This window comes from Odocoileus virginianus, chromosome 3 (genome assembly GCF_023699985.2).
Source record: "Odocoileus virginianus isolate 20LAN1187 ecotype Illinois chromosome 3, Ovbor_1.2, whole genome shotgun sequence".
NCBI lineage: Eukaryota > Metazoa > Chordata > Mammalia > Artiodactyla > Cervidae > Odocoileus > Odocoileus virginianus.
The window spans coordinates 93,549,940-93,622,028 of record NC_069676.1 but is presented as its reverse complement, the minus strand read 5'-3'; the positions used below and the strand labels follow the sequence as shown (position 1 = coordinate 93,622,028).

The following is a 72,089-nucleotide window of genomic DNA, read 5'->3' as shown; positions in this document are numbered from 1 at the left end:
AGTTTTTTGAATGTTGAGTGGGATTAAGCAAATGCAATAAACAAGACATGGTAATAAGGAATGACTGGACTGAATTACAAGTAAAAATGGGAGACCTCTTTGAGACAGTGACATTTAAGCTGGTCCTAAATCATAGCTGGACTCCACTACACATGTGAAGAACCAGTAATGGACTCCTTAGCAACTACTTAAACAGCTTGCCCAAGGTCTGTTAAAATGAAGCCTAAATTCAAACTCAGATTTTCTTAGTAGAAGATTATTCTTCTTAGCCCAAAGCATTTCTATCCATATGCATATGCTAACTCACTTCAGTCGTGTCCGACTCTTTGTGACCCCATGAATCACAGCACGCCAGGCCTCCCTGTCCATCACCAACCCCTGGAGTTTACTCAAACTTATGCCCATCGAGTCGGTGATGCCATCCAGCCATCTCATCCTCTGTCGTCCCCTTCTCCTCCTGCCCTCAATCCCTCCCAGCATCAGGGTCTTTTCCAATGAGTCAGCTCTTCACATGAGGTGGCCAAAGTACTGGAGTTTCAGCTTCAGCATCAGTCCTTCCAATGAACACGCAGGACTGATCTCCTTTAGGATGGACTGGTTGGATCTCCTTGCAGTCCAAGGGGTCCTCAAGAGTCTTCTCCAACACCACAGTTCAAAAGCATGAATTCTTAGATCTTCATGACCCCGAGAATCATGATGGTGTGACCACTCACCTAGAGCCAGACATCCTGGAATGTGAAGTCAAGTGGGCCTTAGGAAGCATCACTATGAACAAAGCTAGTGGAGGTGATGGACTTCCAGTTGAACTATTTCAAATCCTGAAAGATGCTGTGAAAGTGGTGCACTCAATATGCCAGCAAATTTGGAAAATTCAGCAATGGCCACAGGACTGGAAAAGGTCCATTTTCATCCCAATCCCAAAGAAAGGCAATGCTAAAGAATGCTCAAACTACCACACAATTGCACTCATCTCACATGCTAGTAAAGTAATGTTCAAAATTCTCCAAGCCAGGCTTCAGCAATATGTGAACCATGAACTTCCAGATGTTCAAGTTCGTTTTAGAAAAGGCAGAGGCTATGCTTTAGGTACATACAAAATTATGATTGATGATCTTCCTCTTAACATTAAGTAATCATTTTTCAGTTCAGTTCAGTTCAGTTCAGCTCAGTCACTCAGTTGCGTCTGACTCTTTGCAGCCCCATGGACTGCAGCACACCTGGTCTACCTTTCCATCACCAACTCCCAGAGTTTACTCAAACTCATGTCCGTTGAGTCGGTGATGCCATCCAACCATCTCATCCTCTGTCTTCCTTGTCTCCTCCCGCCTTCAATCTTTCCCAGCACCAGGGTCTTTTCCAAGGAGTCAGCTCTTCACATCAGGTGGCCAAAGTATTGGAGTTTCAGCTTCAGCATCAGTCCCTCCAATGAACACCAAGGACTGATTCCCTTTAGGATGCACTGGTTGGATCTCCTTGCAGTCTAAGGGACTCTCAAGAGTCTTCTCCAACACCACAGTTCAAAAGCATCAATTCTTCAGCTTTTGTTCTATTTAACTTGTTCTAAGTTCTGTTTTTCATATAATGCTGCTTTTCTTTTGTTAGTTGTTGTCTACTGAGTCCTTTTCCACCCTTTAATTTCATCCTCTTTGTATTTTTAAAATATGGAAGTTCCTCTTTTAATAAGCAGTTGTATTTATATAATTCGACTCTTTTGTTCTATAAGCAATATGCTTATTCCATCTGTCTTCTCTGCTGATATTAATAGTAGTGTGTATTTGGTCTCACTTTGCAGTCTTGTAAATATGCCATGCTCTTTTGCACTGTTTTCCTTTTACCCTTTTTAAAATCATAACTTCCTTCTCTCCCTCACTATTCATTATTAAGTGATAAACTCTAACTTCATTGGTTACCCTAACTATTGAACAAAGTTACTAACATTATATGTCTTCTGATGGTCAAAGTCAGCACATAAATATATTTTGCCTCATCCCCACGCTTCTCTTTTTCCCATCTTTTCCTTCTTATAAATTTATTCTATTTGCATATAGCAACTTGGTTTGCCCATTAGTTTTTTACCATTTCTTCTCACTTCCCACTTTTTCTTTCTGTGTTCATTTTATTATTTGCTGAAATATATCTTTTAATAGCCTTTCTCCTAGACTTCCCACAACTGCTAAGCTGCTAGTCATGTTTTGCTTAAACAAGTATTTATTTTGTTTTAACTTTTGAGTAAAATATTAGGTAGATAGAGAATCCTAGGTTTATAATGAGGTTACCTTTCCATTTAAAATATACAATTATACTGTCTTCAGATAATTTTATTATAGATAAGGTGTACTATGGTCAGTATTTTAAAAAAATTATTTGTAACTGTTCTCTTTTCTTTGGTGAGTCTGAGATTTTTCTATTTGTCCTTTGTATTAAGTAGCTTTATTAGAATGCATAAAATAGTGCTGTTGTTCAGTCACTAAGTCATGCCTGACTCTTGGCAGCCCCATGAACCACAGCACACCAGACCAGGCTTCCCTGTCCTTCACCAACTCACGGAGCTTGCTCAAACTCATGTCCATCAAGTTGGTGATGACATCCACCATCTTATCCTCTGTCACCCCCTTCTCTCCTGCCTTCAGTCTTTCTCAGCATCATCTCTTCCAATGAGTCAGTTCTTCATATCCAAGAGACGCTCAAGAGTCTTCTCCAGCAATTCTCGAGTATCAATTTCTTGGCGCTCAGCCTTCATTATGGTCCAGCTCTCACATCTGTACATGACTGCTGGGAAACCCATAGCTTTGACTATATGTACCTTTGTCAGCAAAGTGATGTCTCTGCTTTTGAATGCCCTGTCTAGGTCTCTCATAGCTTCCCTTTCAAGGAAAGCAGATTAATTTCATGGCTGCAGTAACCATCTGCAGTGATTTTTGAGCCCATGAAAATAAAATCTGTCACTGTTTCCATTGTTTCCTCATCTATTTTCCATGAAGTGATGGGACCAGATGTCATGATCTTCATCTTTTGAAGGTTGCATTTTAAGCCAGCTTTTTTACTCTCCTCTTTCACCTTTAGCAAAAGGTTATTTAGCTCCTCTTCACTTTCTGCCATTAAAGTGGTATCATCTACATATCTGAAGTTGTTAATATTTCTCCTGGAAATCTTGATTCTAGCTTTTGATTCATTCAGCCCAGCATTTCACATGAAGTACATTGCAAAAAAGTTAAATAAGCAGGGTGATAATATGCAGCTATAAAGTTGTTAAGGCTATATGAAGTGTATCTTTTAGTTTTTGTTCTGTGTGTTTTATTATTTGTTAATTTAGTATGCACAGTTTTCTTCAATTCCCGAAAGTTTTAGCCATTATAATTTTGAATTGCATCTCCCCTCGCTTGCCTCTCTGAGCTATCCTTATAAATTCAATAACACACTTGTTTTCTTTCTCTGTTCTGGAACTCGAGTGATTTTCTGTTTTACATTTCTAATTATATGTTTTGATGTGCTTAGTTTACTGTAGAGTTTTTCTATTAAATTTACTATATCAACTATTTTATTTTAATTCCAATATTTTAATTAATTTTTAGATTCTCCTGTTATTGATTGATGACTACATGCTTTTATTCCATAATTCATTTGAGTGTGAGACTCCAAGATACCCACTAGCAGATTTTGGATAAAAGCGTCATTGCCACTTCAACACGAGGCTCAAACGCCTGCCTTCCATGCTTCCCCATGCTCTTTACAACTTCCTGTGTTCTTCAAGATGGTGATAAGAACAATTTTTGAAGCCAGATAATAAAGATGGGCAACACCTAAAAGTCCAGGTCACTGAACAATTACATGTGTCAGAGCCACACTCAAATTCCCATCCTGTACTGTTATGTGAGAAAGAACTAAATGTCCTGTGCTTTAAGTCAGCAAATCTTAATTTGAAAATTGGTCTTGCTTTGGAATATTTCTGTTTTCTACTAGATCAGCCCACTTTGTGCAGTATTTTCTGTGGTCATCTCAGCCCAGTCCCAGGGATCCAAAGCTCAGGAAAAGATCATCCAAATGTGTTTGGAACTCTGGACATCAGCATCTCTATCTTAAAAACCAGCAAATGGCTTGGCCAGGATCCAAGTGGTACTGCAACCACTTTTTACTCCCTCCACCACATAGAAACAGTTTGTTTCTCTTACAAGTGGACCAAACCTTATCAACTACATTCTGTGACTCATGCATGAGCTGTGAGGCCTTCTGTTCATATGCAAGGGTGGAAATTCTAGACTCAGTTCCTGTTTCTGAGCCTAGGATCTCTTGGACCGTGGCGCTTCATTTCCTGTTGTGATTTCCAAAATATTCTTTGTTCATGTATTTTTTTTAGCACTGTGATACAGTATTAACTTTATAAACCATTTCTGTGTATTCATAGAAGTTGAGAGCAGTTATCCTGTGTACTTTATCTAACATCATGACTTCTATAACTTGTCCTTAACAGTGAAATCCATGCACAAATATATATATATATAAAGATGTTTATTTTAGGATTCTTAACAAAAACTCAGAAACTAAATAAATGTTTAACTATAGGGTTTGATTAAATAAATTGCACTATTTCACAAAATAGAATATGTACAGTCCATAGAAATGATGTTAAAACTATTGACTAAACTGAACATAGATTAATTTTTAAATTTAAAAATAGCTGTTGATATATATATATATATATATAAAATAGCTGATCAATATAATAGGTGATCATATATATATTTATGCGTTTGCAGGTTTGAGTGCAAGTTTGTGCATACAATATATTTCAGTGATAGGACATCAAATTATTTTAACTATGTAGGCTCTGAATTTGCATTTTATAAAATTTTTTATGATGAGTATTTTTTAATCTCAGAAGACAAGATAAAAAGCTAAACTTTTAAAGGTAATATTGGTCTTTTGTAGTGAAAATAGGGGGCTTCCCAGGTGGCTCAGTGGTAAAGAATCTGACTGTTAATGCAGGAGACATGAGTTTGATCCCTGGGTTATAAAGACCTCTTGGAGGAGGAAATGGCAACCCATTCCAGTATTCTTGCCTGGGAAATTCCATGCACAAGGAAGCCTGGTAGTCTACAGTCCATAGCGTCACAAAGAGCTGGACATGACTGAGTGACTGGGCGTGCATACAATGAAAATAGAGTTGGCGTTAACTGACATTTACATAAACGCTTATAATAAGACATCATTCAGTTTCTGGTCTGTTCATTCTATGGTTTCTGGCAGAAAAAACAATACCTATGCTTATTTACAACAGTCTATTTGCAAACAGGACTGAATCTGGGATTTTGAGCCTGCTGCTTCATCTGGCTTGTGTTTGACAGATGGATCTTCCATTATGCCCCAAGGGCCAGAAAACATAGGCTCTTTCAAGCAAAGCAGTAAATTATTTAACTTCCCTGTGGTTCCATTAATGACCTGATAGATCAGCACGGCAATGTAATTGGTAAAGTGCACTAAGTTAACAATGGTATGAAAAATTCAATCAATATAAAGGGAAGAAACACATTGGGCAAAGAACCAGTAGAGAAAAAGGATTGCCAACACACATTCTTTACAAAGGTCTATGGGAAATAACGAGGTAAATGGGAGCAGTGGAGAGAAGTATCAGGAAAGAATGAATTTGAAGCTCTGAAGATGCCTTTTGATTGTGCGTATGTTTAGAAAAAACAAATAATATAAACATTTTTGTTGTGAACTATGTCTTTAAAACATATATTTAAAACAAAATCTAGAGGGCTCATGCAACTAAAAAAAAAATCACTAGATTCCATTTCTTTTAAAGCATTATATATAAGTTCCTTGAGGACTAATATTTGCTCCTTGAGGGCAAATAGTTAATATTTTTATTTTCCAATGAATCAATCCAGTGCCCTCCATGCAATAAGTGAGCACTACATCATTGACGAATTGAATAGAATTGACTGAAATTTCCAAAAGTAAAAGGTGATAAAAGCAATTATATACATGTGAAAAATGCCAAGGCTCAATTCAGAAAACCTATTCTTTATCTGATAGAAATAATGTGTCCTTTGCTTTTTCTACATGGAAACCATCCTTCACAAATTCTTGGGTTTCAGGAGATTTATCCTTGCTTTTAATTTCTTCCTGTGCCATTTACTTACACCTTCCCTTTTAAGATCTAAGAACAGTAGGAGCAGAAATGGGTATGAAATGAGCATTTTTTTTCTAAGTGAAGCATTTTAAAACTCAAAGTTTATAAATAATTAACGCATCTTCACATAGAATTTAACTGATGCAAACATGAGCTGGTCTACCCAATGAGGTTGACTTTTTCCTAAGCCTGGAAGGCAATGATAGCTTTAAGCTTTTCAGATGAAGAGAAGAAAGAAAGAAAGCAATCCTCCAAGTAGGGGCAGCTATATCTATAAACCCCGAAGCTCAGCCAATAGACATTTTTGTAGAAAACAAGGCCTGCTAACCGTGGACGCATAAACCTAAATCATGTCAGTCCGCCAACTTCGATGGTGAGACGACAGCTGTAATGTTGAGTCTGATTCCAACAACAACCTGGACAGGCTTTCATGTTGCTGCAGCTCATGTACACATGTATCCATTCTGCAAGGGTGAGTACTACGCACAAAAAAAGCATGCTGCTAGGGTACACAGACAAAGGGAAAAATAGAAACCAAAATCTAGGTCTCCAGTAAGGAATGCGGCTTATTAAAGGTCCCTTCCTGATATCCATTGTACAAAATATCATCCCTCAATGTTTCTGAATTTTCTTGAATTAACTCAAAATTTTGGACAGTGTTTTGTTTTTTTTCAAGGTAAAGCACTGGTGACAAACTACTTTATAGGTCAATTAAGTCCAAGGTGATTTCTTTTTACACCATATTTGTTAATGTCTGCAAAAGATAGACATTTTTCACACAGCCTATATATTTTAAACTTTATATCATCTTATTTTTAGTATTCTCCCATGAACTATCTAGTTCTTCCCCACTATTATTAACTGAGATACCGCAAAAATCTGAAGGACTGCATTTCAGTAGTGATCTCTACTTTTTTGATAGTTGAAACCTGTCTTTAAGCCCAAGTTTTGTAATTTACAGAAAAAATAACATTGTAGGTCCCACAACCCACTTTTTAAAGACTACATCCCATCAGAAGATAAATTAATCAGAATTAATACCAGAGAGTCTACTGTCCTCACAATCACAGTTTCAAATATCTCACAACCTCGAGCCATTTTCCATCTGAAAAGCTATTTTTAATAATATTCCCATCACTTCCACAACATTTTAATTTCTTCAAGATGACTGACCCATTGACCTCTTCACTTTCTCACAGTCCATCAATGCTGTGGTTTTCATCTCTCTTACTGTCCAACTTAGATCCCATTGTCAATCATTTTCATCCTCACTTGCAAATACTCCCAATTGCCTTGTCTTCCATTTTTTCTCTTGCATGCACTTGGCAAAACCTAAATCTAGTTATATCCAACTATAACTTAAACAGCATAATGCCTAGATAATGGTCATTCCCCATTGCCTTTCAGACAGAAGTCTATTTATTATTACTGTTATTATTATTATCACCATAATATTCATGAGCAAGTAATTTAGGAAAGGCTGACTCAGTCCCCAGATGTACGTTCTGATTAGACTAAGCCACCGTGTTTCCCCATTCCTCTTGATGGGCAGTGGCTGAAGCTTGAAAATAGGATAGAATTTTGCCCAATGAAAGAAAGTTTTCTAAGTGGTTTCCAGAAACAGTTCCTTTACTCTTTAAAAGAAGTAGTGGTGCTGTGGTCCGTCTTTTTTTTTGCCTAGATTGTCTGCATATGGCTCTAGAACTGTGGCAGGCCTTTTCCAACCATGAGGGAAGCTAATCACAGAAAATGCCAACATGTTGAGACTGGACAGAGGAAGTTGAATGAACTTTTGTTACCATAAACCACTGACTTAATCAACATTGTGACAATGCAATGTTGGAACTTTTTACTGAGAAAGTAAATCTTCCTTACCTTTTTTGGAATTTTGTCTTGATTGTACTCAAACAGATCTTGAGAATCTGGAGATACTGTTAAGTAACCACATACCTGGATTCCCTTTCAAATTGTGATGAGTAACTTTGAATAGACCTTATAAACTACTGAGAGCTGAGCAATCTCATATCCTTCCTAGAAATTTTGCTGTTCTACTAGTTCAAATTGCTATTTTATACCATCTTACCTCCCCTTTTTCAAAGATATCCTTATCATTTTCTTAGCTCCATCCTTACTGATCATTTTCTCAATATCAAACGTGAAACCTCTCATTTTTTGTTAATAATTTTTCGATCCCATCAGTGTTTACATCCAACTTCTCCTTCCCTCTTGTTATGTCTGAAGAAAACATTGTGCTCCCATAAAGTATCAAGTCTTCCCCTTGAATTCAAGATCCGCATCATGTTTGCTTTCTAAAAGATTTGATTCCTTCTCTGGGTTCCATGTCTTCACTGGGTTTTCTCTGTTGTCACTACTTTATCTCAAATACAGGCTTAAACTTACATTTTCCGGCTTTCATCTCCATCATTCAAATGAAACTTAATCTAGTAAGGCCACGGATAAATTTCATGTTTCTAAACTCAATATATGTTTTTATGTCATGTTATTAAAACCTTCAGCAGGATCTGATTTAGTTAACTACTCCATTCCATCTTTCCTAAAATATTTTTCATTTTCCTTTCTCAGCCATGGTGTCACTAACTCATGGTTTTTCTCCTTTATTTTCTTTTTAAAAATTCTTTTGTGTATCTCTATCCACTAAACTGTTGAAGTTTCTCTGAGCTCAGTCTGTGTCTCTCTACTCTGCTCCATCTGTACACACTCCCTAGGTGATTGGTGACCCCATCCAACTCCAGAGCTTTTTTTTTTCCCCAAAATCAAATATTACTTGCATAGAAACATGCCTACATGTTTTATGCAGTCTGTAATAGAATAGCTCAAGAGCACATAAAACAGAATTCTTCACAAGGTTTGTACACTGAGTTTCCTCAGGCAGTGATCTTATGACTTTTCTTCTCTAAATCTATAAAATATCCCTAAGTAATTTCATTTTTCACCCCATGATAAATGTTGTCTTTATGCACCTTAAATTCTGTACACTATTTAATGCACAACATTTTTGTCTCCATCCAAGTCATGGATTTAGATATCATTGCATTTCTGAAATGTGTTACTCAGTCGTGTCTGATTTTTTACAACCCCATGGCCTGTAGTTCACCGGGTTCCTCTGTCCATGGGATTCTCCAGACAAGAATACTGGAGTGGGTTGCCATTCCATTCTCCAGGGCATCTTTCTGACCCAAGGATTGAACCCAGGTCTCCTGCATTGCAGGCAAATTCTTTACCATCTGAGCCACCCTGGAAGCCCTTCGTTTTAGCAATACTCAAATGCATATTTTACTGCCTCTGTGTTCCTGACCCAGACCCAACTGTCTGTTTGAAATCCTTACTTGCCCATCTCATTGAATTCTTAAAGTTAACTGAGCAAAATGAAAATACTGATTTATTGGTCATCCCCCCAAAATAGTTACTTCGAGCCTCAGTTCAGTTCAGTTCAGTTACTCAGTCATGTCCAACTCTTTACAACCCCATGGACCACAGCAGACCAGGCCTCCCTGTCCATCACCAACTCCTGGAGTTTACTCAGACTCATGTCCATCGAGTCAGTGATGCCATCCAGCCATCTCATCCTCTGTCATTCCCTTCTCCTTCCACCTTCACTCTTTCCCAGCATCAGGGTCTTTTCAAATGAGTCAGTTCTCCGCATCAGGTGGCCAAAATATTGGAATTTCAGCTTCAACATCAGTCCTTTCAATGAACACCCAGGACTTATCTCCTTTTGGATGGACTCGTTGATCTCCTTGAAGTCCAAGGGACTCTCAAGAGTCTTCTCCAACACCACAGTTCAAAAGCATCAATTCTTCAGTGCTCAGTTTTCTTTATAGTCCGACTCTCACATCCATACATGACTACTGGAAAAACCATAGCCTTGACTAGACAGACTTTGCTGGCAAAGTAATGTCTCTGCTTTTTAATATGCTGTCTCAGTTGGTCATAACTTTCCTTCCAAAGAGTAAGCGTTTTTTAATTTCAAGCTTCACCTCTTGTTAATTTCCCCTATCTCAGAATACTACAACTGACCCAATCACTAAGGCAAAGATCCTGGGAGTCATTTTGACTTCATCTTTTTCTTTATCTCCCCCATCTAATCTAGCAATAGGTCCAGTTGGTCTGAATGTCTAAATTGTATCAAATATCCTTTACCTAATCCATTTTGTCTCTTACCAGTTAGACCCATAACTACCTACTTATTTCAAAAGCCTCCTAAGTAGTTTCTCTGATTTCCTCTTAATTTGCTCCAGTCTAGTTTCTGTCTAAAAGCCAGAGGGATCGTTTTAAACACAAATTAGATTAGACAACATCTCTACTTTAAAAACCTTTCCATAGCTTCCCATTTGCATTTCAGTTATAATAAAACCCAAACTTCTTGCCAGCCCTTTATAGCTCTGCATAATCTGGCCCATGTTGGCTTTCTAACTTTGCACTAGTCTCTTCTAACTCACTAAACCCCAGGCAGCCTGGCGTTCCTCTGTTTCTATAATGGTTCAAATGAGTTTCCATTTAGGGAACTTGAGATTGCCATTCCCTGGAATGCTTTCCCACTGGTTTTTTCCTCACATCTGTCTCTTTTCATTCCTCTAGGTCCCTTTTTAAATGTACCCTCTTTGGGATGCATTTCTTCAATTCCATGCTAAGTAGCTTGTCCTGCCCCTCCCAAAACTTTTCTAACACAGCTTCTTTCTTAGGATCCAGCACAGTCGGTGATCATTTCACCCTTGCTTGGGTACTGGTCTACTGTCTGTCTCCCTGGATGTGCAGGGCTCAGTCGCTCAATGGAGTCCGACTCTTTGCGACCCCATGGGCTGTAGCACGCCAGGCTCCTCTGTCCATGGGGATTCTCCAGGCATGAATACTGGAGCGGGGAGCCATGGCCTCCTCCAGGGGACCTTCCCAACCCAGGGATCAAACCCAGGTTTCCTGCATTGTAGGCAGATTCTTTACCCTTTACTGTCTAAGCCTGTCTCCCTTATTGGAGTATAAACTCTATGTGAGTGAAGATCCTATCTGTCTTTTCACCTTTAGGCAGAGTGGCTAGCACATTGTAAGTTCTTAACTAAACTTTGTGGAATTAGAGACTAAAGATAAAGACTCAATAACGTTATTCATGGCCTAAAGAGGAACACGAGGTGATAAACATTTTACAGAAGCCCTTTAGAGCTCTCCCAGAAAAATCCTGAGATACTTGCTAATGTGTAAGTCTTAGGCTTTCATGCAACCTTAAAAATATTTTAATACTCAGAATTACTTATATTTAAGTCATGTCTCATTTCAAAAAGAAACTTCAAAACCCTGAGGCACCTTTTCAAAATAAATATAGTAAAACTTTTAAACTGAATAAAAACTAAGTTAGGAGATTGCTTCAAAGTAGAAATAATATATAATAGCAATGACTGTTGCTATTTTTGAGAACTGTAACTATTAGAATTGGCTTCATGTAGATACTATGTTAATAACTACTTGCACTCTCCTATTAATAAATTGTTGTCACACTATGCTTATAATGTGGTGTTGTTCTTCCAGTGTTTCAAAATAGGAATACTAAGGTTTATAAAAAGTCATCCCCAAGGCCACCCAGCTAGTGGCATATGGAAGCCGCTGAGGCCTGAGTGCTGAACCTGCCATGTTAGATTTGTCACTCTGCTATGTTGCTGTTATAGGAAGAAGAATACAATAAAAAACAAGTAAATTGAGGCTGTAAAGCTAAAGACTACAATCCCCAGACTGCTTTGCAACGCCAAGCAGAAGTCTGGCAATAGAATGAAGCAAAATGAGTCAGCCTCTGGGTAGGGAGATCTGATCTTCTGGCACGTATAACCAGAGAGAGCTGTTATTCTGGGGCAGCTGTAGCAGTTTCTGTTTTCAAGTGCCTGGTGTTACAAGTGTTAGGTGACAGGCCATGGGAGCTGTAATGTTTCCCTGTGAACTATTTTTCCCCTGGCTCTTCTGGGTTTTTTATGAACTAACTGTTGCTAATTAAATTATTTAAAACGCATTGTTCTACATGTAAGCACTGCATTTGATTCAGTAATTGTTACCGGATCACAAACCAGGAACTTAGATATGGACTTGACTTAATGGAGAAAGTAGAAAGAGGAAAAGTCAAGTCTCAGATACTTGACACTGGAAAACTGGTCACACTTTATATACAATGGAAAATACTTGGTCAAGTCATTATCTGATGAATTTTTTTGAGGCAAACTATTCTCTGACTGAGGCTGAAGGTTGGGAGCAGTGGGAACTGATCAGAATGTTGGCTAGTGCTGACTCTATAGCCACCTTCAGGAAAAGTCTGCAAGAGCCGGATGAACCCAGATGAGAAGTAGATAGCCTGGGAGCACAGATAGGGGGAAAGGCAAGGTCACTTTAGTAAGAGAAACACTCTCTCCCTACAGTGAAACAGCTATATTGCTGGAGAATCCTCCAATTTGGCACCTTGGAAGGCTAAACAAACAAACATATTTTACACCCTAAACAGAAGCCATCGCAAAGGCAGCAAAGTGGCAGTAAAACTGGTAGGGAGCCAGGCAAACAGAACTGCACGAAGGCAAAAATGAGATGAGGATTTGGCCTTGCCCCAGCCAGGAGCTCAGCTGGTAAAGAATCCGCTGGCAGTGCAGGAGACACTGGTTAAAATCCTGGGTGGGGAAGGTCTGCTGGAGAAGGAACAGGCTACCCACTCCAGTATCCTTGGGCTTCCCTGATAGCTCAGCTGGTAAGAGAAGGGCTACCCACGCTAGTATTCTGGCCTGGAGAATGTCTTGGACAGAGGAGTCTGGCAGGCTACAGTACATGGGGTCATGAAGAGTTGGTCACAACTGAGTGACTTTCATATGTCAAATATATTAAATGACCTCAAGGGAATGGCCATTAAGTGAGGAAAGGAAGAGCAAGCAGAATGTAAAGGCTGGTCAGGAAAGAGACTACTCAAAGTTAAAGTAAAGAGAAAATTCAAGGTTAAAAACTTGGCCTAGGTAATATCTTTGAAAGTGAAAGTGAAAGCTACTCAGTCATGTCCAGTTCTTTGCGACCAGTCCATGGGATTCTCCAGGCCAGCATACTGGAGTGGATTGCCATTTCCTTCTCCAGGGGATCTTCCAGACCCAGGAATTGAACACAGGTCTCCCGCACTGCGGGCAGATTCTTTGCCAGCTGAGTCACCGGGAAAGCCCAAGGTAATATGTGTGGTTACAGTTGTATCTGAAGGATACTGACTGACACAGGAAAACTGCTAACATTCTGACAGTACAGTAAGTGATCAAACACCCAGTCTGGATTGTAAAGTCTTGTGACTGTCACTGCGCCACTGAAAAAGGTATGAAACAATTTCCAGTCTCCACAAACACACGGTAATAGGCAATTGCTCTTGAAAAGTACAATAGCCTGAGTACCAGATCTAAGCAGCATCTCAGAGAGCAGAGCCGGGGACCATAAAAAGAGACTCAGACCAAGACCGGCTGACCCAGAGCTTCTATTCTGCCGCTAGTTCAGAGTCCTTGCTGTTCTTATCAGCTAGGTTTGAAACTTATTATGGGTGTTACTAATTTGCATTTTCTTAATCCTCTCTTTGCAAATGGAAGATTTCATTACAGTTCATCTATATTTTCTCCAACATTGTGCACATTCTGGGGACGATTTACCTTTTAGCTTAATAATTACCAGACAAGCAGGAATTGCAGGGGTTCTAATGGCGAAATTGCCTGTCATCAAGATTACACATCTTGAACTTTGAGCTGGATGCGGCAACTAGAAGAGAATTTGGGATGTCTCCATTGGACTAGACGTGGTTCTATTCAAGATTAAGTGTTAGTTGCTCATTCGTGTCTGACTCTTTGCGACCTCATGGACTGTAGCCGGCTGGGCTCTTCTGTCCATGGAACTCTCCAGGCAAGAATACTGGAGTAGATTGCCATTCCCTTCTCCAGGGGGTCTTCCTGACCCAGGGATCAAACCTGGCACTACTGCATTGCAGGCAGATTCTTTACCATCTGAGCCACTAGGGAAGCCCTTCTTCCTTATTGTATCTCCTGTTTGAGTTTGCAATGAATCCTGAAAAAAAAAAGAAAAAAGACAAAAAAAAACCCCAAACACATTTTCTAGTGTTTGCACTATTCCCGTACTGAACACTGAAACAATTCTGACCAATGAGTAAAATTAAAGTGTGTTAAGGGCTTCTGGGAATTTTTATTTTTCTGATGACATAGATAAACTCTCTACAGATGGCCATCATAAATCCCTTCCTTTTTTTACATGCATGTTCCTTCATATATCAAGGGGTGAAGTCTAATTCCTTTTTCATGAATCTGGGATTGCCTTAGTGATGATTTGACTGATAGAATATAGCAGGAGTGATGATCAGGAATTTTTGAAGCTAGGTCATATGAAACCTTTTAGTTGGACAAAGTTTAGTGATGATATGCTACAGCAATGTAGAAAATAGAAAATGGTCCTAATGAATTGATTGATCAGGCAAATGAGATTTCCAGACAGAATGTTGAACGTGTTGATTGGTTTTTGTTAGATGCATAGTATAAGATAAAGACAGAGAAATAATGAGCTAAAAAAGAAAATATGCAGTGTTTTATAGAAGAATTTAGAGGGAAGAGAGGTAGGATTTACTGGGTTCAAAAATAGAACTGTTTATCATCTCCAGTCTTTGCAAGCAGCAAGAGGCTTCTCAAAATAAGAAAAGTCCTCAGGGCAAAACTCAAATCCAAAATATTTCCAATAACACATAGCAGGAGGATAAAGTTCAGTTCGATGGTGTTTTTAGAACTCCCTTTAACTGATACTTTGGAAACATTTCTGGTAGGGCCTCAACCAAGAAAGAAAGAGTCCTGATATCAAATATCAAAGTGTCTTATAGACTTTGCTAACTAGAAAATAGGATTCCTAATAATATTAAGGATATAATTCCATAGCATCAAGTCTCAGCCTAAAATAAAAGAAAAAAAAAATTGTGGGGATGGCTTTTGTCTAATGGAGTGAACCCCCATAAAATTGGGCCAAAAGGGATAGAAGTGGCTCAAACTAAAAGAGAGCCTTTGGGGACTCCAGCCTTCTCAAGGCAGAAAGTAGGCTGAGAAAGCTACTTAGCAGCAAACACAGGCCAGTTCTAAATGAAAAGGGAAGCGTCAGAGAGCAGAGTCAAAACCTGGAAGGCAGGCCCAAGCGACACAGAGACTACCTCGGGAAGCAGGACTCAGCCCAATCAAGGAACAGGTAGATTTCAGACTTCCTGAGGATGAGTGACTGCGGTGTGCCTCCTCTGAGACTCCACCCTCTTAAAACTGGAGTTGCTGTTTTGCTTTGCAAATTTCATACCTTTGTTAACAGCAGTGTAATATGAGTGTGTTGAACAGATAACTTACCGAGTTTACTGAGTAGATATCTCTTTAGTTCAAAAATCCATGGCTAATTCATTTCAATGTATGACAAAAACTACTGTAATGATGTAAAGTAATTAGCCTCCAACTAATAAAAATAAATGGAAAAAAAAAAAAGATCTTCCATTAGAGAGAAATCATGCTCAAGAAATTGCATTTGAGAAATCGGACTCTCATTGTCCCATGCACATCCTTTAAGGGATGACTCCTACACTGTAAACGGTGTCATAATGGAATACAATTTGGGGCATATTGAAGAGGAATCAGTCTATTCTGCATGCAGGACAAACAGGAATACTGATAGCCAGAAATGCAGTAGGCAGTCTTCAGAAATGTTCACCACGGATCCTTTGTCTCCGTGCCCGCACATGTTGTAATTTCCTTCCCTTGTATCTGAGTACACCTTAGTGCTTTTCTTGACCACTAGAGTATGTGTCAGAAGCAATATTCAAAAACATCTGAGACCAGGTTATTAAGTCTTTGCTTTGGTCATTTTCAACAATTACTCTTGGGATGTTCCCTCTCAGAACCCAGCTGCCAGGCTAGGAGGAAGTGTAGGCATTTCAGTTGAGTTCCCAGCCCACCGGCAGCATCAACTCAGCCACATGAGTGAGTCACCTTGGACTCTGAGCCCAGGAAGCCTTCGGTTGTCCCCAGCACCAGCCCGTCTGACTGCAATCACTTGGGAGATCCCAAGTGAGGATAGTCAGTTGAGCCTAGGCCATATACAGAAGCATATGTGATGATAATAAATTGTTTCAAGCTGCTCAGTTTGGAGGAGGTTTGATGTGAAATAATAGATGGCAGGAACATCTGTTATCAGGACCCACCATGTTTCTCCTGGTCTTTTCCTCCTTCCTTTTGCAAACAAAGGCATGACGCCTGCAGCTGGAACAATCATCTTAAACCCATGAAGGAAATACCGAAACATTTTTAGAGACCTTGGCCCTGAATTCCTTGATCTATAAATGAAGCGCTGGCAACCCTGAACTTCCTGACTTTAAAATACTAGGAAAAAGACTCTCCTATCTTGGTGTTTAGCCACACACAATCATATAAACAAACTGACACTCCAGGGATGAGATGAATATGCAAAATGATAACATAAAGTGTTGTCCTTCACTAAACTGGGGCTACTAGTTCAGCTTTGAGTTTTGCAGGTTAAGAAAAAGGATCAGTCATATAATTAGAAAATTGCCAGAGTATGTAAAACAAAAAAATCAAACTAGCTGTTCAATGGAAGCCCAAACATTTCTGATACAGAGTTCAAGTAAAGATCTCTCATAGATCTTTGTTTTTTAAAAAAAAAAAAAATGGTGTTAGGCAGTATACAACTTACTCATTGTTAACAGGTTAAAAATGATCTTCTCTTTTACAGCTATATATTTTTATAACATCTCTCTCACAATGCCAGACAGTCCAAAGCAGTTCTACAAAATGAAAAGCAATTAAGTCCAGTTTTATAGTTGTTAGCAGTCTGAATTAATCCAAGAATAAAATTCAGAATATAAAGCGGCTGTTTGGGATTTCTACTAACAATCTTTATAAAAACTTTGATACTAAGCTGTTGATAAGCCAGTCTGATAAAATCCAGCAGTGTAAGTACTGACTATAACTAAAGATAGACACAAATGCTGATATGGAGATAGAGTGAACATTTTCTTATGTAAACAGAAGAAACTAATTAGGATATGTACCTGGATGGAAGGCTAATTAAATCTGGAGATGGGCTGAGGGAGTAACGCAGTAACAGAATAAGAGTTTTCTCTTAGAACGTTTCTGTTCATTTCATAATAAAAACGGCAAACTGATATATTAATGATCAGGCCCATAGAGTATTATTGTTGTTTAGTCACTCAATGTTGATTTGGATATAGGAGGTGACGGAAATGCTAAGGTTGATTTTCCCTCTGTTCTTTGGACTAGAAACAGAGTGACACTGAGTGACATTTATGGCACCTTTGTAGCAAAAGTACGGAATTTCAGAGCATAGATGTGAAGCGATTAAATCATAGTATGACCTTGTTTTCCTACCTTTTGTTTCCCTCAGCCTGTTTCCTCACCTCCCCAAATCTTTTTATTGTATATACATTTATAAACTACTTTTCTTTGGAAACAAACTGAGATTTACATTAGTAAAAATAAATTTCCTGAACTCATATTCAGTAGGCCATTCTGCTATTTTATGGCTGTTTGACTTCAATTTTTCTAAGCCTCAGTATACTCATCTGCAAAATGAAGACAATAATCTGAAAGAGTTATTATGAAGACTGAATGAATTAACAAAGCTAAAGCATTTAGCAAATTAGCATTCGGTTAGTCTGAACTATTAGTTATATGTGGAGAATAAGAAACTGTGGAAGGATAAATATGGAAGATAACTAAGCTGAGGAAAATGATGGAGCCAAAGTCCACTACAAATCTGTTCGTCTCTGAAGCTAATCACGATGTGGCTAATCTTCAGAGGATCTCAATCTGAGCTTGCAACAGAATCGTTTGCGGAGCTTCTCACTGTACAGATATTTAGGCCACTCTGTATATCCATATAACACAAATTCTTGAGGGTAGGATCGACACATCACACATATTTATTAAAAATTTCCATAGCCTAGGAACTGTCACACTTTCTGCAGGGAAGAAATTTTGCTTTTGAACACTTCTATAAAGAGTTCCTGGAGAAGGCAATGGCACCCCACTCCAGTACTCTTGCCTGGAAAATCCTACGGATGGAGGCGCCTGCTAGACTGCAGTCCATGAGGTCGCTAGGAGTCGGACACAACTGAGCGACTTCACTGTCACTTTTCATTTTCATGCATTGGAGAAGGAAACGGCAACCCACTCCAGTGTTCATGCCTGGAGAGTCCCAGGGACGGCGGAGCCTGGTGGGCTGCTGTCTGTGGGGTCGCAGAGCCAGACTTAAGTGCCTTAGCAGCAGCAGCAGCATGAAGAGTTCCTAGTTCCTGCTAGTAATTTTGACTTTCAGGTCCCCAGATATATTTGATTTTTATATCATGCACAGCATAAATGAGTTAAAAGTAAATGCAACTGTGGGTTTTTTCCCCTGGGAATAATGTTAAGTACCTTGATAGGCAACTAGTTCAGGAGCAATAAACATTGGACCCTGTGGATGCTAGAAATAAGCTTATAAATCTATCTTTGTCAAAGTCTATTTTACCATAGAGTTGAGAAAGAAAAAGGAAAAAACACCTCAAAACTATGGCAATTTGTGAAATTAAATTCACTTATCTGTATCTTTAAAATAGAACACTGAAATCCATTACAAATGAGCCAGAGAATTAGAATTTACATTTTTGTAGACCAGCTTACCATATTCCAAAAAGAAAGAATTATCAGCAGAAATGACAGAGTTTGTCTTCTCTGAAAGACTACACCTATTTATTTTACCTTAGATTTTAGGATTTGTTCAATCCAGGCATGGTGTAATGCAAATTTGACAAACCAAGGGCAAATAATTAAAGGTCACATGTGTCTTGCTTAGAAGTAAGTAAATCTGCAGGCTTCTTGGGACCTCCCTGACTACCCTGGTGTTTGTCCACCTAAAATCTAGCTCAATTATCCACAAGAAGCTATTAGCCCATGAGAAACCTACTGGGTAAAACAAAAGTGGAATTTTAGGGAGGGAGATCAGGCACTGCACAGATGAACAGTAACAATAGCATCAGTGGGAAATACACACAAGACAAGGGGATAAGAGCTAAAGTCTGAAGCTGAAAGACTGCCATCTTTCACATTTGCAGTTAAAAGGATTAAGAACAAAATGAAACCACCACCACCATCACCAAAACAGTCTAATCACGCTAAAGAATCTCTTAAGCCAGGGGGTGAGCAGAATTACAGGATAAAACAAGTTCCTAATCCTTTTGGAGTAATTAAAATAGGTGTGGGGCCAGGTTGCCCTAAAAGGACCCTGGCAGATTAAGAGGAATAACTGTCAGAGATGTTTGCTTACTTTGCTTCAAATGCCTATTTGAGAAAAACTGAGAAATTTTGACTTATCCCTGATGACATGTCATGAGTACTGAAGGAACCTGTGTAATTAGAATGGAGAAAAATCCAAGTAAAAACACATATAGAGTTAGATGAAAAATAGAGCCAGAAACCTGGCTAGAGACCCTATACTGTGTCTTTATAATAGGACCCTGTAATGAAATACACAGCATCCACAGTTTTTCAAACAGCCAGGCATAAAGGTTTGGGGAAAGAGCCCTCTTCCATCTTCTTCCCTTCTATCTTTACCTTTTGCCTTGTATCATGCTATTAATATGGGCAGGCAAAATATATTGGAAACTGTAGATTTATAAAACATTCAACTTCTGATGTAGGGACTGATGCGAAATTTAAGGAATTATCAAACATCTATCTTAGTAAGCAGCTGTCAAGCATAGCATCTGTACTGAGAATCATTTTTGCTGGATTCTTATAAGTCATTGAAGATAAAGCTGTTTATGAATGCCATCCTTGAAAATGCTGGGAAAGCTTAAGGAGTATTGGGGAAAAAAAAATTCCTATCACACGCTTATGAAATGGATTGTTTTACTATATTCATCCCTTCAATAGTTTTTCTTACAAGTTCTTTTACCTTCCAACATGAGAGAAACAATTTTTCCTTTACTGTTTTATTTTAAAAAGTAAATTAGGTAAATCTAAGTTGAATAAGCAAAAATGAACAGAACTACAACTAAAACAGCAAAAAAGAAAGAAAAAGAGAATAGATAATAAAAGGTAGTAGATTATATCCTTGGGAAACAACTAAACTCCAGAACTAGAGAGAAGCTGACAAGGTGTAGGATGAGTATTCAAGCCAAGGATTTGATTTCATAGTAGTGTTTACTTACCTAATAATTACGGGAAATCAGGCAAAAAGAAATGATGTGATTTTCCAGCCATGTGCAGTGGCTGGTCAGGCTTCCAGATCAAGGGTAGAACATCTTTAAGTTACTCCAAACCTGTTCTTTCTCTCCACTTACTCCCCTCCCGAGCTATGAATGCAATTACCCCAGTTTCCACTGATCTCTAATTCTTAGGTCAGGCTCTTTCTAATAAAATAGGCAAAGGAAATGCAAAAGGGAAAGGAGAATACCTAACATGTTTTCAAACACCAGCTACTTTATGATGTGCATTTAGTTTTGTAGGTGAAAATCCTAACCATATTCTCAACATGCTTGCTACGCATCTAATGAAAATTTATGTACATTGTGTGCTAAATAAAATCTGGTGTACTATCTGGCACTTTAATCAAAGTAACTAATGATGATTAAAATAGTAGATTTGCAATACAAGAATGACTATATGAAAGTAATGAAATACAAGCATTTTTAACAAACATGTCAGAACTTCATACTCAGATAAAAGATATCCTTTTTAAAGTATTAACCTAGAGAAACTGTGTATTTCTAAGTTGCTGCCACATATTAAAACATTTGGTAACATCCCCTTTAACACCAACTTACAGATCATGTATGAAGATTATCATTGCTTTATCTTAATAGCTAGTTTTCTTATTTTCTGACAGATTTGATTCTTACTTCCATTTAGTTTTAATGCAAAAATCAGTTTATAAATACAATTATTAAATGAATTAACACTATTTCTAAGACACTACAGCAAATGATTTTCAAATATCACAAAATGTTACGTATGATCTGGTTTTTATAACATTTTTAAATGATGAAGCTTCGTATAAGAAATCTGGAGGCTCAGTTTCTTTCGGAAATTAAAACTAAAGTATTTATCAACACTGTGTAAATAGTTCCTCATAATAACTATTAGTGGGAGCTGAACAAAGGCTGATCCCTTTAGAAGAGGAAATATATTTTCTCTTTAGTCTCTGTCTACATAATATACAGAAATATACTGACATCAGGGGGACTTGACTCATTGTGGTACGCCAGTTAGCATACAGGAGAAACTAACTTGGCATTTTATACTCCAAGTTACCTCATTGCTAGAGGATTACCTGTCCTTGCCTTGCTGAACTCTAGAGAGGCTTCAGGGTTTATTTTGGCCAATAAAATGTAGATGGAAATGAAATATACCACTTTAGGGCAGATGCTTATGAACCAGCATGCAGTTCACCACATCTGGACATTTAGCTACAAGACAATATTCCGGGCTGAAGTTTCTTCATCAGCTCGGCCCTGGAGAAAACACTATGAAGAGCAGAATCACACTCCATAGCAAACGGGCAGTGTGAGTGAGAGATAAATCTCTGCTGTAACCCATTGTGATCTGGGGACCATCTGTTACTACTGTATCAACTAGCCTGTCCTGACACACACATTTAAATTACCTTCAGGACCCCTCTAGGCAAAGGAGTCCATGACCCATACTTTTCCTGTAAGTTCTCCCCTAATTTTTAGAATGTGAAAAACTGAAGTTCAGTAGGGTTAATTACATGTTCAGAAGATAACGAGGTCAGTCTCTGTATCAAGGTCTGACTCCAAAGTCTACACACGTACTTTAATTTCTTCCTCTTCTACGTCATAATGTGGTGGGATTGTTTTCACTGGTACTTCTCTCACAATACTGTAAACAAATTAAATGGCTTTGAAATTCACTGGTTTCTGAAATATCTAATCAATGTGGTAACATACTTTAACAAGGAAGTTGTTAAGATACAATAACTTTTTGACAGATTTTTAAAGAAATCATATAAAATACATATGCTAATATGTAACAATAGCTTTCAGTTTACTGTATAAACACACTGTTTATACCACATTCAAAGAATTTTAAATCATATTTATTGTTTTACACACAACACAGACATTTTTATTATTTAAAAAACCCAAACTCAAGATAATAAATTTGGCTTCTTTTCCCCACAAAAACGGGAAATACATCTTGGTAAAGTTACACACCAGTTAGTTGTTGGGATTTATAGTTCCAGGAAAAAAAAAACAAAAAAAACTTAACCAGCCAAAAAATAAAATTTATATATATATACATATATAAATAAAATTAACTGATTAGTGCATAAACAGCTTACAATAATAAGGTAAGCAAGAAAGAGAAACTGATCAGAAAACACACTGCTTTAAAAGTAATTTTCAGATCTCTATTATAGTACAATTTACTCCCAACAACTCTGAGCCCATTAAGAGCACTTCTATACAGAGAAAAACTAACAAATGATACACATTTATTGCAACAACAAATTGAAGGTTATCATAATATATGTAACTTAAATACCCCCCCATTGATAAAGTGGCTTTTTATTCCTTAAACACAGACATTCTGCTCTTCATTGTAGAAGACGAAGTTTTCTCATCAAAAGGCACATTCTTATCTGCAAGAAAAAAAAATACTATAAATGCTTATCCTGGAACAAATTTATACACACTTTAAAACATCCCCAAAGACTTGGAGTACCAGAAGATAATGATATTATTTAATATAAGGAAATTATAATGAAGGGCACTAATAAAACACATAGTTACTTTGTCTACACTAATTATATCTGATACTGTTCTTTAAATTATACTTCTAACTTTTTCAAAGGAATTTTATACATAACTAGTGTGGGTACCATGAACAACTTTGACAAGTATACAACGTAATTATTTATTTATAGTTTCTGTAAACAATTCTTGACAGATTCTATTTCTAAAATTTCAGAAAGTAGTATTAATTGAAGCTGCAAGGACTGGAAGTATATTCAATGAAACAATAAAAAAAAAGCTTTCAATGTTTATAATACTTATATTTATAAATATAAATATTTTATATTTATATAATTTTAATAATTTATATATATTTATAATAGTTATAAAAATTTTCCATACATAAGATAAGGTTTTCTATAAATTATATGATGTGATAAGTGTGCCTATTTTCTTACCTTATTGACTAGTTTATGGTAATACGAGGATATATTTTCATCACACTATTTTTATATACCTTAATTCTAATTATACATCAGGCTTTACTGCTACTTAATCTAAACCACAGATGCTAAGGAACTTCTACTACTGAGAGTCATTACAACCAAAAGCATTTAATCCAACCAAAAGCAAAGGTATGCAGATTTTACTAACTTAATAAGTTCTCCTTTAAAATCATCAACATATAGAACTTCATACCTATGAGAATGAGTAATACTCTTTCCCAACTTACTGTTTATCTGAATCTTAGTAAGCAATCTACAATAGATCTCTACATGAGTAGGTTATTACAAGCTAAGGGAATTCTAATATATTTTGAGAGTAAATTTAAAAAAATACATATTGAAGGTTAATAAAACACCTGTTACTCATGAACAGTAATTGCTCAGAATTCACCCATTCATTCAGGGTCCCTGCAAAGCCAATTCTCTCTTGCCAGTTGCCCAGTTTAACTTTCAGAAAATACTTTGAATAGTCAGAGTGACAGACTTTAATTATCTGCTCAACATCTATTATCTCCTCTTTGCTAATAAAAATACTGATTTATTTTTGTGAGCAAAGTAGGGTGACAACATGCTGGAAGGAAGGGTCGGTTCTGGGAAATTTTGATCTCCTGATAAAAGGACAGATGTGGCTTGGGTTCTTGCCTCTCACTGTCTTCTCTTCTGGTATACAGATGTGATGGCTGAAACTGCATAAGCCACATAACCAGGATAAACTAGCATCAGAAAACCTTTAGGAAAACCACACAGATGTAGATCCTGTCATCAAACTGCCACTGAACAGAAGCTAGCAGCAAACTGCAGGCTTCTCACGATACGAGAAAAGCTTCTGAACCTCTGTAATTCTAGATTCTCCACTACTTGTATTAAAAAATAGTCAAACTAATAGAAGTAGAGAACAGAATGGTGGTTAGCAGGGACTGAGGGAAGAGGGAAACGAGGAATTGCTACTCAAAGGGTATGGAGTTTCAATTATGCAAGATGAATATGTTCCAGAGATGTTCTTGCTATATAACATTGAACCTAAGGTTAACAATACTGTAATCTGTGCCTAAACATTTTAGAGAGCAGACCTCATTTTAAGCATTTTAAGCATTCTTACACATGCTTTTCTATGAGGTAAAGCAAATGTGCAGTAATAGTACATTTTATGGAAATCTCAGTTTGGATATTTTTCAAGCTTCAAGAATGTTCTGTCTCTAAACATTATGCAATGATATAATTAAAAAAAAGGACATTTTTCAAGGACAACCTAAAAGCTAACTCAGAAAATCTTAAACTATCAAAACAGCTATTAAACCAAATCAAGTTGGAAAGGAAAAACTGTCTTAGTGTAGTCAAGAATATAGTTATTCCTTCTTCATTTAAATACATTTGCAAATATTAGATTCCTGGTTTTTTTCCTCCCTGGTCCTTTTTAAAGAAGATATAATGTCTTCGGATTTTAAAGAATGAACACTATCTGAGAACGCTCGGGAAGGTTAATGCCTTAAAAATTGTGTTTAGAACTTTTTTGTTCATAAACTTGAGATCCTTGTCCCTTTACTGTCCTGCGACCCCACTCACATGAGTCAGCCTTATGGGTGGCAAGTTCTGCCTGCATTGTCCATCCAGCCCAGCATATACCTTAGAGAGTTTGCGATCCAGACTATCACAGCAGAGCACAAGTCCTAAACCAAAGCCGTAAGTAAGCATTTTGCTAAACAGATCAACTGTTGGATGAACAGAAACTTGTGATTCAGCTTGTCATTAAGAGTTTCTATTTGACAGAATTACTTTAGAGCAGTCTAACACTTGTTCTAGCTCTGTACTGTCTAAAACAATAGCAATCTGGCAATTAAAGTTAAAATTTCAATTAGTTAAAACCCAATAAAATAAAAAAAGGACATGAGTTTGAGTAAACTCTGGGAGTTGGTGATGGACAGAGAGGCCTGGCCTGCTGCGGTTCATGGGGTTGCAAAGAGCTGGACATGACTGAGCAACTGAACTGAACTGAAAATTAAAAATTTAGTTTCTGGGTCACACTAGTCAAATTTCAAACTTGGAAAAGCCACATAAGGCTAGTGTGGCTACCAAATTAGACACAACACTTCTAGACCATGTAGAGAGAAGAGAAAACATATGTTACATTATCATTTAATAATATACAAATTTTTCATGTTCTTAACCAATAAAGACATTGCGATGGTAACTGGAGCAAGGCAAAATTTCCTTCTAAGGCTCAATGTCCACAGAAAAGTAAAACATACAGAAAAACCCCTAAACCCTACACAAACATCCTCTTTAGCTACCTGTTTAAATAATAACAAGGACAGCACAGTTCCCAAAAGTGGATAAGGTATAGACTATCCTACTAGTTAACACACACTGGACATCCTCAAATACCAATTCTATCTAAGCAATAGTACTCTGATGGATTACTATACATACTCTATTTACTTTGAATAACCTTAAGTGTTTATTCTGATAAAATGTTATGCTCCATATTGAAAGTAGTGATTTAGAAATTAGAATTATTTTCAAATTGATAACTGTTTGAGTAAGATCTTCTTAAATGAGAGTTTCTGGTTAACACATTTATATTAGATCTGTTCCCTGACTCCGATATGCTGTTGCTAATAACCAGAAAATATTCTGTGGCCAAGTAACACTGAGCACAAATGTCACGAACACATATAATACAGTATTAAATTTAATGACGCAGAAGAGAGGAGCTAAGAAGCAAATTTAGAGTTTTTAAAATTACATACATGGCAGAAATTACTAGAATAGCCTTGAAGTGATAGAAGTACTGGCTTTTAAAAAGTGCCAACCAAGATTGTCAAAATGTCCTTTAGTGTACACCATTATAAAATAATAATAACTTTACTCTTCAGCAGAAATCAAACAGAATAACAAGGTATTATTTCCACTTGTGTTGTGTTACGAAGTAATGTTTAAAACTACATTTTTGAGACTGGTTATGAGTATTTATTTCCAACATGGTGGTAAGAAAATGAAAGGTAAGTTTTGGTTAATACATAGTTGTCTCTGATTTCTCGTCACATTTCTATCAGAGAGAGCTAAAATGTCCTACACAATTGTTAAAACATTGGTATGTGGTTTACAGTTTTATAATTCCTTTGTGTAAAATGTTTCACTAACCAAAAGAAATTATTTCTAATATACAAATAAATGTAATAGGCTAACAACAGAATAATAATAGGATAACAACAGCAAATTCAAGAGAAATTATATTAATTAAACAGCCTGAGCTATTTTTTCCCACATACATACAAATTTTCCCAATAAACCTCAATGCTTAAATGACTAGACCTAGTGGTAATCATGGTTAAATCCCCAATATCCATTCAATCCCAGATGATGATTCTGAACTAACTATGGTATTTTCATATTTCCTGCCAGGGTTCAATTTAGCAATGATCATATAACCAATGATTCGAAAAACAAAAATAAAACTGTTAAACAGAGTTTCTGGGGAAACTTTTCTCATTCCTAAGAAAGAGACACAAGATAGCTGGTCCCCAGCTTTCATTGAAAATTACTGTTCAGGGCATGATTATAGGAATTGCTGGCACCATCCTATTACTGGTCTAAAAATGAAGCTCACACATGAAGACAGTCAGAATTAGGAGGATTGGGGGGAAAAGAAGCTGGAGTATTACATGAAAAAATAAACTTCTCTCAGGAAATTTAGATTAACTCATATAGTAGCAGTTCCATATGGTTCAACCTAGTGCAAAGAAACAGTAAAATTATTACTCCAAATTTTCACCACCAACAATATCATTATTAAAACTTCGATACATTGAAAGGCACGTCCTTCTGTAGTCGCTCAGAAAGAGCTGACTACAAAAGGCGAGTTTCATGCTGTTATTAAATCACGGTGGAGAAATTAATCTACCTCTCTGAGAATGACTTGCTTCTTGTTATTTTGTAGACAGAGTTTGGAAAATGAAGATGAAGTAATTTTAGAAAGCACTTGAACAATGAAGGAAGCATCAGTAAGAGAGGATCCAACAAGAATCACCAGCAGTTTTATTGCAGACTAATATGATACTGCGTTGCAACTGACAAAGCAGGCAGATAATATTTATATTCCTCATTTTAGGAGTCTTCATTTGATTGCTTCTCAGCCTTTTCACTAAGATAAAGTATAGGGTACCCATGTTAAAAATGAACAATAATACTGTGTGCTAATATAGAAGACAGAATGAACAGACTCTGGAATTATTTTCTTTATGGGTATAAATCATATAAATATTTAAAAAATGAAATGAGGACTGCAGTAGGAAGAGAAGCCTAGATTATTTAAACTCTTCGAGGCTCAGTTTTCCTATCTTTAAAGCGAAAGCAACAGAAACTACTTTGCAAAACAGTCTCAATGAATTCATCGTATATGTAAGGAGCTTAGTACAGAGTCTGGGACATCCTGCACTAAGGTAGGCATTTACTATTAAGAGATTATTATAATTATACCTATTATAGTTCTGCTACCCTACTCTCTCCAGTTTTCCTCCTGGCTCAGTGACAGGACCCGTGCCTGATCTTATCCCTCTGAGGACATTCTCTCTACCACTATTATTCATTACCTTGGATTTTCTACCATTTATATGACTGCTCTGGGAAGCCCTTGGTAAAAACCCTCTTTGAGGGTCTACAAGGACCTTGTGATACACTCTCCATATAAGTGTTGATTTTTCCCTTTAACTGAGAGCAACAAGCACCATTAACCATGATTATCAGCTGTTACCAAAGTGAGTCACAATGGGATCTATACCGAATAGTCCCCAACTTAGGACAGTTTGACTTAACAAGTCTTTGATTTTATGATGACATGAAAACAATATGGATTCGGTTGAAACCATACTCCCAATTTTGAATTGAAGATGATCCAACAAGATCTCTTCTCAGGCTAGCATGATCTCCTTTATGATGCTGGGAAGTGGCAGGGACCCACGGTTCCCAGTCAGCCATGAGTTCATGAGGGTAAACAAAAGATCCACTTAAAACCATTCTGTACTCATACAACCAAACTTTAAGTGTAGTATTCAACAAATTACATGCGGCATTCAACACTTCGCTTAAAAAAAGCCTAAAATAGGCTTTGCGTTAGATGATTTGCCTAACTACAGGCTAATACCAGTGCTCTGGCTAATGTCAGTGCTCTAAGCATGTTTAAGGTAGGCTACGCTAAATACTGACGTTCAGGTTAGGTGTATTAAATGCATCTTCAACTTATGATATTGTCAACTTATGATGGCTTTGTCCAGACATAACTCCATAGTAAGTTGAAGGAGATTTGTTCATCTTCTCCATGAGATAAATTGGAAATGTTGAACAAATTGATGGCATAATGCATGTTTAATATCTGATACCAACACTGGAGGGCTTCCCAGGTGACTCAGCAGTAAAGAATCTGCCTGCAATGCAGGAGACACAGGAGACGTGGCTCCGATTCCTGGGTCGGGAAGATCCCCTGGAGGCAGGCATGGCACCCTACTCCAGGTATTCTTGCCTGGAGAATCCCACGGATGCTGGTGGACTACAGCCTGGCAGGCTACAGACCCACAGTATCGTATAGAGTTGGACGTGACTGAAGCCAACTGGGCATGCACGCACCAACATCTGAAAATCAGAGGAGGCCCCACCAATTGAATCTACTTCAAATGAAGTAACAGAGTTTGTACTGTATATCTCATCAGAAAACAATCTCTATGTTACAGAAGGTAATAGGAATACAAACACACCTCTACCTACTTGTCTTTGAAACTTCTGCCCAGAGGAGAAAAGAAATGAGTCTACCTTCCTCTCAAAGTGAGAGACAGAAAAAGAGATCCATGTGTGCATAGACTTTGGGGGAAAAAAAAAAATCACAGCAGATATCTAAAATCAGTGTAGGTATTATTTAATATTGTTTGAGGAAGAAAATAAAAGGAGAAAAGAAAAACTACCCTTTGCTTCTTGGCACCCTGAAGTATCCATCCATCTTACTGATCACTTCAAAAGGCACAGAAGTAGGTTGGGCGCAGAGAAGAGCCTTTCCTCTGGTTTTAGCAAGGCTAAAGAATGATAATCAGGAATTCCAACTTTAGTTCAGACTTCTTTTTTCTTTATTCCTGGCCTATGGATGTGTATCTATTGTTAACTGCATGAGGCTGGGTATTTTATCCGTTTTTGTTCACCACTATCCCCAGAGCTCAGTGGAGTGCTTTGGGATACATGGCAGACAGTTTATCATTGCTTTTAATGAAGAGATGAATGCATCCAATTTATTATGTCCTCTAGGCTATCACAGGCACCTCCAATACTCATGGTTAAAAATGACTTCACACTCTTTGACAAAAATCCCACTCCTATAAATTTACCCTGAACATACACCTCCAACAATACAAAAATATGTATGTGCAGTGTTATTCACTTCAGTATAACCTGTACCTGCAAAATAATTGAATGAAAACTACTTAAACATGAAAAGTATAGGCAACTGATTCAATAAACCATGATACATACACAACATGGAGTACTACATAGCTGTGAAAAATAAAATCTCTATGAACTTACATAGCATGACTCACAGGAGTACTATTAAAATATGAGTATATAAACTATATGCTACCTCTTGTGTAAGAAAGAGATATATAAGAAATATATATTCCAATCAACTTCTATCAAGAGAATCACAGGAGGACCAACTGGAAAATAATGAAACTGATTATCCACAATGGGTGAGGAGGTAAGAATGGTGTGGAAGGGGTCAAGAGAGCAATACTTCTCTGAGTATATCTGAAAGTGAGCAGGTATATGTTCTTAAAGTTTTCTGGTATAGTTTTTATTTTTGGAGGCATGTTAGTTTTGTTCAAATAAAAAATAAAGACAATACAAATGGGAGAGGCAGAAAAAAATCTAGGACAGAAGTGAACAAGTGACTTAAAATTGTATTTTAAATGACTACTATAAACACAATTGAAAAGGGAGAGGAAAAGAACTAAGCCAAATCACTTATAGTACCTGACTACCCTCAGTCCTGGGCAGGATGAGGTTGTAAGGAGAAAACTGCAAACAAATCCTCAACTCTTAGTAGTACATTTGTCTACTGTATATGCAAAGTGATTCTCACACAATATTAGTTTTATTATAAGACTGAGCAATAAGTAAATGTGTTGATGTTGGGAGCCAGGATGTTGCTGGAAGTCATTCTTAACACAATGAACAAGAAAAATGCCATTATGGAAAAGGAAGAAAGCAAGAAAGAACCCAGTGGGGATAGACTGGAATGGCAGAATGGGAGGTGTGAAGTAATAGTATATAAAGTATGTAAATATGCATGTATATTGGAGCAAGAAATGCAACCCACTTCAGTGTTCTTGCCTGGAAAATTTCATGGATAGAAGAGTCTGGCGGGCCACAGTCCATGAGGTCACAGAGTCGGACATGGCTATGCGTGTACACACAGATACACTCATGCCTGTATAAATAGGGCACATTAGGTTTTGCATATGTGCTTATATATAAATTCATACAGTTGTCTGCTGAAGGACATTCTGGTAGCAAAGAGCTCAGCTAGCACCCAAAGGAACCAGGGCTTCTTCGAGAAATGGCTGATTCCATGGCTGGAGCAGTGCAGATACAAAATGAGCCTGGAACATCTTGTTAGGCCAGAATGTAAGGAAATACTTAAAAAAAATGGGAGCAAGTCACAGGGGCAGAGAAGTCAGCTTGAATAGGCTCCCACTGGCAAGCACAACAATGAATTATTATGAATCCTTACTGCCAATAAGATAGACAGACAGACAGATATATAGACAGATAAAGAAGAAACAAGGATAAGCTCTTGCTAAGAGTACACGTCAGTGCCGACTGGTAAATATGGAGGAAATGCTAAGTTGGAAAATCATGATTTTGCAACTATCATGGTGAATATTAAATCAGACAAGAATGACGACAAATGGGTACTAAATCTCGGGGGAAATTTTGATGAGAAGCAGAATACTGTATGATTTTAAAATGCCTTTTTAGTAGTTGTGAAGGGGAAGAAAAGTACATATTGGAAAATCAGACAAAGTTTTGAAGAGGAACATCACAATTCCCACTGCTACTGAAGGACAGATGAACTCTACGTATCTGCAGATAAGGATGTCCTGAAAAGGATGTAGGAAGATCTATGGAGTATTTCTACCAAGAATGCACACTCTGAATCTAATAAGAAGGAAATATCAGAAAATCACTTATATATAAAATGAAACGGATGCATTCTTCTGTATCATTATGACTGGGAAAGAGAGAACATAAGAAAACAAATGAAGTAATGTGTCAAAGATAGGTGACTCTAGATTAAAAGTTTAGGGTAATTTTTGTACTATTTTTATTCCTATAACTTTTCTATAGAATTGAAATTATTCCCAAGGCGGGGGGGGGGGGGGATTAAGTAATGCATGCACATAGGCTCTTTGAAGAAAAAAAATCCAACAACATAGAAGTATATAAAAGGAAAAGTAAAAAATGAAAATGAAATGTCAGTCCCCAAATCTCATCTATTTTCAACTGGAAGGTACGCTTTACAAAGTCAGGATATTTAAAATTTTTCTTTTCTGTTTTGTTGCTTTAATGTGTCCCAAGCCCCTAGGCTAATGCCAAGCAATAAAAAATTGCTGTATGAACTAGCTGTTATATCACTGATTTATTGGATGGATAAGGCTTAGACGATAAAGAATTCGCCTGCAATGTGGAAGACCTGGGTTTGATCCCTGGGTTGGAAAGATCCCCTGGAGGAGGGCATGGCAACCCACTCCAGTATACTTGCCTGGAGAATCCCACGAACAGAGGAACCTGGTGGGCTACAGTCCACAGGGTGGCAAAGAGTCAGACACCACTGAGCGATTAAGCACAGCATACAAGCACACTTCCTGATGTGCTCTCCTCCTTACTTAATCCAGACATACGTTTTTCCCAAGTCTTTTAAGTAAATGGTATCATAACACTAAGAAATTCAAGCTTATTTCATTATCGATCATCATTGATAATTATCATTATTCCCGAAACTTGCACCTCCATTATTACTGGGTTGTTTGTTCAGCCTGAATGAACGTCTTGGCTGATCTAGTATTTCCATTTCTCTATCCTTCACCTTCTAAACAGAATACTTAAATCCTGTTGACAATATTTTTCAAAGCCTCTTGAATAATTCACTCCACTCTATTTCACTTTTCTAAAATTTCTTTGAAAAAATTTATTTAAAATTTATTCTCTTTTCTATTTATTTGGCTACTCCAGGTCTTTATTGTGGCATGTGGGGTCTAGTTCCCTGACCAGAGATTGAACATAGTCCCCCCTGTTTTGGGAGGGTGAAGTCTTAACTGCTAGAACATCAGAAGTCCCTACTTCTCCAATGTATGTATATCATCTAACTGATCTTTTTCCTGGTTCCCTTACTTTCCAAGAAGTCTCTACTCCTCCAATGTATGTATATCATCTAACTGATCTTTTTCCTGGTTCCCTTACTTTCCAAGAAGTCTCTACTCCTCCAATGTATGTATACCATCTAACTGATCTTTTTCCTGGTTCTCTTACTTCTCCAAGAAGTCCCTACTTCTCCAGTGTATGTATACCATCTAACTGATCTTTTTCCTCATTCCCTTACTTCTCCAAGAAGTCTCTACTCCTCCAATGTATGTATACCATCTAACTGATCTTTTTCCTGGTTCCCTTACTTCTCCAAGAAGTCCCTACTTCTCCCGTGTATGTACACCATCTAACTGATCTTTTTCCTGGTTCCCTTACTTCTCCAAGAAGTCCCTACTTCTCCCGTGTATGTATACCATCTAACTGATCTTTTTCCTCATTCCCTTACTTCTCCAAGAAGTCTCTACTCCTCCAATGTATGTGTATCATCTAACTGATCTTTTTTCTGGTCCCCTTGCTGTTTATTATAATCTTCTTACAATTTATGCACAGTTATCTTCAAAATATAGCTTTCATTATGTTTTCGCTGTCTTAAAATTTTCCAAGTGACTTTTTGCAACCTGTAGAATAATCTGTAACTGATTTAACATGTATCACAATCTGCCTTCTAATTTATTGTTCTGCCTTTTGCATTCAAAGCTCAAAAATAATTCCTTCACCCATTCATTTCTTTCATACATACTAATATAGTACTCACTTCTTTCAGTTCCCTGAATATACTTTACTCTTTTGCTTCTGATTCTCTGTGACTGCAGCGCTCTCTCCAACTCTCAGCCCCTCTAGTCACCCTTCATTTAGCTAATTTTTATTCATGTTTCAAGTCTCAATTTACCTGTCACTTCCAACAGGTTTTTCTGGATCATTCGTTTCTGTGAGTCCACTATATATTCCCACATCATCCTATTCTTCCTCTTTCTCTGTTTCTGTAACTCTAGACTAATGCTTAGCTCCCTGACGGAATGCAAGCTTCATGAAAAGAGGGGTATATGGAAGATAAATAGGAGAGAGAGCCTGTGATGAGGTGAGACGCAGAGCAAGAGATGGCTGTGGGTGACGACATCTCATGGAAACTCTCGCCTTCTTATATTCCTCCCACCTTCCCTGCTTCTGCCACTCTTGATCTCTCCTTGGCCACTTTTCCCACTACGACAAGAGGTCTCATTCTTCAACACACATCTGATTATTTGATTATATAAACTCTGGCTAAATACCATCAGGAACAATAGCAGGATAACAACAAACTCCTTAAAAAAAACAAAACAAAAAAAACTGGCACATTCCCAGGACTTGTCACAGTTGATCCCCACACGTAACACGTTGCATGTATAAATACACACGCACATACAACAGTCTGCATTCCAGTCATTTTCTGCTGCTCACTTTCTGAATAAACTATCATCTGTCACAACTACAAACTCTGGGTAGTTGTTGCTGACTGTAACAATCTTGTGCTTGTCTTGAGTCAAGCACACTTGAAATAGACAAGCTAGGCTTCAAGTTCAGTTCCTCTTTGGAAACAACCCTGACTTCCTAAGTCAACAACTTCCTTTTCTGTGTTCCCTTTCTGCATTTGTGCAGAAGAGGTACCTCATATGCACTGAGCTTTTCAAAACACGACCAATACTACACTTCTAAAATATATTAAAAACTCTGCAGAAGATTAAAAGAAAATACTTATACAAAACGTGACTCTTCGCCCCAATCCTACTCAATGAGCACCTTCTGTAGGGCGAGCCCAAGAGGAGGGAAACGATGAGCTGTTTGCTCAGTCTCAGTTCCCACCAGTATTTCCAAATGATTCTTACTAGTCACTCCAGCACGTAAAGGGAAGCATCCGTACACACAGTGGCTCCTAAACGCGTGTGAGCGACTTCATCCGACCCGAGCAAACAGGCAGTAACTGGCGATGTTAGACTTAATGGGAGCTGTGCAGTACTTTATAGCCAGTTTAAGGGCTTTTCAGGGGGTATGTTTGATATAGCCAGTTTAAGGGCTTTTCAGGGGGTATACTTGAATGTTCTAAATAAACCTTAGCATGTTCTAAATAAATACATTTTAATGTATTTTATTCGTGTTGTATTTTCACTAAGATACAGAACTGCTAATGAGCAAATACAGTTGTCTGGGTCACACTTACACATCTAGACTCTACTACTACTATGGCATTTTATGAATATATTTTTATTAAGTGAATTAATTACCAGCACCTAAAAGCTCATATATATCTGAGTTAATAATCCAATTTTTGTTGAGTCTTTTTTTTTAACCCCCAGATTGCTACACTCTTTCTATATATGTAGCTGACTCTGGATGCTGGTTTTCCTTCACCCAAATAATTCCTCCTCTATTCCAACATGTCCTTCCCTATTGACTGCAAACTTTATTGCTTCCCTTCCTCATGCCATCTGCACTGAAACTAGTCTATATCCATGTAACTTTGTTTATCCAAACCTTTTAGGAAAGGTCTCAACTCAGTGAGAACAGATATGAGAACAGACATAATAGTCATAGGATCAGACCGCTGACCATAAGCCCCACAATTCTGCCAAAAACACGGTTTACAAATAGAGTAACAGAGACTAAAACCAAAATATTTTCAGAATGCAAAAAGAAAATCACGTTTACTCATCTCCCTCTACACCTCCCAGAACCACCCCCACCCCCACCATGTGCACATACACACACAGAGGATTATCTTCATGCAGCAGCAAAAAGAAAGCTCCACAAGGAGATCTACAGTAACAATTTCTCTGGGGGATGGTATTCTGTTGTCTACAACTATTTTAGCAAAGCAAAGCGAATGCTAGCTACTGCTTGGGTAGCACAAAGAACTTCATTAAACAGAACTGAAAACTCATCATTTAGGATAAAAACTGTTAAAAGAAATTCAACTTTGAACTGCACAACACTTACCTTCGAGGATGATTGGCATCAAACAACGTGTTGTCATCCTCCTCATCATCTTGCTCTAAAGGTGTCAGTTCCATGTTTTCTATGTTAGTGTCCAAAACCCCATATCTCCTAGTCTTTCGGTTTCTTCTTCTCATCCTATTAAATACAGCATATTAATGAATAAAAATTATTTAAGTGTGGTATGATTTTTATTTTATACTTATTTGTAAATTAAAAATAAATTACTCCAGTTTCTGACACTGAAGGCATTCAGTATAAGAATGGCTACATCTTGGGAATGTAATCAATTAACCATCTAAGATTATTTATTTATTTTTTAAACAAAACCTACTCCTGTATGTCTGGTGCCATCACCATCTGTTCTGCCTGACACACTTTCTTCCCTGTCAGCTGATGATGTTGAGAGACAATCTCTTAAGTCTTTGTTCTCCTCCAATAGTTTTACTAAGGCCTTCTATTCCAGCCTTTCTCCCATCTCCTCTGGGCCTTCTTCTTACTTTCTGCCCCTCTAAGAAACTGTATGTATATATGCACTCAAATTCTAGGCTGGGGAGCTTACAATCTCAGCTGCATCGATCAGAATCACCTAGGGTGTTTTTAAAAGCTCCTCACTTGATCCATCAGTTCAGTCATTCAGTCGTGTCTGACTCTTTGCGACCCCATGGACTGCAGCAAGCTAGACCTCCCTGTCCATCATCAACTCCCAGAGTTTACTCAAACTTATGTCCATTGAGTCAGTGATGCCATCCAACCATTTCATCCTCTGTCATCCCCTTTTCCTCCCGCCTTCAATCTTTCCCACCATCAGGGTCTTTTCAAGTGAGTCAGCTCTTTGCATCAGGTGGCCAAAGTATCCATATCCCCACACAATTGAATTACATATTTTCAGGGCAGAAACTAGGCATCAATAGTTTATTAATGTTCTACAAGTGATTCCAGAGTAATGAAAGCCAATATCCTAGATCACTGGTTCTTAAGTGTGGTCGGTCATCTAAGGGCTTATTAGAAAAACAAATCCTCATGCATATCTAGACCTACTGAGTAAGAAACTGAATTTAGGGCCCAGAAACCCAGGTTTTAACAAACGTCCCTTGTGAGTTTGATGCAAACTAAGTTTGAGAATGACTGCCCTAGAAGAAGGAAACTATTTTAGAGTACTAAACATTATTATCTTTATATATATGAAGAGGTCTCATGTTTTAGAACCCTACTCTCTCCTTTCTCAGGTAACTTTCCTTTTCCTTCAAATTATTTACCTCCATTTGCATTTATATGTGCTAATTATATACATTTGAGTGTTTATTTGCCTGTCTCTCACTAAGTTCCATGAGGGAGAAACCATGCCTATCTGGTTCACCACTGCATTATGACCTTGTAGCACAGTGTCTGATTAATTCTCCTTAAGTATCTGTTGAAGGTCTGAGTGACATCATATCCTAGCTCAGTGATCCAAATCTGACCTTGATATCAATGCCTAAGTCGCCTCCAATGTAACAACCTCAACTCCACACACAGAAAAATATGCTTCACACAAGTATCTGTATGAATTTAAAAACAAAAGATATCTCAGCAAGTGATAACAAATATGTTTACTTAAATTCTGATTCACTTTGTACGAGGTAATAAGCGGGATAAGAAATACTACAAATAGAGCAGCAAGTATATAGCAATACAAGCCTCTATATAAATGATAATGGGGACCCCTAGGAGATAAATGTCTTGCTTAAGACAAGACATATTTGAGTTTCACTAAGTATAGGGTGTTGCACTAGTTTCTGGATATAAAGTACTTGGCCTAATGATCAAAATTTAGAAAATATAACTTAAACTCTAGGAAAAATTAAGATAATTTCCACTAATCACTGCTTATAAATCTATCTGCCCACCCAAAGACGGTAGAAGAGAAAACAGAGGTTTAAGTATGGTATTTAAGCTACAAATATGACCAATGTAAGAATTAATACTAATATAACTAGCAAGAATAAGGTAGATTCATCACCATCCTGGTGATCGTTTGAAGTCTGAGTCTTTTTTGTATAGTGAGAAATTACATGGGTTATGTTGTTAAATTTACAAGCATATATAGGTGTGAATGTATCTATGTCAAACACACACACACACCGCCCCGCCCCCCCATGCAGACCAGAAATCTAAACTCCTGTAAAGGATTAGACAGTATTTTAGACACCGTAGATCACATATGGTCTCTGTCACACATTCATATTAGTTTCTTTAGTTGTTATTCATCTTAATTTCTTCTGTTGTTACTTTGATTTTTTACAACCCTTTAAAGTTATAAGACATATCCTAGGCTCATGGGCTTTAAAAAAAAAAAACAGGTCAGCAGACTGGGCTTAGCCTATGGGTCAGTTTACCAATCTCATCTCTAATTTAGACTCATGAACGTAATTCACAGAAAAACTAAGAGCAGAAATGACAAAAGTACTGACACTTTTGTAGGAATAGAAAAGTATAGGGGAGTTATAATTCACCATCGGTGACAGTGGTAAAGAATCCGCCTGCCAATGCAGGAGATACAAGAGACACAGATTTGATCCCTGAGTCTGGAAGATCCCCCAGAGTAGGAAATGGCAACCCACTCCAGTATTCTTGCCTGGATAATCCTATGGACAGAGGAGCCTCATGGGCTACAGTCCGTGGGGTTGCAAAGAGTCAGACATGACTGAGTGACAGAGCACACTCATTGGTCCTTTGAAACCTTGTGATTTAATAACATTTGCATGCATTGCTTTGATTTTGAAAACTGAAAACTTAAGAATGAGTTAAGAATACTCAGGGTTTTAAATTCTTCTTTTCTGTTTTGCCAGTCTGTTGCTCAATTTTCTAAATCATATGGCTTTCTAAACATTCTTGCAGTTTCAGCCATGTGAAATTATTTTTGGAAATAAACTAGATTCTTCCAGGTCATTAAATTGTTATATGTTAATAACCAGGCCATCGTCAGTCACAGAATACCTTAGCAAGTCTTTAAAAAGGAAATGATATGAACGTCGATCTTAAGGACTTTTAATAATTATCTCAGCTAACATTCTTCTCCATTTCCAAGATCATCATCATTCCTTGAATGATTTCCCAATCTTTCAATGAGTGGATAACCTAATCTGCCCAATAATGCTTTTTCTCTTTCTGTGTAAAATGTAAACATTTGCCTGCGTTGCTATGAACACTTTATTATTTATTCTAGCTTCTACTGTCTTTTAACATATATAAATGCTACCTTCTGAACATGACTCCAAGCTATTTGATAAGGACATATTTCATATGCAAAGAGAGTGCACTCTTTGGCACAAAATAAATTGGGGAATGCAGTTCAATTAAAACAAATTTTGTATTTTAGGAAATGTTACTAATTCACCTAAAAATAAGTCAAATTAAAAAAACAACAACTACATATCATAAAACAGAATTTAAACTTAAAATGAGATTCCCCTAAGAATATCTTTCCTAAGCCCAAAGATATATGCAATAATGGCTACATGGTCATGGCAGCTTTATGGCCATAAAAACATCAAATACAATACATCCATCTGCATTGATTTTTTTTTTTTTTTTTTTGTCTTCAGGGAAAGCCAGAAACCCATATAAAGCCTTAATATCAGGCTGATTCAAGGGACCATCTGCTTAAAATACTAATAAACACTAAGTGTAAAATACATATAAAAAATGTATTGAAATCTTAAGTAAAAGGCTAATATGCAGTGTACATTATTTTTGAACAAAAGAGTAAAGGAGGATTTAAAATTCATGCAATTTTAACAGCTGTGGTTCTCTACACAAATTATTATTTTCATTAAGCTCACAATGCCCAAACTTGTCTATGTATGTTAATAATTACATATATACCATTATATATGTGTACATTATTTTACCAGAGTAAATGCATAATTGCAATCTGAAAACAAATTTTGTTGGGTCTTAAAAAATGGAACTTTAAATGTGTGGAGAGGAAAATATGTGAGCCTAAGAAAGCAAAAGAAAGTAGCAGTATGGTTTATACTATTGAATTATATTCCTTTATTGCACAGTGATCACAGGTAAATGAGCTTGATCAGATACTTTCTAGATATTCAAGTTAGTATTCAAATAGCTGTCTCAACTGAATGCAGATTCCTCAATGTTTCATTATACTCAGGCTGGTAAGAATCATTTCTGTTTAAATAACATGTAAAAGCTACAGTAGAAAAATAAAGTTAAAGTACTAAAGTAAGGTTGATAAAGTTTTATGTAAAAATGTAGGATGCCACATAAAATAAACACAACAGAATAAAACTCCATTTCGTTTTACTACTCTGTGAAACGGAGACAGGCAATCAATGTAACCTGCTACAACCTGCTGCACTGATCTGATTTTCCTGTTTTAATTGAATGCCTGTAGGACATTATTAAGTAATTTTTTCTATTTAACATTCAAAACTAGACTGAGGAATATAGTATTTAATGGGATATTTTATATACATACATTCTCCTATGTGATCAGGTACAATGATAAAGCTGTCTAAGTCTTAACGAAGGTACAACTAATGATATAAAATTTGCTTTGAGTATTTTGGGGCAAAGTGACCAAGAATGATTTTTGGAACTCATTTTGTTTTCCCACTGAGACATAGCTAAATAAAAATTGGTGAGCCACAATTTCAGTTGTCTATGACAACACAGTATACAACATACAGCAAAAATTATTTTATCTGAAGTTTCTCTCATCTTCATCTCTCATTCTTTTTTCTCCTTGCCCCCACTCCATCTATAGCCTTGTCAGACCTAATCTCTTGCAGATTAGTTTCAGAGTTCATATATTATAAGAGTATGGTATGGGGGAGATTTTAGAAAATATCATGAACATCCCCACGAAAATATTACAACTGGGAACAGCATCAAAACATGTATATTATCATATGTGAAACAGATCACCAGCCCAGGTTGGATGCATGACACAAGTGCTCGGGGCTGGTGCACTGGGAAGACCCAGAGGGATGGGATGGGGAGGGAGGCGGGAGGGGGGATCGGGATGGGGAAAACATGTAAATCCATGGCCGATTCATGTCAATGTATGGCAAAAGCCACTACAATATTGTAATTAGCCTCCAACTAATAAAAATAAATGGAAAAAATTCACTAAAAATAATTACTATTTCCTGGGTGTGCATATAAGTCAGGCAATTGAAGTAAGCAGCTTACATGCACTACCTGAGGTAACCCTCACCATAAGCCTTTAAGTATCCTTATTCTAAACACAGAAAGTCAGACCTTAGAAAAAATTAAATTTGGGACTGTAAATAGTAGAGCAAATAATCAGGCAATTTTATTCCCAAGTCTGGGTTCTTAAACATGAGGCTTCCTATTGTCTTCCTATATGATTCAAAGTAATTTTAACCAAGGTCCAAAGTTAGCTACCAGTCTTCTGATCCCTAACACAAATGATCTTACATTATACAGACTAGATATATTACTTTAAGTGAATTGCATTTTCTGGTTCATCCTTTCCTGGTAAAAAGTAAGAACTTGGTAGCTACTAGCAATAACAAGTGCATTTATGGTCTTCTGGTTAGGCCACTTCTTAGTTTTGTTGCAGTTTCACTGCAACAGTTATTGGCTTTTTATTTATCCTGAAGCAAACTTCTGCCTTAACAGAACCATGATTTTTCTTAGAGAGCAACTGATCCCAGCCCTGTTGTTGTTGCTTAGTTGCTTAGTCTTGCCCAACTCTTTGCAACCACATGGACTGTAGCCACACCAGGCCCTTCTTTCCCAGGACTTAATTCACCTCTCCTTCTATGGAATTTAACACCTAAACTAAGGGACAAAGAGACTGAAAACTACTGCATACCTTCACAGTGGATTGTTCCTACCGAGAAACCTCTGTGATACTTTAGTCTCTTCTCTCCTAAACTGACTTAGTTTCTACCTGTGAATCTCCAATTGCTCTTTGACTTTGTTGTTGTTCAGTTGCTCAGTTGTGTCTGACTCTTTGTGACCCCATGGACTGAAGCACACCAGGCTTCCCTGTCCTTCACTATCTCTCAGAGTTTGCTCAAACTCATGTCCATTGTGTCAGTGATGCCATTCAACCAACTCATCCTCTGTCGTCCCCTTCTCCTCCTGCCTTCAATCTTTCCCAGCATCAATGTCTTTTCTGATGAGTCAGCTCTTCGCATCAGGTGGCCAAAGTATCGGAGGTTCAGCTTCAGCATCAGTCCCTCCAATGAATATTTAGGAATGATCTCCTTTAGGATTGACAGGTTGACCTCCTTGAAGTCCAAGGGACTCTCAAGAGTTTTCTCCAACACCACAGTTCAAAAGCATCAATTCTTCGGTGTTCAGTCTTCTTTATGGTCCAACTGTCACATTCACATATAACTACTGGAAAAACCATAGCTTTGACTAGATGGACCTTTGTCAGAATGTCTCTGCTTTTTAATATGCTATCTAGGTTTGTCATAGCTTTTTTTCTAAGGAGCAAATGTCTTATAATTTCATGGCTGCAGTCACCATCTACAGTGATTATGGAGCCCAAAAAAATAAAAGTCTCTGTTTTATTTTTATTTTATTTATAATGTTTCCCCATCTATTTGCCATGGAGTGATGGAACTGGATACCATGATCTTAAGTTTTTGGAATGTTGAGTTTTAAACCAGCCTTTTCACTCTCCTCTTTCACCTTCATCAAGAGGCTCTTTAGTTCCTTTTCTTTCTGCCATAAGGGTGTGTCATCAGCATACCTGAGGTTACTGACATTTCTCTCAGCAATCTTGATTCCAGCTTGTGATTCATCCAGCCCAGCATTTTGCCTAATGTACTCTGCATATAAGTTAAATAAGCAGGGTGATAATATACAGCCTTGACATAATTCTTTCCCAATTTTGAACCAGTCTGTTGTTTCATGTCCGGTTCTATCTGTTGCATCCTGACTTTCTGAGATCTCAATCTTCTTCCAGGAAATCCCCTTTAGTTTAAGTTAGCCAGGGTCATTCTATATGTTTAATTAAAATAGTAACTAATAGAAGTAGTAATCTAATATTCCTTTAATATTGGAAGGAAGCATTAAAGGAAAAATACACAGGAGATGAAAAATGTTATTTCCTTTGAAAAATCTAATAAAATAACTGTTTTCCCTGCCCGAACATTTCTGTCTAATCAAACCCAGTTCATTTAGTTAATGTCTGAGTGCAAACACTGTACTTAGCCTTAGCTAAACAATGATTTGTAAATAGCCTTTGTTCTGAGGTTTTTGAGTCTTCCCTAGACCCACACTGATCCCTAATTAAGAACTAAGAATGCTCATATATTAGGCAACTGCTTACCCAGTGCCTACCACATTTTGTACATAATGTTCAGCACTGGGGGTATAATAGAGAATAAGACACACAACGAGACTATATACTAATCTTAGGAAGCCTTCTCTATTCCTTATATATATATATATATATATATATTTCAATTTCTACAGAGAGAATCTAATTTTCTTTGGAATATTTCTAGACTCAGAGGGGAAGTTACATCTATTTACACATTCATAATATGTGAATTAGATTAAAAACAATACTGAAGTTTTATAGAGTTCAAGTAGTTTACAAGTAAAATATTCTCAGTGTTTTCTCATATCAGTTAACGAAAGGATGATTTTTGGCCCATTCTTCCCTGTTGGCACAAATAAATAATGCTGCTATGTTGCCACGCCTATTTTGAAGTGGAGAGTCAAAATGGATATTCACCAAAATAAATGATTTTCATAATCTGGAAGCAAAAAGAATGAGTTCTGTTCTGAACACTGCCCAGACATTGTTAGCATCAAGTTGAACATCAGGTGGCCAACTATATTTAGGAGTTGGTCTGAATGAATGTACTAGAGAACATTTTTTTGTACTAAGAGTACAATTTTTCTTAGCCATAGATTCAGAATTCTGCTGTTAACAGAAAATGTTAGTGAGTCATCTAATAGAATCAGACTAAAAAGACTGTACCCTTATGAGCTTTACTGAAATGAAGATGGAAAATCCATGGCAAGAAATATTTATATGTTAAGATTAGATAAGGTAAAAGCAAAATGAAAAAAGATCATCCCCAAAAAGTTATCATCAGACTCATCATTTATTTTGTGTATGAAACAATACTTAGGGTACTCCAATTCTATATGGAAAATATACAGCATTAAACAACAATGACATGGTGAGAAAAATAATTACTGCTCAATTTTCTTCTAATATGTTTTTTTCATATCAAGAAGAAAGTTTCAGTTTGGGTGGTTATATGTCTGTAACATCTCATGAACATTTTCTAGCTTTCTCTTTAATAAAAAGTGGACCTGGATTTGCTGGGTTTTGTGAACCAATACTATGCAGCTCAAATAATGCTTCCACCAGTGATTTTCAAACATTTTGAACTTAAAATTGCTTTATGTCCTTAAAAATTGTTTAGGACCCTGAATAGTTTATAATTATGTGAATTATAAATATCAATTCTTAATATATTAATTAAACCTAAGAAAATTTTAAATACCATTTGCTTTTTAAAATTATAATAAATCCGCTACAGATTAAATAGCTTTTTGTGAAAAATACATTGTCAAAAAGAAAATCAACAAAGGTAAAAAATGGCACAGATTTAGATTCTTTTTCAAACCCTGTTAATGTCTGGCTTAAATGGATAGAACTAGATAGAAAATAAAAAGAGTGAAATAAGAAAAATAGAAAACTGCTAGATTTTCGTATCTGCTTCCGCCTTCAATCATTTGCTATGTGTTGTCTGGTTGAAGGCTATGAAGAAAATCCAGGTACAGTAGATATGAGCTTGGAAAATGGAGGTACATTTTAATAGCTTTTTCGATATTGGTGTTTATGTTTTTTTGATAGAACACCAAAACTCAACAAGAGGTAGTTATGACTCTTAGGAGTTAGCTGCACTGTGGAATCTGAAACTATATCAATGAACTTCTTGTGTCCTATACACTTATAAGAGAATGTATTATTTTGAAAATAGTTTCAATCTTGCAGATACCTGAACAGGTCTCAGAGGACCCTCCCACCCTCCAAGGTTCCCTGGATCACTTGTCTAGAACCACTGGCTTAGGCTGTACTTTTTCAGTTAGTTATTTAAGTCAAGGAATGTTTTAAAGAAATACATGAAATAGTTGAGGGTAGGCAGTTATAGGAAAAAAAAAAAGTGAAATAATTTTGGAGAACAAACCAGTGCATTCCTACACACCTACCTCTAATGCATTAAATAGGAGGAATCTACGGAGTGCTTCCTTAGCTCTTCTCCTGGCTGGCTGCTTCTAACAGTGAGTTCTCGGCTCTGCATGCCAGCTCTTCAGAGAGGAGGTCCCCAACTCAGTTAAAGAGCCTTTATTATGATTTTTCCAAATCGGTCTCATTACACAGTTGGAATGTTATAATAAATACCATGACTGATGCCGTTAAATAACTTTACTTCTATAACAATGGAATGTATCAAGTGGGAGTTAGTTACAACAATATAAAATATCACTAATTGAACTATGTAATTCCTTTTCTATTTGATAAGGCATTAAAGGGAGTAGAAAAATAAGTGATAGTTATTCATAACCTGGTACAATGTAAGCTCCTGGTTTACTCAACCAAAAGTTTGATCACAGATTTGGACAGATATCATGTTATTAGAGAAAAAAAATTCAAACAAAGCAAATGATGGACTGTACAATCAATCATGATCATTAGATATTGTGGGACACCACTTTATTCTCCTAGGTCAGTTTTATCATATGTAAAGTGAAAAATGTCATTTAAGTGTCCGTATTTGTATCAAATCTGAAATTTAAGTAATTCTCTAATAACATTCTATATTAAGAACAGGTTCAAAAAACTATTCAGGTGAAACCTTAAACCTCTGAATCACTTAGAATTATTTACAGATGAATTCATTTTGGAAAAGTTTTTTTTTGTAAAACAGCAAATCTATCCATTTACTAATTCAAATTTTTGTAAAGTTAAAATCATATATAGTTAAGATATTAAACATACTCTCCAGCATTATAACGGGATCATATTTATGACACATTTTTTTTTTCCTTTGCTGCACAGGTATCAGTTTTCCATCTTATCAAGAAATCGGTAACATTTCGCATCGTTTATTTAGTGTCATGCAAAATGAATGCTAGACATTTCTAATGGGGACTCTAACAACGACTGAACCATACGAAGTTGTCAGTTTTCCCGGTTCAAAAGAGATGGAAACTTCATAAGGTACAACCGACGGTGGCAAGTTAAAAGTCAACAGCAAAAAAGTGCTGTTAAAAGAACTTCTCTTCTTTTTACCTTTTATAAAATAAATCACCCTTACGATCATTCTGCATTACTATTAACTTAAATATTGCTATAGAGGTTCGGTGCTAATTTATAATTTAACATGAAGGGGAGGTAGCAGGGACTTGGTGGTCTGAACACTCCCAAAGGTACCACAGGCTTTCAAGACCGTCCTTGTCACAATCTCACTCAGCAGGCACCTTGACATGGGGGTGGGAGGAGGTCGGCAGATAGCGCGTCTCAGGCCTGCCGGGGAGGCTCGCGGAGGCTTCGCCTCACCTGACCGTCCTGACGACGAAGTACACCAGCACCGCGCCGCTCACCACCATCAGCACGGTCAGGGCTCGCTGGGTCATGGGCTTGTCGCCGGGGTCGGGGCTCACGGCCAGGAGGCCGCCCGCCGGGCCCCCGGCTCCCGCCTTCCCGCCGGGGTCGTCAGCGGCCGGCCCCGCCCCGGGCGTGCTGCCATTGCCGCCCTCGGCGCCCCGCGCGCCGGCGGCTTCCAAGGCCGGAGCGCGACCCGCGGGCCGGGCGGCGGAGGGCTCGGGCAGCGGAGGGGGCCGGGTGCGCGGGCCGTGCGCCGCGGGCCGGGGGTCGGGCGCGGCCCGCGCTGCAGGCGGCCGTCCCGCTGAGGGCCCGCTCAACTCGGGCAGCAGCAGCGACAGCAGGAGCGCCGAGGCCAGGGCGCGGCTGAGGCAGCAGCTGCAGAGCGTCAGCTGCATGGTCCGCGGCCGGCTCCCTCACCGCGCGCGAGCTCCGGGGCCCGCCGCCCTGGCTCCAGGCGGGACCATGGGCGTGTTAACTGAAGAGACGGAGGAGAAACGCTGACTGGACCCGGAGCGAAGACCTGGCCCGCCGCAGGTGGCGGAGGCGGCAGCCGCGGCAGCTGCCGGCGACAACCGGAAGTTCGTACATCTCAGCGGCCCCCCTGCTAGTAGGGACGCTCGCGGTTGCTAGCCTTCTCGGGCTGGCGCGTTCCGTGACGTCAGGTGCGCGAGGCCGTCTGCGCCCCGCGCACTTCCGGAAGGCGAGAGGAGAGAGCCTGCGGTTGGCTCCCTAGAAGGAAAGCAAGCCGGAGGAGAGTTGTGTTGTGTGCAGCGGCGCTCGCAGCAAGTGTGCAGGAAGAATCCGGGAGAGAGTGGAAGTTCGTAATTTGAGTTTGTTAGTGCAAAACTGAAGAAACACAGCCAATCATTTATTAAAGACCGCCTTGACGTTTCCCTCAGCTCAGGTACATATTTTACTAGACTGGGTTGTTAGGTCACTAGAAAGAAAGTAAACAGTTGTGTCAAGTGTGCGGCAACTCTGCAGGAAGAAACCAGGAGAGATTGGAAGCTCATCATTTGAGTTCGTTGGTGCAAAACTGAAGAAACACAGCCAATCATTTATTAAAGACCGCCTTGACGTTTCCCTCAGCTCAGGTACACATTTTATTAGACAGGTATTGTTTTCCTGCCTCTAGGTCCTTGACCTCCCTTTCCTTAGAGCATTGCGTTAGAGAACTGGTAACTACCACTAATTGGTACAGGTATTAGTAACTGGTAATTGATTCTCTTCATTTTGGGAATATAAATCTTTTTAAAAGTTCTTTCCCGTGTTACAACCCAGGGCTGTCTGTCTTCCGGAACTAGGAGTCATCCTTTTAAAATGTCAGGAAAGGAGACATCACCCATAGCTCCCAGTCTCCTAGGGAGCGTAGAAGCCTAAGTTAGGCAGGCGCTTTGTGTCAAGTTGTAAAACTGCCTCCCGTCACGCAGCTTAGAGAAAAGTTACTTTTTCTTTGTGAAGGCTTCCCTAGTAGCTCAGATGGTAAGCATCCGCCTGCAGTGCAGGAGACCCGGATTCGACCCCTGCATAGGGAAAATCCCTTGAAGAAGGAAATGGCAACCCACTCAAGTATCCTTGCCAGGAAAATCCCATGGACAGAGAAGCCTGGCGGACTACAGTACATGGGGTCACAAAGAGTCTGAATTTCCTTTGGGTAAACAACTGGCCTAAGAGTTTTCCTATTCTTAAAATATCTTAAGCTTTCTGTTGAGTTCAGACAGAGTCCTGGCCCTTCTTTTCTGTTGTGATCGTCTTGAATAAGTCTCTGCCTGTTTAACATTGACATCAGTAATGTGGAACTTTGGGGTGAGCAGATATAAACAAAAACAACAGACCAGAAATTGAAGTTAGTGTCTGTTCTTTTAAAAACTTACTCATTCAACAAATTTTTTAGACTTTCTACTCCTTCAGAACTGTATTTAAGTATTGAACAGTAGACGAGATATCATCCTTGTTCTCACAGCCCTTAGGGTCAAATGGAAATCACACAATAGTCTCATTCATTCTTATTTTGAAGTGCATGTTATAAATGACAAGCACAGAGTCTATAGTAAAAATTGTGTAAAGAGCTATTGTAGGTAAGGTGGTCAGTATAGTGTCTTCTAGCTGCTTGTGGCTAATAGACTCATGCGGTTACTCCTGTCATGTAGAGTTGCAGGGACTAGGCATCTTAATGCTGGGTTCCACTGTGAGGAAGACCATTGGTGACACACACTAATTTTAGTTTCCAACCTGGACATTCATCAGTAATGAATTGGCTCCTTGGGTTTCTTCTCTCCCTTATCCACAATCTTATTCAGAACCGTACATGGAAGATTAGTATTTAATGTTACTCCTTCCCACTCCTCAAAAAAATCCAATATTCAACACACCAAAAAACAAAACAAAACAAAAGCACCATCTTTCCTTCCTTACAGTGTCTTGTTTTACCATTGTGTTCCTCATCTTGATTAATGGCATTATTCTTTACTCAGGTGTTCGGATGTGAAGTCTTGGAGTCATCATTTATCCTTATCTTTCCACCTGCAACAGTGCTTACTGGTTATAGCAATATACTAAATAATTCTGAAATAGCAGAGTTAAACTGATGATTCCAAATGATTAGAGCATTCTAATCATTCTAGTGTTTCTGCAGCTAGGTACTTGAATCAGAATCAGAAATGGAATTTGTTAAAAATGTTGGTTCTAGGTCACTATTCCAAAATTCTTAACCAGGATTTTGGGGATTGGGAACATGGATTCTGTATGCATTTTTACTAAGCTTTCAGGGTAATTTTTATTTGCACTAACATTTAAGAATCTCTTCATTCCCTCACCACCTGTATCCAAATGTTATCAACTTTTCCCCATTTCCCTAATGTCTGCATCATTAATCAACTCTTCTGTTCCCTGCTTCTGACAAAGAATTATTTTTAAATTAGTTGAGATCTTAAGCAGGCAGAGGAGCTGCAAATTATTGTGATTTTTGCATAATACCATATTATTTGTAAACTGTCATGAAACAGTATTTTCAATTCCATTACAGGAACTAGGAACCAGTTTCCTGGGAGAAAATATTGTATTTTGCTTGTATAATATAAAATGACAATTGGGGGCACACATGCCTATTTAAAAGACAGAATGCCCAACTAATTGGTGTTTCTGAATTTTTTCTAATACTAATAATGCTACTTGTTCATTTACATGTTTTTGTCTTGCAAACAAGTTGTATCAATCAGGAGAGATTTAAAAACATAAAAGATTGGTTGGATGCATGAGACAAGTGCTCAGACCTGGTGCACTGGGAAGACCCAGAGGGATCGGGCGGAGAGGGAGGTGGGAGGGGGGATCGGGATGGGGAACACATGTAAATCCATGGCTGATTCATGTCAATGTTTGACAAAACCCACTACAATATTGTAAAGTAATTAGCCTCCAACTAATAAAAAAAAATAAAAAATAAAAAAAAAAATAAAAACATAAAAGAGAAGAAAAGTTATACTTACTGAAATTAACCTGCATACTAGGAAAAGACCCCCTTTATTTGGATTTATCAGGGAACACCCTGATAAATCTGACAGAACAGCAGTCTTCCATGGAAATGTGTAAAATGCCACTGGCTTATTTAGTAAAATCTAATCCTCCTTGGTCCCGTATTGAATAATAATATTGCATACTAATTAAGTATCTGTTGTGTACCAGATCTCATGTTATGAAATGCTAAGCAATTCTCTTTGTTTATTCCTTACCAGAAAAAAAAAAAACCCTAAGCCATTATTATTCCTAATTTACAATTAAGAAACCACAATAAAGGATAATCAAATTGGTGAAAATCAGCGTGAGTAAAAGCAATAGAGCTGGGCACTAAACTCAGGCACTGTAGCTGCAGAGGTCAATATTGCCTACTACATTTTGTCTTCTCCTAATTGTAGGCTTCCATGATTTGAGTCTAGCTTTTTGTCTCAATCAGCTATTGTTAGAATAATGCTGCATAACTACTATCCAAAAATATCTCAGTGGCATACAGCAAATAGGCATTTTTTTCCCACATGTTTTTGGTCAAGATGAGAGTTACAAATTTAAGTTGGCCTTATGGATAAGTAGAAAGGGTGTGGGGAATAGGCATAAAGAGAAATGAGCAGGCATGTATGTGTTTTTTTTTTTTTTTTAAACAGAGACTGGTTACCCAAACTCCCACCTGATGGCCTTGACACATATCTTATTGGAGAGAGAGATGTCACATGGATGCTTCTAGCTTCTGGTAATCTGAGAATTTTGGTATTAAAATGGGCATATTCTACTCCCTATAGAAATTTATGTAAGGAAAAAGAAGACAATTCATATTGATAGGGATTTCACTTATATTAATATGTATGTGTGAAAGTTGCTCAGTCGTGTCTGACTCGCTGCAACCCCATGAACTGCAGTCTGCCAGATTTCTCTGTCCATGGAATTCTCCAGGCAAGAATACTGGAATGGGTTGCTGTTCCCTTCTCCAGGGGATCTTCCCAACCCAGGGATTGAACCCAGGTCTCCCACATTGCAGGCAGATTCTTTACTGTCTGAGTCATTTATATTGATAGGCATGTCAATTTTAGCTCAGTGTAGTAGAGAACAAGGCTCAAATAAGTGTTCTCTGGTGGCAAAATTTCCTTACTTGTCCATTAAGGAAGAGGGAATGTAGCAGGTTGTCTCAACTGTAATGGTCATTCATAGTGACATCTGATAGAAGGAGTCTCTTATACTTTTAAATGGCAGGATACTGCCACATCAGGTGGATTGTATATACCCTGAGGTCCAAAAGGAAAAAGTTCAATAGTCAGGAAAAGGGAATATGAACTGATCACAAAACCAGGAAGTGAAGAGAATGTACTAAAAATCCTGAAGGTGAAGGAAGAGTTGGAATTTCAGAGGACAGCTAAAGAACAGCATTTCATGAATAAGAAGGAACAGTGTTGTTGGACTAGGCACTGCATAACTGAGTAGGAATCTGAATAAATGTTAAGGTTAAAAATCTAAAACACACAAACAAACAAACCCCAGCCATATAAATCGGCTGTGGTTCCTGAGCGGATAGAAACAAGGTGAGTATCTCTGGAGCTCTGCCTGTGGAAAATTTCCCATCTATAGTGCATGAACCTGGAGTTCAGTCAGAATACAGGAGTCTCTCTTATCTGAAGAGGCAGAGATCAGAGTTCTGGGCTTTTAATGGTTGGGGTCTGTGGGCCAAGGCGTTAAGAAAAAGTCCGGAGGTCATGAAGTGACCTCCATGTGTGGAGGTTCCCCACACATCCTTGGCTGAGAGCTGGACAGAACTGCCGGACATGGCCACGCGAAGTTAATAAGAAACTTGCTGTTACAGAGGTGAGAGCAGAACAGAGACATTAGATATTCAGTGGTGCTGGGGACTTTGGAATTAGGGCCCAGACATACTGAACAGATCTCTTTAACACCTCCTAACAAAGTGGAAATCAAATGGAATCACTGCTTTATGATAAAGTCCACACCCAGAGAAAGGCCCTCTTTATACCCACTTTAACAAAGCTTGGAAACCAAGCCCTAACAAGATTCTTAGAGGAGAAAGAGTTTGAGATTGGATCTCACCAGTAGCTTCCCAGTAGTGCTAGTGGGATAATAATAATAATAAATAGTAAATAATCTGTTAATGCAGCAGACAAAGAGACGCGGGTTTGATTCCTGGGTTGGGAAGATCCTCTAGAGTAGGAAATGGCAATCCATTCCAGTATTCTTGCCTGGAAAATTCCATGAACAGAGGAGCCTGGCAGGCTGAAGTCCATGGAGTCACAGAGTCGAACATGACTGAGCACATGGCACACAGTTTACAGGGACTTGCAAATAGATAAACAGAAATTGTACAGTCTCAAAAAAGGATATATAGAAAGATTCAAGAAAAGAACAAAACACTTTGAACTTACATGACAGTATTATACAGTTTAATATATATGCACTGGAGCTCGAAAAGAAAAAGCAATATAATGAGATAATAAAATATTTCGGTAAATGATTGAAAAACTTTGATTTACAGTTCCAAGAACATCAGAAAGTAGTAAGCAAGATAAATACCAAGAACAGCACATATAAGCATATCAGAGTCATACAGAGTCACAGATATCAGAGTCCAAATTAGAACATCTAGAAATGAGCCATAGAAAAAGATGCATTACACACCAAAGAAAAATAACACATATGAAGGTATAGTTCTCATCTGAAACAATGGACACCAGAAACAGTAGCATCTTTCAGGTACTAAAAGAAAAAGTTATCAGCCTTGAATTCTATATCCAGTTAAGTTATCTTTTTTTAAAAAAAGAGTCAAAACAAAGATGTTTTCAGGGAAGTGAAAGCTGAGGAAACTCATTTCCAACAGACTAAACCTCAGGATGTTTTTCAGGCTGAATGGAAGTGATACAAGACAGAAATTTTGATTTACAGAAAGTAGAGAATGGCAAGCAGAAGTGGAAAATCACTGTGTGAATACAAAAACCTATTTTTATTTTTCCCGAAGTTTCTTAAAAAGAATGCAGTGCTTTGCACAAGGCCATGTTTATGATGCGTGTACATATAAAAACATGGCAGTAGAACGTAAAGTTTACCTTGTCCTTTACGGACAAGGGAGGTGAAGTGAATGGAAATATACTCTTTCCCGTTTGTGAAGTTTGATATGGGACTTGTGAAGTTCGAAATGTCAGGTGTGAAAAGGGATTCATGAAGTAGGAAGCTCCTAAGGTTAGAAGTGGGATGTTTATAAACAGAATCATGCTCTCCTAAGGCTGTTACATTTGTGAAAGTATGAGGTGGGAAATGTTAGGTGTGAAATGGAGCTTATGAAGTAGGAACTACTAAGGGTAGGAGTGAAAATTGAAGTGACCCAATATTGTTGCTAACTAGGCATTGTAACAATAGTAATACAGAGAAATATTCTTAGAGCAACCAGCAAAAATAATGAATAGAAGTTATACTTATAAAAGAATATAAATAGCACCAAATAAAAATTTATCTTTGTCATTTATTTCTTACAGTAGATCATGAAAATGGCATTTTTTAAAAATAATAAATGTGATACATTGATACCACTGAGGTCAGAAACTTATAAAGACAAAATAATTCTACCATCCTAAGAGTGTCATTTCAATATTCCAGTATTATATATGTGCCTGTGTGTGTATATATGTATTCAGTTCAGTTTAGTCTCTCAGTTGTGTCCAACTCTTTGTGACCCCATGGACTGCAGCCTGCTAGGCTTCCCTATTCATCACCAAGTCCTGGAGCTTGCTCAAACTCATGTCCGTCGAGTCGGTGATGCCATCCAATCATCTCATCCTCTGTCATCCCCTTCTCCTGCCTTCAATCTTCGCTTATATATTTAGAACAATGCTTGCATGCTCAGTTGCTCGGTCATGTCAGACCTTTTTCTGCCCTATGAACTGTAGCCTGCCAGGCTTCTCTGTTCATGGAGTTTTCCAGGCAAGAATACTGGAGCATGTTGCCATTTCCTACTCCAGGGGATCTTCCTAACCCAAGGATCAAACCTGTTTCCTGTATTGGCAGCTGGATTATTTACTACTGAACCACCTTGGAAGCCCAATCAGAACAATAGACTATATATAATTTATATTCTATTTTTATATTTATATCATAAATGATATTTTATTTGTCACAAAGGTATCTGTAAACTTGAATTTTAATGATTTCTTTTATGTATTTACTATATTAGACAGTTTCCCTGTAGCTGGAACACTGTTATTACAAATGTTGTAATAACATTTGTTATGTCCGACTCTTTGTGAGATGACCCCATGGACTGCAGCATGCCAGGCTTCCCTGTCCCTCACTATCTTCCAGATTTTTCTATTGAGTTAGTGATGCTTTCTAACCATCTCATCCTCTGCTGCCTCCTTCTCCTCCTGCCCTCAATTTTTCTCACCAGTAGTGTCTTTTCCAATGAGTCGGCTCTTTGTGTCAGATGACCAAAGTATTGGAACTTCAACATCAGTCCTTCCAATGAATATTCAGGACTGATTGATTTCCTTTAGGATTGACTGGTTTGATCTCCTTGCAGTTTAAGGGACTCTCAAGAGTCTCAGCACAATTCAAAAGCATTAGTTCTTTGGTGCTCAGCCTTCTTTGTGGTCCAAATATCACATCCATCCATGACTCCAGGAAAAACCATAGCTTTGACTGTACAGACCTTTGTCGGCAAAGTGACGTCTCTGCTTTTTAATGCACTGTCTAGATTTATAGTTTTCCTTCCAAGGAACAAATTTCTTTGTATTTCATGGTTTCAGTCACCATATGCAGTGATTTTGGAGCCCAAGAAAGTAAAATCTGTCACTCCTTCAACTTTTTCCCCTTCTATTTATCATGAAGTGATGGGACCAGACGCCATGATCTTCGTTTTTTAATGTTGTTTCAAATGAGCTTTTTCACTTTTCTCTTTGACCCTCATCGACAGGCTCTTTAGTTCCTCTTCACTTTCTGCCATTAGACTGGTATCATCTGTGTATCTGTATTTATTAAAAATACCACTGAGGTATTATTTTGGTTAAATATTTTCTACATCTTTGCCCATGAATTATTTCTTAAGGGAATGTGTGTTGATGCTTTCATTTTAGGGCATTAGGTATACAGACTCTCTCTGCCTTGAGGGTTAAAAAAAATATTTTGTTGTGTCACTTGTTTAAAAAGTCGAATTGGATAGAGCTGAGGCAGTTCCAAATGATGAATGGTTTCCCTGACTGTAGCTGAGCACCCAACCCAATGAATAATATTAATAGCTGTGGAAAGTAAACCCGGTACTGTGATCTAAATACAGGTTAAGAACACAGGAGGGCGATGTTTGAGACCAGAGCATTACTGTGAAGTAAGGCTATAATACCTTTGTCTCCCATTCTTTGCATCATCACTTGTGAGATGGTTAGACCTCAGAGAGGAGGGTTATACTTGTTCACATTTCATCCTATAAAGCAATTTAGTATTCTGAGGTGAGGGATAGTGTATTGGCAATGAACCTAAAAGTAACAGTCAGTGTCAGTTTTGAGGGGGGAAATGGAATGAGATTATTGTGTGAAATAAAGCAGTTTTGACTGGTTTTATATGTGCACTGCACAGCAGAATCCTCCTTAGCATGAGTGTCACCAAGTGGGTAAAAAGCTGCACTTATGGGGCAGTGGGAATTTACTGAGGCATAAACGGTCATTGGGATCAGAGGGTCATGAGGTTTGTAATCTGGAAGTGATATGTCTGCAACTATCTTCCCTAGGGCCTCTTCAGTGCAATATAGTCTTTGGTGGTTGATATTCGCAGGTCAGAGGAGGGAATGCAGTTTTTGTCTTAAAGGTGAGAAACACGATGGGCACCTCAAAAAAGAAACCGGATTCACCAAGGCCGTGAAATATGTAAACATTTGTGAACAGATCTTGCCATTATTTGACAGAGCTGGAACCCAATTTGGAATTTGCTGGAGACACTATACTTGTGTGTTTCATTCCAGAAAAAGCATATGATATCTGGATAGCCATCATTGTATTTTAAAGTGGCTCTTTAATTTGAAAAGGTATACTTAATGCCATTCACGAGAGAAAAATGCTTCCTAATGATCCATTGCTTCCATATGATGAAAACCTACTAGTTTTTATTAATAAAAAATTTTATGTAAATAGCTTAAACTATACATTAAAAATGGTTAAAATTTTTGAATATTTTAAAGTATTTATTTGAGCATAGTAAATTTATATGGTTCAAAATTCAAAATATGTAAAAAGATACTTACTGAAAAACTGTCTTCCATCCCTACTCACCAGATAAACAGCTCCTCTTTCAAAGCCTAAAAATATCTTCAGTTTTTCATGCAGCTTCCAGAGATAAACATATGTATATAAGTTATATAAAAATGTCATTTTTAACACAAATGAGATGGTAGTGTTCTTTACATACAGTCTGGTACTTTGCTTTTTTGTTGGTATTATTTTTTAAAATACCTTAGTGATCATTCCATATCAGTATATCATGAGATTTGTCATAATGTTTTATTCACTTCTGAACTGTGAATTTTTTGTGAGCCCTAGGCTTTTTTTGCCTTCTTTGGTCCCTTTCTTCATGAATAATGGTAATAGTAATAATAGCAATAATAATAAAGTTCTATTTTATGACTTCGTGTTGGTACCAACTATGTGTTGATATAAAGATGAATATAATCAAGGCTGGAATGATTATGATTTATTACTATTATTTTTTAAATTTAAATTAACATATTTTCATGGGTTCCTAAGTGTACTGTGAGCCCTAGGCTCACAAATTGAAAGATAGGTCAGTGCTGGTTTTATTACTGCAGAGTTTTCCATAGTGAAGTGAAGTGAAAGTTGCTCAGTCATATCCGACTCTGTACAACCCCATAGACTGTAGCCCGCCAGGCTCCTCTGTCTGTGAATTTCTCCAGGCAAGAATGCTGGAGTGGGTAGCCATTCCCTTCAGGGGGGTCTTCCTGACCCGGGGATCAAATCTGAGTCTCCTGCACTGCAGGCAGATTCTTTACTGTCTGTGCTAGCAAAGAACCTGTGGAAGTTTTCCATAATAAGCACATTATTTTAATCAAGTCTTCATTGATGGATCGTTAGGTTGTTTCATAAGTTTTTGATTTTTTTAATAGGAAACGGAGTTTAAAAACTGTAGGAAAACAAAAAGATGCACCCAAACACAAAGAGTATTTACATACCTATTTAGAGTAATACTACCTTCTAAACTAAAATTATTTTATTTTCCTGAATATTTTTAGCTGGTAGCAAAACTAATCACCACCTAGTGCTAGTACGACGTGTGCATGCTCAGGCCTGTCCAGCTGTTTTGCAGCCCTGCCGGGAGGCTCCACTATCCCTGGGATTCTCCAGGCAAGAATGCTGGAGTGGGTCGCCATTCCCTTCTCCAGGGGATCTTCCCGACCCCGGGATCGAACCGTGTCTTCTGCTTCTCTTGCATCTCCTGCACTGGCAGGCGGATTGTTTACTATCGCAGCACCTACAGTATCATTTATTGTCCCTCGCATGATTTTTATATTCTTTTTCTCTATGTGGGCTTCTCTGGTGGCTCAGAGGTAAAGAATCCGCCTGTCAATGCAGAAGATGTAGATTTGATCCCTGGGTAGGGAAGATCCGTTGGAGAAGGAAATGGCAACCCACTCCAGTATTCTTGCCCGGGAAAGCCCATGGACAGAGGAGTCTGGCGGGTTACAGTCCATAGGGTTGCAAAGAGTTGGACATGAGTTAGTGACTAAACAATAACAACAGCAACTCTCTCTATGTACACCATCCCCTTCTCTTTGTCTCCTCCTTTCATTCAGCTAAATATTACTATTCTCTTCACAGTTCTTCCTCCTTTCCTATCTTTAAGTTTGTCCTAGAGGCATTTATTTATATTTAAACACATTCTTAGAGTTAAAAAATTAAGAAATTGCCAGAATTTACCCCAATATTGTTAATATTTGAAATGATCCTGCATAGAATTTCCCTGGAATGAATTTATAAATAGCCTAACACAGAAATTAATTCATATGCTGTGAAATGTCTTATAAACTAAATTATCAAATTGTCTTATATCCTTGACTCCCACAAGTTTATCAACTGTTTGTGTCTTTTGTTTTTATCCCCTCCTTTATACCTGTCTTTTGACAGATTCATTGGTTAGGGACATATATTGACTATCTTAACAGTAACATGAAGCTCTCATAGCATATTTAGCTCAGTATGGCTTCTCTCAATGAGATATTTTCCTAATTACTTTTTCATTTGTAGGCCAGTGATTAAAACTAAATGAGGCTGTGGATGGGTAGGTAGATGCTTATGTAATCAACCAGAGAATGATGGTTGGTGCTGTCTAAAATCAGATGTTGTTACTTACTTTTAGTCAGTTTTCATTGTATAAGATCAGAAGGCATAAATTGATTTCTTTTCTCAAAGTAAACCAGAAATTCATATATTTAATGATATAACTTTTACATTAGTGAATAAAATAAATGAAAATATCAAAATAACAAACAGTATTCAGTCAGCACTGCATACCAAATCAAATATATGTGTAAGCTGTAGAACTCATTGGCAGGCAGTATAAAACTGTTGTGTAAACTGTTTGAGGACAGGAATTTGTATCTGCCTTGGCATTTAACAAGTGTGCCTGCATGTGTTCAGTAAATATAGGTGAGTATACAGAATGAATTTAAAAAGTAACACTTCTTATTTTGAATAGTAGTAATGTTTCTTTTATTCATATGTCACAGCTTGCTGAGGAATAAAGATGGAAAGATGTAGTGCAAATTCTTCTAGTTGATCAAACTCCATTATTTGAAGGAAGAAAATTAACACTAAATAGACTCTCATGTATCTACAGAGCCTTAGAATTCTTACATACTTACAAAGAATTAAGTGTAATCCCTTATATTTTGTTGAAGAGAAAAGGAATGTCTATAGAGGTTGTATAATTTTTTTTATTTTGGGCAAAATTACCAAAGGCAGATTGAAATTCAAATCTCTTGAGTTTTAAAATTGGGCCTTTTTGTACTACATAATGTTTTCTAGTTTGTCACTAGTGCTATCCCTCAGCAAACATTTGGATAATGAGGATTTACTTCCTACATCTATAAGGGTTTCAGATTTTTAAAAATTAAAACTTCTGTTAGGAAAATTTGTTTAAATTAATCTCTTTTCCTTATTGTAAATGGAATTACTATAACTATTGGATACACACAACAAAGTTTGATTTTATGAGTATGAGACCATTAAAAATCCTTTAAGCCATAATGAAAGTTGTAACTGGTCTGAAGACCACTTTTGCCATAGTTAATATTCACAGCAAGGAACGATTCTTCCTGTTATATCAAATAAACTCATCTTTTAAAGTTGAAAATATTGTAGCATTTCCATAATGTTCATATCAAGAGATGACAAGGTGTCAAAGGATGATAAGAAACATTGAGTAAATATCTAAATTTGCTGGACAGAAAATAAGAATTTTCCTTTAAAAATTATCATCAAATATATTTGTTATATGTTTTGCTACAGTGCTAATAAGGATTCCTTATTATACTAATGATATTATAGTAATTAATTGATTATTAATTAATTATTAATTAATTTTAGATATTTAGTAAGGTTATCCATACTCATGATCACCATCAGCAATCAGCATAGGCATACCGAGAAAGGAGGTCTGAGTAGATCGTCAAGGAAGTATTTCTTTCCCACAAACACTGTTGCAACTTCCTAATTTTGATTTTGTAGAAAGGGTACAGTACAATAAACTGATGGCAACCTACCTGTATCCTCAGGAATGCCCCCAGAATGTGTATAAATCTGCTGAGCAGGTCCTAAAAGTGGAAAGTGAAAGTCATGTCAAACTCTTTGTGACCCCATGGACTGTAGCCTGCCCGACTCCTCTGTCCATGGAATTCCCCAGGCAAGAATACTGGAGTGGGTAGCCCTTTCCTTCTCCAGGGGATCTTCCCAACACAGGGATCAAACTGAGGTCTCCCACATTACAGGTGATTCTTTATGGACTGAGCCACAAGGAAAGCCCCCTAAAGGTGGAGGGAGAGGAAATTAGCCTAAAACTTCTAAATGGAGCCAGGTGGTACACCCACACAGCTTTTCATATCAACTAAATGTTCACAAGCCACAGGCTCATGATGCAGTTGAAATATTTATCCAGCATCACCCTCCTGTTTATGTATTTGGTCTGCTTATTTATTTAATTCTTGGCTTGGCTTTAATTATGTTTCTATGGAAGACATTTACCTTACACTTGGCTTATTGCACTGCAGCCTCAAGAAAGACCTTTGAAAACTTACAGGATATGTACAGGACTATTCAACATCCACTGGGTCACAGGAAAAGCAAGAGAGTTCCAGAAAAACATCTGCTTCATTGACTACGCCAAAGCCTTTGACTGTGTGGATCACAACAAACTATGGAAAATTCTTCAAGAGATGGGAATACCAGACCACCTGACCTGCCTCCTGAGAAATCCGTATGCAGGTTAAAAAGCAGCAGTTAGAACCAGACATGGAACAGCAGACTGGTTCCAAATTGGGAAAGGAGTATATCAAGGCTGTATATTGTCACCCTGCTTATTTAACTTATATGAAGAGTGTATCATACAAAAGCCTGGATGAAGCACAAGCTGGAATCAAGGTTGCTGAGAGAAATATCAATAACCTCAGATATGCAGATGATACCACCTTTATGGCAGAAAGCAAAGAAGAACTAAAGAGCCTCTTGATGAAAGTGAAAGAGGAGAGTTAAAAAGTTGGCTTAAAACTCAACATTCAGGAAACTAAGATCATAGCATCCAGTCCCATCACTTCATGTCAAATTGATGGGGAAAAAAATGGAAACACAGTGAGAGACTTTATTTTCTTGGCTCCAGAATCACTGCATATGGTGACTACAGCCATGAAATTAAAAGATGCTTGCTCCTTGAAAGAAAAGCTGTGACCAACCTAGACAGCATATTAAAAAGCAGAGTCATTACTTTGCTGACATAGGTCCCTCTAGTCAAAGCTATGGTTTTTCCAGTAGTCATGTATGGATGTCAGAGTTAGACTACAAAGAAAGCTAAACACTGAAGAATTGATGCTTTTGACCTGTGGTGTTGGAGAAGACTCTTGAGAGTCCCTTGGACTGAAAGGAGATCAAACCAGTCAATCCTAAAATCAGTCCTGAATATTCATTGAAAGGACTGATGCTGAAGCTCAACCTCCAATACTTTGGCCACCTGATGTGAAGAGCTGATTAACTGGAAAAGACATTGATGCTGGGATAGATTGAAGACAGGAGGAGAAGAGGACAACAGAGGATGAGATGGTTGGACAACATCACCAATTCGATGGGCATAAGTTTGAGCAAGCTCCTGGAGTTGGTCATGGACAAGGAGGCCTGGCGTGGTGCAGTCCATGAGGTCTCAAAGAGTCATACACGACTGAGTAACTGAACTGATTACTTAAAATTTTCATGTATCTTACTGGGTCTGTGCGAGAAAACATCACTAAATTAAATGAAGATAGTTATAGGAAGTACAAACTGGGAATTCCATTGTTTAGTATCTGCACAGTTCCTATCTTTTTTTAGAACAAATGACTTTGTTCAGCTTGAATTACTGGAGGATGCTAATAAATAGAACAGTTCTAAAAACATACACTGAACATCCTGTCATGTGAAAACTTCATATTCTCTCACAGCAGAAGAAACGGTGATGAGAAGCCAGTTCTGCACTTTACAGTTAAAGCAAATACAGCAGAGGAAAAAGGAAGGAAAACAAGTATCCAAGAATGATGTCAATCTCAAGATACTGATTAATTATTATCCTGCTTATCACCAGGGGGAACATGCTTTATATTCATGGATGTATCAATCAGAGCATATGGAAGAGAACTTTTAAAGTGGATTTTATGCTTTAGTGTGATTCATTCATGCGTTCCGTCATTCGTCCTTTGAATTGATCAAACCTGCATGAGCACTAAATGAACATCTTCAATATCCCCTCTTTGAGAGATATTCACATTCACACTCCCGTGGTCATCGGGCAGGCTGACCCCACTTTTCATCCACAGCTGGCAAGCTCAAGGTGGGCACCTGACCCAAGGTAAGCTGTTCAGAATTCATTACAATGAATTGGGAACTAGCACTAAGATTGCACTCGTACCTGGGAATGTTTTTTGAACAGTTAAAATGTAAAAACTCAGTCAGGTTTTCTCCCATGTTATCTAGGGTGTAGCTGAAGCCGATATAAATATTGAAAAAAAAAATAAGATGGAGACAAAGATGAGGAGTGGATAGTGTGAATGAGTTTTGTTTTGTTTTTTGCTTTTCTAGGTTTGTTGGTTTTTGTTCATTTTGTTGTTTTATTTTCTTTTAATTAACAAACTGCATTTTAGTTTCCAGTTGCGGAATTTTTCCAAGATATTTTCATACCATTGTGTTTTCTGATACTGTGCCCTTATATTTTCCCTTAGTTGTTTTATTATACTGATATGCTGTCCTTTATTGGTCTTCAAACAATCCCAAATAATATTAGCTCCATGGATGAGCTATTGTGTTAACACACTGGTATTATAACCAAGATATAGTCCCAACTTTTAGGCCCTCACAGTGAAATGAAGGAACTAATACACTAAGATAGACTCAGTAAAGCTAAAATTGTAATACATTTTTAAAATAGAGGAATCACTGTATGAAAATAAATGATAACTATGCTATTGTATAGCTATTGTACAATGTTGGGTTAAAAATTTACAGTTGGTTTAAATAAAATGCATTTTTGATCTCTTCACCCATGTGATTAAATAACTAATAAAACTATTTCATGTAATGTAATCTGCATTAGCTAACTTCAACTGCATTGCTAGATTTTATTTCACTTGAATTTGCATACTTAACTTCTCTGCCAGACTCTATAAAGAAAAACAGTAAGTAATAATAATAATGTACATGGATCACAAAGAGTCAGACATGACTGAGCAACTGAGAACACACATGGCTGTTACATACAACAAGGGCATGTATCCCTTGTTACATGTGTCCCTTGTTACATGTATCCCTTGTTACATGTATCGCTTGTTACATGTATCCCTTGTTACATGAATCCCTTGTTACATGTATCCCTTGTCACATGTATCCCTTGTTATATGTACATGTTACAAAATCACCAGTGCTATAACAAAAAACCAATAAACTAAGTTACTGCATGAATACAGGATCATAATTTTATTTTCTTAAATCTAAATTCCACACGTCTAGTATAGATCTCCTTAGAACAGTTTCCCCAAACAGATTAAAACAAGAATGCCTAATTGTGTGAAATGCTTCTGTGTTATATATCGACAGATCCAACTGTTAGGTAATTTTACACAAAAATATTGCCTTCACAGAATGCTTTTAACAAACTGGACAATATCATATGAGTCAGATTTTTGTGTTTCTAAAATTCTCTGTTCTTGAGAGTTTTAAATTGAAAGATAAATTTTTTAAATGAGATGCAAACAAAAATGCCTATGAGAGTAAATGCAGCTTCTAGTTAAGCCAGGTTTTCAAATATTTTGAATATTTGAATTTTCAAATCTTTAATGTCTGAGATAACCACTAAGTATTTTATTTTTTTGTGACGCACTATGAGTTTAAAAGTTCTTTGTAAAACATAGTGATGAAAAGTCTTTCCCAGAAATACTATATTAGTGAAAAGTGATATGAAGGAGGAAATAGTTCAGTCTGGGAAATTTAATCTCATTCTGGAAAAGAATCTTGCAGAATTATACTTTGGAGTGACAGATCTTAAGTGTCTGCAAACTTCAGATTCTTGGCATATTAAAATTAAAGCTAAGTGTTAAAAATTCATCTGAGGTCACTAGAGAGAGATCTTCCGTTAAAGGCAAAAGTATATGTCTAGGGAATACATTAGGAGAATTTTAGAATTAGAATTTAGTTCACTCGGTAATAAAAATGCCAATGGAGAGAACTGTTCATCAGAAAGGATACAAGAAATAGTGAAAAATATGTATTTGAAAAATGTATATTTATCAAATGATTTCAATTTTTAAATGTTCACTTGTAAAACTGATTTATTGAAGTACAAAGAAGATATATTAGTTTAAGGAATGTACACAGTTTGTGCTGCTTTTCTATTTACCTGACAAGCCAAAAGATAATTTTTTGTAATAAATATGGAGAGACAGTCTAAAGCTGACACTGGGACAACAGTCTTTTGGGGCTTGGACACTTGGGAACAGCCAGTGAGCCCCAAGTCACCACCACTTCCCCATCTGTGTCTGTGAGTTTGTCATATTCAGGAAGCTCCCATTCTTCTCTCTCTCTCACCATGTTCAGGAAAAGAAATACTTTGATTTTAGAGGTAGTGCTATTGGCAGCGGAGAGGGAGCACAAGGAAGTTAAATTGTTAGCTGCCCATCTGAAAGAATCTGAGGTTTTATCTCTGGATCCTCCTTTCACCTCAGTATTCATTCTGTTAACCCTGATGTAGTCTTCTCTTTGGTTCTTCTATAAAGAGGGCACACCAGGTTTAAATTCTTCCTTGAGCCTCTTCCTCCCTTCGAATCTAAGACATTTTTCCTCTAGCATATCTTCATTAATTAGTCTTTAGGCGACTTATGTCTCTGGCTCAAGTTTTGTCATTTGACTGCAAATTTATAAATATAAACATACATGATCTTTGTCATATGTAATATACTAAGGTTTCCCACAATTCTAAAAATTCATTATGTGATGTCTCTATCATCCAGATGGCTCTACAGAAAACTATAGATTTGTTGCAAGCATTCATTACAATAAATAAAATTCTTTTTTTTCCTGTTTTTGTTTGTTTTTGATTTCAGAATAGAGAACATTGATAAACTCTTTGTGTTGATGGATTTCCCTGGTGGCTCAGATGGTAAAGCGTCTGCCTTTACCATGCAATGCAGGTAGAGCTTTACTTACCAATGCAGGAGACCCGAGTTCGATCCCTGGTTCAGGAAGATCCCCTGGAGAAGGAAATGGCAACCCACTCTAGTACTCTTGCCTGGAAAATCCCGTGGATGGAGGAGCCTGGTAGGCTACAGCCTATGGGGTCCCAAAGAGTCTGACACAAGCAACTTCACTTTCACTTTGTTCTGATAGGGACAGGGGAAAGTGGGGGAAACTCAAACAGTCAAATTAGCTAGTTTTCTAAATAATTTTAAACGGTGCAAAAAAATTGACTCATATATTTAAGAGCAACGTTCCTTGAACTTTAAACAGATTTATTTCAGAAAAATATTTAATAGACTTTAAAGGAGAGATTACTCAATTAAAAGAAACAATAATTGCATTAAGAATTTTACAATGTGAGGTTAGTATGATTGCTTTTCAAAAACTAATATTCCAGGGTGATGACTGGTCTTACTTGTAACTGGGAATAGGTTACTAATTTATTTCCTAATTTCCATGTTTTCACATCAGAATTGGAACCTAAAGTGAGGGCAGGGAGGCTTAAGTACTGTGTATTCTAGGGCGAGCTGAGGACAAATGAAGATGACACACTTCTTCAGGTTTATTTATAGCACACTATTGCTCCTGTCTGACTGTGGATTCAAAGACGTCCTTAAATACAAAGGTAGTGAAAGACAGACTTGAGAGAGGATTAGTTCAATCACTCAGTCGTGTCCGACTCTTTGCGACCCCATGGACCACAGAACTCCAGGCCTCCCTGTCCATCACCAACTCCCAGAGTCCATCCAAACCCATGTTCATTGAGTTGGTGATGCCATCCAGCCATCTCATCCTCTGTCGTCCCCTTCTCCTCCTGCCCCCAATCCCTCCCACATTCAGGGTCTTTTCCAAAGAGTCAACTCGTCACATGAGGTGGCCAAAGTATTGGAGTTTCAGCTTCAACATCAGTCCTACCAATGAACACCCAGGACTGATTTCCTTTAGGATGGACTGGTTGGATCTCCTTGCAGTCCAAGGGGCTCTCAAGAGTCTTCTCCAACACCACAGTTCAAAAGCATCAATTTTTCGGTGCTCAGCTTTCTTCACAGTCCAACTCTCACACCATACATGACCACTGGAAAAACCATAGCCTTGACTAGACGGACCTTTGTTGGCAAAGTAATGTCTCTGCTTTTTAATATGCTGTCTAGGTTGGTCATAACTTTCCTTCCAAGGAGTAAGCCTCTTTTAATTTCATGGCTGCAATCACCATCTGCAGTGATTTTGGAGTCCCCCAAAATAAAGTCAGCCACTGTTCCCACTGTTTCACCATCTATTTGCCATGAAGTGGTGGAACCATACACCGTGATCTTATTTTTCTGAATGTTGAGCTTTAACCCTACTTTTTTGCTCTTCTTTCTCACTTTTCATCGTGAGGCTCTTTAGTTCTTCACTTTCTGCCATAAGGCAGAACTTCTTCACTTCTTCACTCTCTGTCATCTGCATATCTGAGGTTATTGATATTTCTCCCAGCAGTCTTGATTCCAGCTGTGCCTCATCCAGCCTGGCATTTTGCATGATGTACTATGCATTTAAGTTAAATAAGCATGGTGACAATAAACAGCCTTGACATACTCCTTTCTCGATTTGGAACCAGTCTATTGTTCCATGTCCAGTTCTAACTGTTGCTTCTTGACCTGCATACAGATTTCTCAGGAGGCAGGTCAGGTGGTCTGGTATTCCCATCTCTTGAAGAATTTTTCACAGTTTGTTGTGATCCATACAGTCAAAGGTTTTGGCATAGTCAATGAAGCAGAAGTGGATGCTTTTCTGAAACTCGTGCTTTTTTGATGCTCTAACAGGTGTTGGCAATTTGATCTCTGGTTCCCCTGCCTTTTCTAAATTCAGCTTGAATATCTGGGAGTTCACAGTTCAAGTACTCTTGAAGCTTGACTTGGAGAATTTTGAGCATTACTTTGCTGGTGTGTGCTGCTGCTGCTGCTAAGTCGCTTCAGTCGTGTCCGACTCTGTGTGACCCCATAGATGGCAGCCCACCAGGCTCTCCCATCCCTGGAATTCTCCAGGCAAGAGTACTGGAGTGGGTTGCCATTTCCTTCTCCAGTGCATGAAAGTGAAAAGTGAAAGTGAAGTCGCTCCTTCCTGTCCAACTCCTAGCAACCCCATGGACTGCAGCCTACCAGGCTCCTCCATCCATGGGATATTCCAGGCAAGAGTACTGGAGTGGGTTGCCATTGCTTTCTCTGCTTGTGTGTGAGATGAGTGCAACTGTGAGGTAGTTTCAGCATTCTTTGGCATTGCCTTTCTTTGGGATTGGAATGAAAACTGACCTTTTCCAGTCCTGTGGCCAACTGCTGAGTTTTCCAAATTTGCTGGCTTATTGAGTGCAGCACTTTCACAACATCATCTTTTAGGATTTGAAATAGCTCAACTGGAATTCCATCACCTGCACTAGCTTTAGTCGTAGTGGTACTTCCTAAGGCCCACTTGACTGTGCATTCCATGGTGTCTGGCTCTAGCTGAGTGATCACATCATCGTGATTATTTGGGTCATGGAGATCTTTTTGTATAGCTCTTCTGTGTATTCTTGCCACCTTGTCTTAGTATCTTCTGCTTCTGTTAGGTCCACATCATTTCTGTCCTTAATTATGTCCATCTTTACATGAAATGTTCCCTTGGTATCTCTAATTTTCTTTAAGAGATCTCTAGTCTTTCCCATTCTATTGTTTTCCTCTGTTTGTTTGCACTGATCACTGAGGAAGGCTTTCTTATCTCTTCTTGTTCTTCTCTGGAACTCTGCATTCAAATGGGTTTATCTTTCCTTTTTCCTTTACCTTTAGCTTCTCTTCTTTCCTCAGCTATTTATAAGGCTTCATCAGAAAACCATTTTGCCTTTTTGCATTTCTTTTTCTTGGGGTTGGTCTTGATAACTGCCTCCTGTACAGTGTCACGAACCTCTGTCCATAGTTCTTCAGGTATGCTATCAAATCTAATCACGTGAATATATTTCTCACTTCCACTGTATAATCATAAAGGACTTGTTCTAGGTCATACCTGAATGGTCTAGTGGCTTTCCCTACTTTCTTCCATTTAAGTCTGAATTTTGCAATAAGGAGTCCATGATTTGAGGCATAGTCAGCTCCTGGTCTTGTTTTTGCTCACTGTATAGAGCTTCTCCATCTTTCGCTGCAAAGAATATAATCAGTCTGATTTTGGTATTGACCATATGATGATGTCCACATGTAGAGTCTTCTTTTGTGTTGTTAGAAGAGGGTGTTTGCTATGACCAGTGCCTTCTCTTGACAAAGCTCTGTTAGCCTTTTCCCTGCTTCATTCTGTACTCCAAGGCCAAATTTGGCTGTTATTCTAGATATTCCTTGACTTCCTACTTTTGCATTCCAGTCCCCTATAATGAAAAGTATATCTTTTTTGGATGTTAGTTCTAGAAGGTCTTGTAGGTCTTAGAACCATTCAACTTCAGCTTCTTCAGCATTACTGGTCGGGGCATAGATTTGGATTACTGTGATATTGAATGGTTTGACTTGGAACAGAGATCATTCTGTCATTTTTGAGATTGCATCCAAGTACTTCATTTCAAATTCTTTTGTTGACTATGATGGCTACTCCATTTCTTCAAGGAATTCTTGCCCACAGTAGTAGATACAGTGATCATCTGAATTCAGTTTGCCTATCCCAGTCCATTTTAGTTCACTGATTCTTAAAATGTTGATGTTCACTCCTGCCAACTCCTGTTTGACCACTTCCAATTTACCCTGATTCATGGACCTAACATTCCAGGTTCCCACGCAATATTGTTCTTACAGCATCAGACCTTGCTTCTATCACCAGTCACATCTACAACTGGGTATTGTTTTTGCTTTGACTCCATCCCTTCATTCTTTCTGGAGTTATTTTTCCACTGATCTCCAGTAGCATATTGGGCACCTACCAACCCGGGGAGTTCATCTTTCAGTGTCATACCTTTTTGCCCTTTTGTACTGTTAATGGGATTCTCAAGGCAAGAATATTGAAGTGATTTGCCATTCCCTTCTCCAGTTGACTGCATTTGTCAGAATTCTCCATCATGACCTGTCTGTATTGGGTGGTCCTACATGGTGTGGCACAGTATAGTTTCATTGAGATAGACAAGGCTGTGGTCCCTGTGATCAGTTTGATTACATGTGATTAATTTTCTCTGATTGTGGTTTTCATCCTGTTGGCCCTCTGATGGATAAGGACAAGAAGGTTATGGAAGCTTCTTGATGGCAGAGACTGACTGAGGGGGAAACTGGGTCTTGTTCTGATGGGCAGGGCCTTGGTCAGTAAATCTTTAATTCAGTTATCTGTTAATGGGCAGGGCTGTGTTCCCTCCCCGCTGTTTGACCTGAGGCTAAACTATGGTGGAATATTGAAGATAATGGTGACCTCCTTCAGAAGGTCCCATGCACACACTGCCACACTCAGTGCCCCCGACCCTGCAGCAGGCCACCACCAACCCATGCCTCTGTTGGAGACTCCTGGACACTCATGGCCAAGTCTGGGTCAGTCTCTTCTGGGGTCACTGCTCCTTTCTCCTGGGTCCTGGTGCACACAAGTTTTGTTTGTGACCTCCTAGAGTCTGTTCCCCAGTCCTGTGTAAGTTCTGGTGACTCTATGGTGTGTTAATGGCGACCTCCTCCAAGAGGGTTTGTTCCATCCCCAGGTCTGCTGCACCCAGAGCCCCTGCTCCTGCGGCAGGCTGCTGCTGACCCGTACCTCTGCAGGAGACACTTACAGATAACTATATGAGATGATAACTATACGATAGATAACTATATGACCGATAAATATGATTACTAATTTTATTCATAATTTCCGAGTGTACACCTAAGAGCAGTAACTTCCAATATGATCTTGGCAACATTCTGATTTTTCTACTTAATTTGGATGTCTCAAAGTTTCAAGCAGTTTTCTTTTTTAAGAGATCAATTTTATTTCATTTGCTCTCTACTCTTTAGTTGCTAAGTCATGTCTGACTCTTTTTAACTCCATGGACTGAAGCCCACTAGGCCCCTCTGTCCATGAGATGGTCCAGGTGAAAATACAAAAGTGGGTCGCCATTTCTTTCTCTAAGGGATCTTCTCAACCCAGGAATCAAACCCATTTCTCCTGCTTGGCAGGCAAATTCTTTATCACTGAGCCACCTGGGGAGACTTTAATTCATTTAAATTAAATTAAAAAATTTTTTTACTGAGTGTTCATGCTTTACTTACTGCTTAAATAATTTTATTTAAAAATGACAAAGCCATTACAAAAATATATTTATGTTCTTCTATACATAAATTAGACTTATGTATAAATATCAACGGTAGGGCAGTCATTCTCTTTGAGAATGAGGTTCATGGCATGCGCATAACCTGGAGGGGTGTTATTAAGAGAAGTAAAAATTCTCAGGTACCGGTCCAAGCTGTTGAATCAGAAACTTTAGGTTGGATCCAGGAACCAGAGATTTTCCAAGCCCACTATATGATCTGGAAACACACTATGTTTTAAGAACCGGTACAGTAGGGTATTGCTACTAGGAAAAGATTAAAACTGATGAATGATTGGTTGTTTTTGCAAGTTGAATCTTCCAGTTGTAAAACTAGTTTTAATCTTGGCTACACATTACAATTGGGGAACTTTAAAGAAATACTGATGCCAGGGCCACAACACAAGTAACTGAGATTCTCTAAGGACTGGATCAGGCATATTTTGTAAAGCGCCCCAGGTTATTATAATGTGCAGTCATGTTTGGGAACCTCTAAAATTTGACTTAAAATTCAACATTCAAAAAAATGAGATCGTGGCGTCCAGTCCCGTCACTTCATCGAAAATAGAAGGGGAAAAAATGTAAACAGTTACAGACTAATTTTCTTGGGCTCCAAAATCAGTGCAGTGACTGCAGTCATGAAATTAAAACATGCTTGCTCCTTGAAAGAAAAGCTAAGACAAACATAGACAGCATATTAAAAAGCAGAGATATCACTTTGCCAACAGAAGGCTGTCTAGTCAAAGCTATGGTTTGTCTAGTAGTCATGAACAGATGTGAGAGACTGAACACCAAAGAATTGATCCTTTTGAACTGTGGTGTTGGAGAAGACTCTTGAGAGTCCCTTGGACAGCAAGGAAATCAAAGGAGTCAATTCTAAAGGAAATCAACCCTGAACATTCATTGGAAAGACTGATGCTGAAGCTGAAGCTCCAATACTTTGGCCAGTTGATGCAAAGAGCTGACTCATTGTAAAAGACCCTGATGCTGGGAAAGATTGAAGGCAGGTGGACAAGGGGGTGACTGAGGATAAGGTGGTTGGATGACATCACAAACTCAATGGACATGAGTTTGAGCAAACCCCAGTAGACAATGGACAGGGAATCTGGACATGCTGCAGTCCATGGGGTCACAAAGATCTGAACACGACTTAGCGTCTGAACAAACAGCACCACATTTTGTATTAAGTTCTTCTATTATTACTGCCCTGTGAGAGTTATAAAGTTATTTCCTAAATATCAATGCCACCTTTTGAGGGGATAGCTAGTGAAGGTAGTTGAATACAGAGATGTCATAGATACCCTCTGCCTTGGGCACTCTACAACCTTCAAATCACAGAGTGCCCAAAGGTAGCACAGTCCTACATTTTCCTCCACCTCCCAGAATTTACTGAAGAAAAAACCAAACAAACAAAAACAAAAAACACCAGAAAGTTAACACAGCTGTAAAAGAAAGAATGCACTATGACGTAGACAACTCAGAATTAATAGAGGCGCTAGTTCAGTAATTTAAAATAAAGATAATAAATACCCTCAGAAAACAGAATGTTGGTAGCGTGAAAGAGGAACAAGAAAGTATAAAGAAGAATGAAGAGGAAATAATACTAAAAATCAACAAAAACAAAACCTCTTGCCTCATTCTGTTCTTTGCCATCACTGCCAATATTTCTCTGGAATGTTATATATATAATGGATCATATTTTTCAGTTCTACCTTATTTAGATATTGCCTTTCTTCCTCCCTTTCATCTTTCCTTCCACTTCCAACTTTGATGTTTGCTTTGTCTTCGCTAATGGCTTTAATCAAATTAATTATTCACTGTTGCTTCTTATGTATCTGTTCAATATAATGAAGGAAAAAAAGAAAATGAAAGACAGTGTCTAGAAGGCACTGTCTTTATATCTGC

General features: G+C 37.9%; 1 protein-coding gene across 2 annotated transcripts; it reads right to left on the bottom strand.

The window, feature by feature from the left end:
- Positions 1 to 22,275: 22,275 nt before the first annotated feature.
- On the bottom strand, positions 22,276 to 47,079 carry FAM174A (family with sequence similarity 174 member A). 2 transcript variants are annotated; one of them, XM_070465857.1, is made up of 3 exons: positions 46,389 to 47,075; positions 35,816 to 35,950; positions 22,276 to 22,843 (listed from the first exon to the last, which is right to left on the bottom strand). In XM_070465857.1, the coding sequence occupies exons 1-3, from the start codon at positions 46,829 to 46,831 to the stop codon at positions 22,840 to 22,842; spliced, it is 582 nt and encodes a 193-aa protein (XP_070321958.1). In that variant the 5' UTR covers positions 46,832 to 47,075; the 3' UTR covers positions 22,276 to 22,839. The 2 variants fall into 2 exon arrangements, with proteins under 2 accessions (XP_070321958.1, XP_020745075.2); XM_020889416.2 differs by lacking the exon at positions 22,276 to 22,843 and having other exon boundaries at positions 35,812 to 35,950; positions 46,389 to 47,079.
- Between the last annotated feature and the right edge of the window lie 25,010 nt (positions 47,080 to 72,089).

Excerpts from the sequence above, each read along its gene's own strand:
- FAM174A (XM_020889416.2), bottom strand. The coding sequence starts at position 46,831 with ATGCAGCTGACGCTCTGCAGCTGCTGCCTCAGCCGCGCCCTGGCCTCG. Across the intron at positions 35,951-46,388 it reads TTCGTCGTCAGGACGGTCAG|GATGAGAAGAAGAAACCGAA; the intron begins GTGAGGCGAAGC and ends TGTATTTAATAG.